We start from the raw sequence: 72089 nt of genomic DNA, 5'->3' as shown, positions 1-72089 counted from the left end.
AGAAACAATAACCATGCCAAAAAGATACAAAAAATTGTAAAGGGGATATAAGCAGTTATTAATATATGCCAAAAAAGTGGACAACTTGGAGGAAATAGAAAAATTTCTAGAAATCTACAACCTGCCAAGACTGAATAAAAAAGAAACAGACAATTTGCACAGGTCAGTCACAAAAAGTGAAATGAAAATTTTAATTAAAAAATTCCAAGCATAGAAAAGTCCAGGATCAGATAGCTTCAAATGGAAATTCTACCAAATGTATTAAGAATAACTAATACCTATCCTTATCAACTATTCCAAAAATTGAAGGGGGAGTACACTCCTAAAGTCATTCTATGAGGCCACTATTACCCTGATACTATAAATTCAATGACCTTATAAAGAAAACAAAATTCTAGGCCAGTATCTTTGAAGAATATACATGTAAAGCTCTTCAACAAGATATTAGAAACCTGATTTCAACAATATATAAAAGGGTCATGTATCATAATCAATTTGGGTTTATTCCAAGATCAAAAAGAGTTCAAGGTTTGCAAATCAATCAATGTAATACAATGTAATACAGCACACTAATAGAAGAAAGGATAAAAATCACATGATTATTTCAATAAATGCAGAAAAAAACATTTGATAAAATTCAAAATACATTCATGTTAAGAACTCCCATTACAGTGAATATAGAGGGAATATATCTCAACAATATAAGAGCCATTTATGACAAACCCACTGCCAACTTCATATTATATGGCAAAAAGCTGAAAAACTGCTGCTTAGATTCAGGAAGAAAACAAAGATGCCCAATCTCATCACTTCTATTTAACATAGTATTGGAAGTTCTGTCCAAAATAATCAGAAAAGGAAGAGAAACTAAGCCATCCATACTGGAAAGGAAGAGGTAAAACAGTCACTATTTATTTGCAGGTGACATGGTAGTTTATATAGAGAATAAAACTATTAGAACTAATAAGTGAATTCATCAAGGTTTAAGAGTACAAGATTAATACACAAAAATCAGTTGTGCTTCTATATGCTAATAATAAAATATCAGAAGAAGAAGTAAAAAAAAAGAAAAAAAAACAGTTTTTTTGAAATTGCTTCAAGAAGAATAAAGTACCTAAGGAATAAACTGAACCAAGGAGGTGAAAAATCCATATCTAAAAATTGTAGAACACTGATGAAGGAAACAGAAAACAACACTAAGACAGGGAAAGATATCATTTGCTTTTGGATTGCAAGGATTGATATTGCTAAAATGTCCATACCAATCAAAGCAATCTATAGATTTAATGGAATCCTTATCAAAATACACATGACATTTTTCAAAGAACTAGAAAAAATAATCCCCCAAACTATATAGAACCAAAAAAGACCTTGAATTGCCAAAACGATCTTGGGAAAAAGAAGCAAAACCAGAGATTTAATGCTCCCTGACTTCAGACCATACTACAAAGCTATTATAATCAAACAGCAAGTTAGTGTAATCAAAACAGCAAGGTATTGGCATAAAAACAGACACATAGATCAATGGAATAGAGTACAGAGCCCAGAAACAATCCATGCATGTATGGTCAATTAATCTATGGTAAAGCAGGCAAAAATATACAATGGAGAAAATACAGTTCCTTAAACAAGTGGAAACCTGGACAGTCACTTATAAAACAATGAAATTAAAACATTCCTTTACTCCACATGAAAAATGAACTCAAAATGGTTTAAAGACCCTGATGTAAGAATGGAAACAATAAAACTCATAGAAGAAAACATAAGCAGAATACTCTTTGACATAAATCACATTTTTTGATATGTCTCCTACAGTAAAAGAAATAAAAGCAAAAAGAAACAGTGGGGACCTAATTAAACTGAAAAATATGTGCACAGCAGAGGAAACAAACCATCAACCAAATGAAAAGACAATGAACTGAATGGGAAAAAAATATTTGTAAATATATAACTGGCAAGGTATTAACATCCAAAATACACAAATAGCTTATGCATCTCAAGAGAAAAAAAGCCAAAGATCACATTAAAAAAAATGGGCAGAAGACCTGAATGGGCATTTTCCCACAGAAGATACAGATGCTACCAAGCATATGAGAAGGTGCTCAACATTAGTGATTATTAAAAAAATGCAAATTAAAATGAGACATCACCTCACATCTGTTACAATAGTAAAAATTCTGCAAATAACAAACATTGGCAAGGATGTGCAGAAAAGGAAACCCTTACACACTGTTGGTGGCAATTTAAATTTGTGCAGCCAGTGGGGAAAACAGTATGGATGTTTCCCAAAAAACTACAAATAGAGTTACCATGTTATATAATTTCACTCCTGAGTATATGTCTAGAAAAGATAAGGCACCAATTCAAAAAGATGCATGAACTTCAGTATAGGAGAACTCTTTACAATATAAAATACATGGAAGCAAAGCAATGACCATCAACAGATGATTGGATTAAGATATGAAATGTGTACAATGTAGTGTTTATAGAATAAATATATAAAAAGGAAAAAAAATACCATTTGCAGCAACGTGGATGGACCTAGAGAATAAAAAATGTCAGACAGAAAAAGACATATACAGTATGATATTGTTCATATTATGTGTGCAAAACAGACGCAGACTCACAGATACAGAAAATGAACTTATGATTATCAAAGGAGAAAAAGAGTGGCAGAGGGAAAAATTAGGTGTATGGATTTAAGAGATACAAACTACTATGTGTAAAATAGTAAGTAATAAGGATATACTGTATAGCACAGGGAATTGTAGCTATTATCTTGTGATCACCTATAATGGAGTGTAAATCTGCAAAAATAGTAAATATGCTCTACACCTGAAACTAATACAGTATTGAAAATCAAACTGTATTTAAATTAAAGAAAATTAAAAAGAGAACTGGGATTTCCCTATTGTTCAGATAGTAATCTGCCTGCAATGCAGGAGATCTGGGTTAGATCTCTGGGTCAGAAAGTTTCCCTGAAGAAGGAAATGGCAACCCAGTCCAGTATTCTTGCCTGGAGAATCCCATGGACAGAGGAGCCTGGCGGGCTACAGTCCATGGGGCCACAAATGGTTGGACACAACTAAGCAACTAACACACAAAAAGAGAAGTATGAAATGACTCAGCAATTCCACTTCTGGATATTTATCTGAAGAAAGTGAAAACACTAATGTAAAAAGATACATGCATCCGTACATGCATTGCACATTATTCGCCATAGCCAAGACATGGAAGAAATCTAAGTGCATGGATAAAGAAATTGTGGTATATATATACCATCATATATATATATGTAAAATAGAATATTATTCAGTCATAAAAAGGAGAAAATCTTGCTATTTGCAACAACATGGGTGGATTTCTGGTGTCTTAATGGACTCACATTAAGAGACTCTGATATAGGAGATGACTAACCTCCCCTCCAAAAAAATTCTTTAGCACCACCTGGAAAGACCGTATATTAGTATTCTTAGTTTAAAAATTATAATAACACTTTTCATAGTATATTGTACAATTATAAAATATTTTCTTATTAACATTGGGTTAATAATATAAGTGTGTTTGCATGACACATGCTGAAGCTGATGCTTCAATACTTTGGCCACCTAATGCGAACAGCCAAATATTTGGAAAAGCCCCTGGTGCTGGGAAAGATTGAAGGCAGAAGAAGAGGGTCACGGAGGATGGGATGTTTGGATGGCAACAACTATTTAATGGACAGGAACTTGGGCAAACTCCGGGAGATGGTGAGGGACAGGGAAGCCTAGAGTGCTGCCATCCATGGGGTTGTGAAGAGCTGGACATGAACACGAAGAGTTCATGGGGTCTGACAAAAGTCAGACATGAAGAGTTGGTGACTGAACAACAACAAAATACATTTTACTTTTATCTTTATATATTGCTTATGATATAAATCTTTCTCGATTTTATTGTTGATTGGAATTTCTTGGGATATTCCTTGAAATCATCTTGATGCCTCTGGAGAAGCAGATATGCACTTAAGTAAAGGCATCCTTTCATGTTTAATGATGTGGTTTTGAATTCAAGTTCTACAACTTGCTAGTAGTAGTTTATTTTACAAATTTTGATATTTTCATGTACAATTTATGATGATTATAACTTGACAAGCTATTTTCAGTTTATCAGTATTATAGATTTTCAATAAATCTTGGTTTTCAATATGATTATTTCATTCAGAAATTTAAATATTTTTACAGAATAGTTACTATAAGTCATGCCTTTCTTTTATCTTTTGTTCAGAGGTCAATGTCAACAGTTACTTGATATCTTCACATAGGCATTCTCATTTTGTAAGAATTTTCAAATCAAGTTGGAAGATATTTTTGCTATGTATAAGTGCCAGTCATAAAATATTCTAGAATATGGCATTCAAGATAAACATTCTCCAAGATATTTACCAGTTAGAGTAGAATAAGGACAACAAACATGGAAGTATAGTTTGGTAAGAGTTATGAGAGCAGCAGATATGTAATCACTGGCATGGATGAGTAGGCCTATTCAAGGCTCAGTGGTCACGTTGGTGGAGGAGTAAGTAGTGGTCAAAAAGATTTTTTGTGGAAGTGCCATTTAAAGAGAACCCTAGAGTTGGGGAGTTGAAATGAATGGAAACTCCTGTCTAGATGGGCCATGATGTGAGTAGTGGTCTGTAAAAAAGAAGAAGATGAAAGGAAATTTTAATCTATTTGTCTATTGAAGTGGAAGTTGGTAAATAATTTAACAAGTAATTAAATGAGGACCTTTCTTTGAAAGATATCACTGGATACAAATTTTGAACTCTTGAAATGAATAAAGCTTCATTTTATCTAATTGATATTAGAGTCACAGGTATATATTTTGTTCTCTCTGTATCGTGTACATTTGGCTTGCTAGTTATTTATTTATCATTCTGTTAGCCTTTTTGGTTTCCTTGGGTTTTCTGCCATCTCTTTGTTTAGTTTAAAGGCTGTACATTCAACATCTGGTATTTCAGTTAGTAGATCAGTATCATATTTTCTGCTTCTGTTTAAGACTCTTGAGAGTCCCTTGGATTGCAAGGAGATCAAATCAGTCAATTCTAAAGGAAATCAATACTGATTATTCATTGGAAGGACTGATACTGAAGCTGAAATTCAATACTTTTGCCACCTGATGTGAAGAACTGACTCATTAGAAAAGACCCTGATGCTGGGAAAGATTGAAGACTGGAGGAGAAGGGAACCACAAAGGATGAGAAGGTTGGATGGCATCACCAACTCAATGGACGTGAGTTTGACCAAACTGTGAGAGATGGTGAAGGACAGGGAAGCCTGGAATGCCGCAGTCCATGGGGTTGCAAAGAGTAGGACATGACTGAATGACTGAACCACAAGATTAGTATCAACTTGTTTTATATAATTTCAATGCAGGTTTTACTCTTACACAGGAATAACCCCTGCATTCTCTCTTCATTGTAACTTAGTGTGCTTTTTGGCTATTAAAAAATAACCTTTATAACTGATTGGATGCTTTCAGTAAAATACATGTAATTTTAAAGCTTCTTCATTAGTAAATTCTTTTTTGATATCTTAAATCTTTATACTTGTTCCTTATTTTAAAATATATTTGGTGCCCATCAGCAGACGAATGGATAAGGAAGCTGTGGTACATATACACCATGGAATATTACTCAGCCATTAAAAAGAATTCATTTGAATCAGTTCTAATGAGATGGATGAAACTGGAGCCCATTATACACAGTGAAGTAAGCCAGAAAGATAAAGACCATTACAGTATACTAACACATATATATGGAATTTAGAAAGATGGTAATGATAACCCTATATGCAAAACAGAAAGAGACACAGATGTACAGAACAGACTTTTGGACTCTGTGGGAGAAGGCGACGGTGGGATGTTTCGAGAGAATAGCATCGAAACATGTATATTATTTAGGGTGAAACAGATCACCAGCCCAGGTTGGATGCATGAGACAAGTGCTGGGGCCTGGTGCACTGGGAAGACCCAGAGGGATCGGGTAGAGAGGGAGGTGGGAGGGGGGATTGGGATGGGGAATACATGTAAATCCATGGCTGATTCATGTCAATGTATGACAAAAACCACTACAATATTGTAAAGTAATTAGCCTCCAACTAATAAAGATAAATGAAAAAAATATTTGGAAGATTTTAAATATTTTTCATGTTGCAATAAGAAAAAGTATTGTTTCTTTCTAATATTATTTCTCTCATTTGAGTACTCTTGTTCTAGAAAATTGATGTGCTCTATTGCCCGAGGGCTTCCCAAGTGGTTCAGTGGTAGAGAATCTACATGCCGATGCAGGAGATGCAGGAGATATGAGTTTGATTTCCAGATTGTGAAGATCCTCTGGGGCAACCCACTCCAGTATTTTTGCCTGGAGAATCCCATGAACATAGGATCATGGTGGGCTACAGTCTATGGAGTCACAAAGAATTTGATGCAACTAATCTTGCACACATTACACCAATATCTTAAGGATAAATCTCTCAATCCTTTCAGTGTTGGTAAACCAAGTTTGAGGGATAGGTCATGCTTAGATTTTCTGAAACATGTATTCTCATTTTTTTCTTAAAAGTTATAAATCTCAAAGGGTTTGGTTTATAATGGGACATGGGGGTGACTTGATCAGTGTTTTAGTACAGAATGTAAGATCAGATCTAGTTCAGGAAGGAGCAAAAGAGGATACACACATAAGAAAATTGTTCAGGAATCCTATCAACTTTCCCCTAGTTCTTTGAGACCAATAGAATTCTTTTGACTAAGCCATTAAAGGCTTCTTTCACTTGCTTGTTCCTCAGACTATAAATAAATGGATTTAACATGGGGGAAATGGAAGTAGTGAGTATTAATACACCCTTGTTAATGGTCATTTCATCTTCTGATGAAGGTTTGATATAGACAAAGATGCAGCTGCCATAGATGGGAAGAACAGATGGAAAAGGCTTTTATCCTTTGCTGGGCAGAGGAGAACCTTAGAATTTTCTGATGATATACATGTAGAACAAAATGACACATATGAGATAATAAAGATCAACACAGAGCCAACAGGAGTCATCTCTCCAATGAACCAGGTATCTGAGCATGCGATCTTCAGGAGTGGATTAATGTCACAGAAAAAGTGATCAATGACATTGGAGTCACAGAATTCCAGTTCCAGTCCCAGGCTAAGTGGTGGGCCTATGATCAACAGAGTGGTCTTCCAACAGCAAAAGACAAGCATTTTGCAGAACCTGTGGTTCATGATGGTCATGTAATGCAAGGGGTTTGCAGATAGCTACATAGCGATCACAGGACATGGTGGCCCAGAGAAAAAATTCTGTTCCGGCAAACACACATGTAAAAGATAGTTGACATGCACAAGCATTATAAGTAATGGTCTTTTCACCTGTTGATATACTGTACAAGAATCTAGGAATGCAGGTGGAAGTGAATGAGATTTCTAAGAAGGAAACATTTTGGAGAGAAAAGTACATAGCAGTTTGAAGGTGGGAATTTACTACTATGAGGATAATGATGATCAGGTTTCCTGTTACACTCAATATATAGGTAATAAGTAGAAATATAAAAATCAGAATCCTCAATTGTGGGTCATCTGTTAGTCCCAGGAGGGTGAAACTGGCTGGTGATTTATGGTTTCTCATTCCTGGGTCCTGAATTCTGCAAAGTCTGCATGTAAAACTGAAGGCAGTAAGATCTGAGAAGAGGATGAGAGAGGGGTTTCTGTATGGATTTTCTTTAGAAAAGCCAAATAATGTACTTAAATGTATTTGCTTTTACTAGATAATGAATATTTTAAAATAATTGTACTCTCAATTTTGTTGACATATCATTTGGTAGGTTTGAAACTTAGCTTTCAAATGCTTTGTCCATGACATATGGTGAGATGAACATTTTATATTGCAATCCAGTTAGCCTGCACACACACACACAAATACAGGGTTGTTTATATCTGAAATAAAAAATTAAAGCTAGGTTTCCAAAGATTAGTGAGGCGAGATTGGAAAAACTTCCTCAGCAATCAATGCAAAGAAATAGAGGAAAACAATAGAATGAGAAAGACTAGCGATCTCTGCAAGAAAATTAAAGACACCAAGGAAATATTTCATGCAAAGATGGGCACAGTAAAGGACAGAAATGGTATGGGCTTAACAAAAGCAGAACATATTAAGAAGAGGTGGCAAGAATACACAGAAGAACTGTACAAAAAAGATCTTCATGATCCAGATAATCATGATGGTGTGATCACTCACACTCACCTAGAGCCAGACATCCTGGAATGTGAAGTCAAGTGGGCCTTAGGAAGCATCACTACAAACAAAGCTAGTGGAGGTGATGGAATTCCAGTTGAGCTACTTCACATCCTAAAAGATGATGCTGTGAAAGTGCTGCACTCAATATGCCAGCAAATTTGGAAAACTCAGCAGTGGCCAGAGGACTGGGAAAGGTCAGTTTTCATTCCAATCCCTAAGAAAGGCAATGCCAAAGAAAGCTCAAACTACTGCACAATTCCACTCATTTCACACACTAGCAAAGTAATGCTTAAATTCTTCAAGCCAGGCTTCAGCAATACGTGAACCATGAACTTAAAGATGATCAAACTGGATTTCAAAAAGGCAGAGGAACCAGAGATCAAAAGGCCAACATCCGCTGGATCATCGAAAAAGCAAAAGAGTTCCAGAAAAACATCTATTTCTGCTTTGTTGACTATGCCAAAGCCTTTAACTGTGTGGATCACAATAAACAGTGGAAAATTATGAAGGAGATGGAAATACCAGACCACCTGACCTGCCTCTTGAGAAACCTGTATGCAGGTCAGGAAGCAACAGTTAGAACTGGACATGGAACAACAGACTGGTTCCAAATAGGAAAAAGAGTATGTCAAGGCTGTATATTGTCACCCTGCTTATTTAACTTATATGCAGAGTACATCATGAGAAACCCTGGGCTGGATGAAGCATAAGCTGGAATCAAGATTGCTGAGAGAAATACCAGTACCCTCAGATAGGCAGATGACACCACCCTTATGGCAGAAAGTGAAGAAGAACTAAAGAGCCTGTTGATGAAAGTAAAAGAAGAGAATGAAAAAGTTGGCTTAAAGCTCAACATTGAGAAACCTAAGATCATGGCATCCAGTCCAATCACTTCATGGGAAATAGATGGGGAAACAGTGGCTAACTTTATTTTGGGGGGCTCCAAAATCACTGCAGATGGTGACTGCAGCCATGAAATTAAAAGACACTTACTACTTGCATGGAAAGTTATGACCAACCTAGACAGCATATTAAAAAGCAGAGTCATTACTTTGTCAACAAAGGTCCGTCTTGTCAAGGCTGTGGCTTTTCCAGTGGTCATACATGGATGTGAGTGTTGGCCTATAAAGAAAGCCGAAGAATTGATGTTTTTGAACTGTGGTGTTGGAGAAGACTCTTGAGAGTCTCTTGGACTGCAAGGAGATCTTACCAGTTCATCTTAAAGGAAATCAGTCCTGGGTGTTCATTGGAATGATTGATGTTGAAGCTGAAACTCCAATACTTTGGCCACCTGATGTGACAAGCTGACTCATTTGAAAAGACCCTAATGTTGGGAAGGATTGAAGGCAGGAGGAGAAGAGGACAACAGAGGGTAAGATGGTTGGATGGCATCACCGACTCAATGGACATGAGTTGAGTAGACTCCGGGAGTTGGTGATGGACAGGGAGGCCTGGTGTGCTGCGGTTCATGGGGTTGCAAAGAGTCAGACATGACTGAGCGACTGCACTTTACTGAACTGAACTGTTAATTTTCCTGTTATTTGTGTTGGTGGTATTTTACAACATTTTAATCTACAATATTTACTTAGTACCAGAATTATGATATATTCTTGGAAAAAGTTGTGTTTTTTATTACTGCTTTCCATCCTATTTGTAACTTTTAACTCCAATTTTATTATAAACATATCCTATGGATGGAACTGTTAAATTGCTGGGAATAGAGGAGTCAAGTTGTAATAGTACCCAATCAGTAAAATTAAAGAAGTTGTAAAATGTTGATAAAAGTGGAAAATAAATTGTTGAAACTCTTATATGATTTGAATTTTATCAGAGAAGTTGAGGGAATATTCATGCTTTCATTATGATCAATCAACTACTTATTTTTATTTCTTTAAGAAGAATGCAATTTTTTGATCAAGTCATGCAAGGTTTTCTACACTTGCTTGTGTCTCAGAGTATAAATAAATGGGTTCAATATGAGTGAAATAGAAAAAATGAGTAGAGAAACTCTTATTAAGAGTCATCTCATTCTCAGCTAAAGGTTTAATACAGATGAAGATACAGCTGCCATGGATGATGAAAACTACAACCATGTGGGAAGAATAGGTTGAAAAGGCTTTTTTCCTTTGCTGAGAAGAGAATCTTAGAACTGTCATGATGATATACATGTAAGACAGAACCACACACACAAGAGTCATGATGAAAGTCAAGGCAGCACACACCAGAATCATTCTCTCTATGAACCATGTGTCTGAGCATGATACCTTTAGGAGGGGAGTGGCATCACAGAAAAAATAATCAATGACATTAGAGTCACAGAATTCCAGATTTAGGCCCAGGCTAAGTGGGGGAATGATGATTAATAAACCAGCCATCCAGCAGCTGATGATAAGCCTGTGGCAGACTCTGTTATTCACGGTGGTCACATAATGCAGAGGTTCGCAGGTGGCCACATAATGGTCGAAGGTAATAGTGGCTAGAAGAAAAAAATTCTTAATCCCAAAAGGTAACAGCACAAGAAGGGTAGGTAATGACCTTGTCACCAGTTGACATGTTGTACAGAAATCTGGGAATACAGGCAGTTGTGAATGAGATTTCCAAGAAAGAGAAGTTTTGGAGAAACAAGGACATGGCTGTCCTGAGATGGCCATCCGTGAGGGTGAGGGAGATAACGGTCAGGTTCCCAGCCACACTGAACCTGTAGGTGAAAAAAAGGAAGATGAAAGCTAGAACTTTGATTCGTGGGTCATCAGTCAGTCCCAGCAGGATGAATGCTATTATTGTGTGGTTTCTCTTCATGGATTCCTGCTTTCTGCCCAATCTGCAGGAAAAATTTAGAGACACTTGAAAACAGTGTAATGAAGTCTAAATGAGTGCCCAACACCGGCTGTAAATGACAGGCAAACTGACTTAACTGTCTTGAAATGAATATCTTGTCCATGAGTAGTGTTTTATTGTAGATAGTTATTGTATTTTCATTCTTGCCCCATCTTTCAATCAGGTGGCTTTATCTTTGTTTCTAATACTTATGACTTAGTCTGTCTACTCATGAGTTATGGAAGCTAGTGGTCAAATACTTTGTAATACTTGAATAATTTTCCTAAGGTTATTCCTCAGCTTCCATCTATCACAAAAACACCAACTTCAACTGTTTTCAGCCTTCATTCAGTGCCTCCAGAGCTTGGATTTCTCTATGTTAACAAGCTATTAGGAAATTACCTTGCACAATGAAGTTATTTTATGTCATTTTACATTTTATTGTCTTTATTTAAAATATATTCTTCATACTTATCTGAGAGCAGGCTCAACTCTGACAAAAATCTTTATGGTGTCCCCAAGTAAGCTTCACATTTTGCAGACGCTACTAGACAGAAGGAAACAGTTTTGATTTTATTCTTTGCTTGAGGACTGAAAGCTTTCCCCCAGATTAGGGGCTTCCTTGGGTCCAACATTAGGCAGGTGAATCTGGGATGGTGTGAAAACATTCAACAGTTCAAACTCTCTTCCCTTCTCTTAGTCGTGGACACTTAGGGCATCACTGTGCTAGTGAACTCAGCTTTTCACATTCCAGGCAGTTTTCAGTGTTCTGGAATAACGTGTTCTTTTTCAAAATTAAAGTTCACCGATGAAACTCAGTTTCTCCTAGGTGTTACAAATCAAGAATTGAGAAAGTACTCGACCTTAGGTTCATTTCTGTTTACTTTAATATTCTCAAGAATTAGTATTTGTAATGAAGAAGAGATGCCAAATGAGATGATAAATCATCAGACTGTTTTTTTACATGGGAGTGGTGATCTTCTTGTCTGCATATGTATTTTTTATGTTATGATTGAGGATAAAGTAGGAGTTTATTGTCTTAATAACTCTCAAACTATACTATGCTAGCTAATGCATAAAAATCAAACTGTCCCATGATTTTTATCTTTTCAAAGTTATTTAAAAATGTTGTAAAGCATATAATATTTAGTTTCATTATGAAATGTCAAAATTTACACTAATAGCTCTTACTTGATAAAGATGGATATAAAGCATTTTTTTTTACATAGTAATTTATGACTATTACTAACCGCACTGGAAAAAAAAAAAAAAAAACTATATACTTACTTTTTTGCCAGTCAATCATAACTTCAAGTAACTGCTTAGCAACATTAGTTAAGGCCAAAATTTGTGTCTTTCTGTTCTCTATTGCTCATAATTTCACTCTATATTAATGTGAAGCTTGGAATGCATAGTTATTTCTGTTATTCATCATCAAGTATTATAAAATTTTCTTCATAAATGATGGCTATCCCAAACTTTAGAATTATTTCCCTTATTGTTTATCACTGATAATAAAAAGCAATTCTAAGATTGAGAATTACCAAGAATTCTCTCAGGTTTTGAAGATCTTGACATTCTGACTTTCTGGAGAGAGAGAGTTACACATTAACAAGATTGGTGTTTACTTTATTTAGCAGACTTACAGCTTAATGAATTAACAGAAGGGTCCTTAGAGATCCAGGTTCAATGAAATCATTATGGAATCTTCTGTGTCATAGTGCTAGCAAAAAGCCTATAACATGGCAGCTCTGAGTAGTACCCTCAGAAGAAAGAAGAAGAACAAGCTTAGAGATTGGAGCACAAGGAACAAGAGTGAGATGATGCACTATTCTAAATATTTTATAATTATATCATTCAAATTACTCTGAAGATCAAAGAGCCCTAGTTTTCTCTTGGTGGTGGTGCTCAGTCATACCCAGCTCTTTGTGACCCCATGAACTGTAGCCTGCCAGGCTCTTCAGTCGGTGTGATTTTCCCTTCAGGAATATTTTGGTGGGTTGTCATTTACTATTCCATGGGATCTTCCCGATCCAGGGATTGAACTCTCATCTCCTGTCTTTGGCATTGGCAAGCAGATTCTTTGCCACTGTGCTGCCTGGAAAACTCAATTTTCTCTTGAATTTACCTTTTATATGAATAATAAAATTATTTTAAAAAGTTAATCAGATAAAATGTACTTGGTATCATAATCTGGAGATAACTGATGTAAATGTTTTGAAAAAGATCTTCTCAAATTATAAATCAGCAACTTTATCTAAATATATAATATGCAGTATTTAAAAATATATGAACAATAATCATGACCTGTATAATTTGCTAAAACAATTGTAAATATAAATGTAAATATTTTTTAGAGATCTATTTAATACCTGTTTTAATTAAATTTAATTACATAATAGTTTGTTACTATAATATCAAACCAAAATTTATAAGCACATTGTATAAATTTATAACTTTGTAGTTTCACATTATTAAGATGAATATATGTATATAAGCAGTGTGAGACTCAGTGAAAGTTACTCAGTCCTGTCCAAATCTTTGTGATCCCATGGACTATACAGTTCATGGAATTCTCCAGGCCAGAATACTGGAGTGGGTAGCCTTTCCCTTCTCCAGGGGATTGTCCCAACCCATAGATCAAATCCACGTCTCCCGCATTGCAGGCAGGTTCTTTACCAACTGAGCCACAAGGGAAGCCCATATAACTACATATTTGATACAGTAAATTTATATATAATGCATATATAATTCCTTTTTGTAATTTTTGAAAGGTATTATTATTTTAGTAAAAGTATTTTTGCACTCTACCTAAATATTCCAGAAGAGAAATTTCTTCTTCAGAAATACACACAAACCAAAAGGTTAGCTCTGAGAAATGAAATACAATACCTGAAATGAGAAATTTACTGGATGACAGTAATAGCATTGTAGAGAATGCAGAATAAAAAAAAAAAAAAAACTCTTAGTTGTAACAATAAAAGTTAAGTAAACTGAAGCAGAGAGGAAAAGTGAATATTGTGACCATTAAGGCTGCAAGCATGTCAAGTGTTAGGCAAAAAGTGTTTTTCTTTTATAGGGAGGAATAAAGAAGAATATAAAGAACAGGATGTGGGGGAGTGGGATAAAAGGTGGGGAAAATGGGGAGAAAGGTTAATTTGGGAAGAGGCCGAGGATTGATTTCCCAAGGCAGTGACATTATTTTCAGATCTGAAGGATGAACAGGATTTATCTAAAGGACAGTGCAAAGACTGAAGAAAATATTTCAAGAATCAACAAGGATCTATAAATAAAATATTACAGAGACAAATGTATTCTATATGCCCAGACACAGAGGACTAGGGAGAGAAATATGAAAGGTAATAAAGAATTTAATATCTAAGAGTATGAATTTTCCTTGAGAATTCATATGAAGGTTCATCTTTTTTTATTCTTTCTCACTTTACATTATCAACCTCTGATCAATATATAACTTGAGTTTTCCATCCATTTTTTTCAGTTGAGTTGTATTGAAATTTGGTCATTGTGCAAGATATAACTACAGTTATAATTGGTGTTTCAGTATATATTTCAGTGCTTGATCTGCTTTTTCCTAAAGTATTTTTTTTTTATTTCCATTTTTTATTATAAATTTCCTTTCAAGAAGCTACATTCAGTTCTGGAATGTTAATCTTCCTCTTTGATAATAAATTACATTTATTTTTTACATGGACTAAATTTTTTTTATTTTAGCAAATATTTTAAAATTTTTATTGAAGTACAGTTGGTTTACAATGTTGTGTTAGTTTCAAGTGTACAGCAAAGTGATGCAATTATACATATATATATATATATATATATTGTTTTTCATACTCTTTTCCATTATAGCTTATTACAGGATATTGGATATAGTTCCCTATGCTTATAGTAGGACCTTGTTGTTTATTTTATTATTATTCTATGGAAAAACCCGAAGGACCATTTTGGGTAACCCAATATACATAGTAGTTTGTGTATGCAAATCACTTTTTATTGAGGTATAATTGAGATAAAACCTTGCCCTAGCGTCAGGTGTACAACATGATGATTTGACATTTGTATATAATGTGAAACAATCACCACAGTAAGTGTAATTAATATCTGTCACCATACATAGTAACAGAATGTTGTTTTTGTAATGAGAATTCTCAAGATTTTAGAAAGTCTTTTTATACTAGTGTTTGAATAATGATCTGATAGTTGTGTGGATGACAACATCTCTCTCTTGTTCTCTATCATTATCATCATCTCTTAAGCACTTGTATAGTTGAACTGTTTATTGAATAGGTGATACTAGTCTGAAGGTATAATTCTGCTTATTTTTCTGGACAGTCTCTTTAATGAGAGATGGTACCTTGCACCTGTATTTTGCAACAGGGGGAAGAATGAACTAGTTAGGATCTGTTAAGGCTGTAGGATGAAAAAATGCTCTTAGGCACTTAGTCTGACTACTGTGATGACCAGAAAGATATAAAATCATTTAAAAACTTAAGACCCATTAATCTAGTGGTTCCAGAACTGTTTATGGTGAAGTACCAGCATTTACCTTCAATGTGATGCATACTCATATTTTTGGAAATATAGTAAAAATATAAAATGGCATAACATACAAGTTCAAATTTTCTATTATTAGGTTCACTAAATAATAATTTTGTCATATTGTTCTTAAAGTATACAAAGTTTGTTTTCTATTTTTGTATTTATTGTGCATCAGAATAGTTTGTTGATCTGTTGGGGTCCTTTAATGGGCCAGGACCTGGCAGTCTGGAGTCAATGATAAGAAAATGAAAGAGAGGGCCAGAGGGAGGGAGAGAGAGAGAGATGGAGAAAGAAAGAAAGAAGGAAGGAAGGAAGGAAGGAAAGAAAGAAAGAAAGACAAGAAAGAAAGAAAGAAAGAAGGAAGGAAGGAAGGAAAGAAAGAAAGGAAGAAAGAAAGAAAGAAAGACACACAGACACAGGGACCCAAGCTCGGATGGAGCAAAGGTGCTTTAATGATTTTTCTGTGAGTATATATAGGCTGTAGTACAAGAAATTTCTTTCGATAATGATAAAGATTAGAAAACCAAATGTATAGTAATCATTACCAAGGGAACAAAGGATAATAATGGTCACAAGGTCAGGAGACAATCCATATCTCAAAAAAAGTGGGGCAAGACTAAGAAGTTTTGTGGTAAAGAGAATGTTTACTAAAGGAGACCCAAGCCCATCTCACACAATGACCTCAGTCCTGAGAGCTGCTTGCAGTTCTACTCGCTTCTAGCAGAAGCTGATAAGGAACAGAGGATTTATGAGAAATAGCACATAAGAATCCTCCCGTTAAACATTCCCTGACAATTCCCCCTTATTTATATATAATATTTGTAAAAAGAGTTCTGGCCATAAGAGTTTGTTTAGTTTTAACAATCTTTGCATGAAGATGTAGATGACAAATATAATTGTCAAGACAATCACTAAAATTACAGTTCCAGACCCAATGCTGTGAGTAATGCTTTGAACCCATCTGCGTGGGTCTAGCCCAGATAATTGATTAGCTAGTTGTTCAGCTAAAATTATCAAATTAGTGGAAGAGGGCAGATTATTAGAAAAGGTTTCAAATATTTCTTTTTGTAATAATTGTACATTCAGAGAGGCATTATCATGTATGTTTTGTAAATGAAATTTGATTTGTTCCCAGTTGTAAGCACTATTGTTGAATTGAACAGGAGTAACACAAAATTGAGTAGAATTCCAATCACATTTTAGTATCACCTGTTTTTGTATATCTAATAGTTGATCTCCAACCCATTTGATGACTGTTTTTAGTTCCTATATTTCACCTTGAATATCCTCATCCATTTGAGCCTGAGTGGCCCATATAGTATGAGCATGTTTAGTCCAATTTTGGATAAGATTATGTGTTTGAATTGAGGTTTGTAAAGCAACACCAGTGACAGCAGCTGTGATGCAAATGGCTATTAATCCCAAATACTAAAAATCAGCCATCCAATGAATCGTTTAGATCGCTGGAGCAATTTAGTAAGCAACCAGGAAGCAAGTCCACCCATGGAACCTTCTTCCCAGGGCCAATGGAGATTTACTGGTAACCATAGATTATGTTGAGATCAAAGAATCAAAAGGAAGTCATTTCTCAAGGAAATAGAGGAGTTAAGACAAGTATATAATTTACAATTTATGCAAGTTACAGAATGTAAAGTCTTATTGAATTGTAAATTTCCTATAGCTACAACAAAAGGAAGTGGAACATAGGCTTGTATAAAATATGATTGATTATAGTGAAAGAGATAATTGCTATAGCTATGATTGGTCCCTGTGAAATGTCTGGTTAAAGTCCCAAGTTCTTCGGTGTTCACAGCAAGTTTCTAGATGTCCCTTTGTTTAGGCCCATTCTGTTTATCAAGGATGATTCGAGGATGAGGGGAGGCCATTCCACCCTCAAGCCATCCAAGAAATTCTCTATCATGGTAATGCTCCATTGTAGTATTAGTAACCTTCCATGCTACTTGAGTAACATAATCACACATAGTGCTGTTAACATCATCTGAGCAGTTAGATAACCACATACCATGGGGTCCCCAATCGACAATTGTATGATTAGCCATAAACATTGATTTTCCTGATTTGGCCTGACATTTGTCCCAATGAACAGGAATATATTTAAAGTTCTTATTAGTAAACCCTTTGCATAGTGTTCTTTGTTCTTTCTTTAATTATTTCCCTAAAGTTTCAGTAGTATAAACATGATTCATGAACAAAGAAAGGGCAGTAATTAATCCAAGCAGTGTCCAAAAGTCCTCTTTTGGAGGCAGGGTGAAAGTCCAAGTTTGTCAGCTAATGTTTATGCATAATTCTCTTGGGCCCATACACAAAGGAAGGCCTTCATAACCTAGAGATATATTAATTAGTTTTTCTATTTTTTCAGGATGAGAGGGCCCCTCCAAATTCCAAGGAGGGGGCATATGTGTTGAGTCATTAGTGGATATGATTGGCCTTATATCTGTCCATTTTACAACCTACAATAAAAAAGGGGGGGTAAGGTATAAAAGCCCAATAAGTGTGATCAATAAAGTCATCCTGAGTGGGGGAAGCAAAAGCACGCAAAGCAAGCATAGCAAAGAAAAATATTTTCAGGATTCCGAGGCATTCCCTGTTGAGAAATCAGATTTTCAGTTTGATTAGTAAGGGTTTTTATCTGTCCCCAACTAGGGAGATCATAAGGTCGGCGACGTCGAGTGTGGCATTTTTTGGAAAATCTTAAAGTCACCATGGCTTGTATTGAAATTCTTTCCTCCTGGGGTTTTTGTTGTTTTTTCTCTAGTCTGAATGCTGGGGGCCCCCTTAGGTTGAGTCTTCTGAAGAGGAAGTCATGTGAGTTCGTTGGATACATCTGGAGAAATAGAAGCATACCCCTTTCCCTGTAAGATTAGTTTCTTAGATTTCCATTGATTAGTTAACCAGTCTTGATATCAAATGGGCAAAGGAAGGGAGGTGTCCTTTAATGTTTCAAAATGTTTCTCTGCTTTTGTCAAAATATCTCCTTGCAGTAAGTTTAAAAAATTTAAAACAAATATGTCTATATTAACAATAGTTATAGAAAGAAAAGAAAGCAATAATGATGAAAACATCCCTAGGGAATATTTCAGTCTAAGAGAAAAAAAAAAAAAAAATCATCCAGAAATCTGTTTGGGACTGGTATTTGGCTGTGGTTTTGAATTAATGGGTTGATTTTCTCTTCATTCAGTACATAGATTTTTCCTGATATAAAAAGTAATGAGATCTGACTGTGTTTTAAGTGGTTTGTGTTTTTTGGAGCAAAGGATTAAGAGCAAACATTCAAACATTTTTTCCTAAGTGAAATTATTGAAAAGCTGATGCAGAACAACTTGACAAATGAAATGTTGCTCACATTCAAATATATTTGACCTTGTCCTTGGAAAAGGAATGCAGCCTGGCAGCTGTTGAGTCTCTCTGTTCAGTGTGTTAAAGAAAATGATTATACTTTCAAGACAGACCTGAAAAGAAGGTGAATATTTTGCACTTTTGATATTCTTATTCGGCAAATGGTGTATTTTTTATGTTGTTTTTGTTTTGTATTGTGAAACAGGCATTGAAGTTAATGTTGTTTTAAGAATCTTACAGACAAAACAGAAATAAAACTATATTAATAATAGTTATAGGCTTATATAATATATTTCATTAGAATCTAGTAAAGTCTGTTCTGAATAAGGAAGATAAAAGTGTTCCTGTGTATTTCCTCTTATTTAATTTTTTTATTTGCAGTTACAGTGTGTAATGTGTTTGTTTAATTATGTCTTGTGTTTGTGAATTATAAGGAATGCCTGTAATCTGTTTTATAGAGAATGAATGTAAAAATTGTTTGAACGGCTTAGAAATATAAGCAGGGCCATTGTCTGTATTTATAGAATTAGGTGTTTTCATTATCACACAGTAAGTTGATAGGTGGGTTATAACATGTTCTGTAGCTTTCCCTTGGAGAGGTGTTGCCCCTAGAAAAGAATTTGTATTGATTGAAACATGTAAGAAGGAAGAGGAAGAAAGTTCAGGTCAAGGAGTCACATCTATTTGCCATAAAACTCTGTCATCTGTCATAAACCCTTTTTATATTTTTACATTCATCATTTCATTTGTCATTTCCTACATCTTTTAATTAAAAGCATATATCCTACTTTTCTTCAGCAACTATGAAGTGTCTTGTATGTTAGTATTCCACAGATTGGTGAATATATATATATATATATATATGAGTTACCTTTTTGTTGACAAATTTAGTTTACCTTAAACCTAGGCAAAATAAAAGTATTATATAATGTTGATGATTTAAGAAATATCTTAATTAAATTAACAAATAATTATATTTAAATTGTATATTTAAATTATATTTATATGTAAATAAACATTATATTTAATATTGAATATTTTTCAGTTCATGTGAAGTTGAATTTAAATAGAACTTATTAACTTCATATTATCCAAAAACAAAGACATATATTGAGACATAGATCATTTTAGATAGATAAGCATAGTTTTCCATTTGAAATTTAAAATATCTTTTTGTATTATTTACTTATTTTGAGTTCCATCAATTTGTTTATGGCTGGAGTCCTAGATAGAGTGTGCTGTGTATCCCAAGGACACGATAAGAGTTAACTTTAGGTTTTTCCTTAGGCTGTTTTTGTTTCCCAAGCAGAACTGGAGCTCCAAAAAAGTATTTTAACAAGTTAACATTTTCTTAACTGCACGTGTAAGAAGAACCGGTTTTGCAATTTCAGAAAAGATTTTATTTTGATCAGTTTTCTCTTGAGTCTAAAGAATATCATGGCCATTCAGTGTCAAAAATATCACTTCTCCTTTTTGTAGTTATAGTAAATTATTAATGATATATGCATGAGGGAATTGCTGTCACATAGGAAGTAAAGCCTTGGCTACAAAATTTTGACAAATACTAGAGGACTGTTACGGAGAAGGCAGTTGCATCCCATTCCAGTACTCTTGCCTGGAGAATCCCAGGGACGGAGGAGCCTGGCGGGCTTCTGTCTATGGGATCGCACAGAGTTGGACACGACTAAAGCGACTTAGCAGCAGCAGAGGACTGTTAAGCATACCTTTAGGTAACATAGTCTATTGAAATCTTTTATGAGGCCTGATGTGATTAGGATAAGGGAGAGAGAAAGTGAATCTTTCCTGGTCTAAAGAGTGTAAAGGTATATTTAAAAAGTAATCTTGTAAATCAATAATAATAATGTGCCAATTTGAGGAATAGATGCATTAACTTTTCTAAGGTCTGTTAAGAGATACCGTTTGTTAAATTTCTTTTTTATAACAAAAATAGGAGAGTTCCAAGAAGAGCAAGATTCCTCAATATGTTTCTATTTTAATTGTGTGTCTATAAGTTCTTTAGTAGCTTGTAATTTTTCTTTCATAAGGAGCCATTGCTCTGTCCAAATAGGCTTGTCATTTTTCTCAGTTATTTTAATAATTGTTTTTGTTTGTTAAATGAGCAGTGGCCCCCTAGGCAAAATGTGGAATGGATATCTGAGCTTGCCATTGCATAAGTAAGTCCCTTCCTGTTAGATTAAGACGGGCATCTATCACATAAGGTCTTAATGTTGTAGGTTGGCCTTTCGGTCTATCATATGGGTATATTTGAACATTTTGATAAATTTCTTATACTTTGGTTTGAGAAATTCCTGCAATTTGGCAAGAGACCTTTTGTATAAGGCCAGGATTTGGGCCATAAGTGTTTAGAAATAATAGCAATATCAGATCCAGTGCTGAGGAGACCAGAAAATCTTTTACCATTAATTTTGATATTTATATTTGGTTGGGCATATTCAGATACCAATGATGTACATAAGGATTGGTTTTTATCTGTACTGCCAAATCCACCTGTCTGTACATTATTAGAGGAGTTAATAGAAATGTAAGGCAAAAGAAATAATTAAGCAATTTTCCCCCTGTTTGAATTGCCATAGAATCTGAGATGACATCATAATTTGAATCTCTCCTTTATAATTTGAATCAATTATTCCAGGGTGAATCAATTATTCAATAATTTGAATCAATTATTCCTTTAGAAGCCAAATTAGATCAGCCAAATAAAAGACGAAGGTTTGTGGGGGCAAGGGTCCAAAAAATCCGGTAAGTACTCTAGAAGGGACCGCTTAAGGGTAAAGGAAAAAATCATTTAGGGCTGGTATATTAATGGCAGCACTGCTGGATGTTGAGGGTTTGAGGAAAAAAGATAGAATTTGCCCCTGGTTTTTGTTGTAGAGGACCTGAGGGCTCCCCTGTTTGGAGTTTGCTGGAATAGGTTTTCCTTCAATATCAAATTTAGATTTACAATCTTTGGCCCAGTGCATTCCCCTACAGCAGCAACGGCAAATTCTTGGAGGTTTTTTATTAGCCTTCTTAGGGCAGTCCCTTTTTAAATGGTTTTTATCTCCACATGTAAAGTATCCTTCATTTCCTTTTTTAAAGGTAGTAGCCATTGTTTCTGGAGAAGACAATGGCACCCCACTCCAGCACTCTTGCCTGGAAAATCCCATGGACAGAGGAGCCTGGTAGGCTGCAGTCCATGAGGTCGCTAAGAGTTGGACACGACTGAGCGACTTCACTTTCACTTTTCACTTTCATGCACTGGAGAAGGAAACGGCAACCCACTCCAGTGTTCTTGCCTGGAGAATCCCAGGGACGGGGGAGCCTGGTGGGCTGCCGTCTTGCACAGAGTCTGACATGGCTGAAGTGATTTAGCAGCAGCAGCAGCAGCAGCCATTGTTTCAGCTAGTATTTACATCTTTTGAGTTTTTGATCCTAGATTGTGACAAGCCTCCAAATAATCATTAATAGTCCCAGTCTCACAAATTGCAGCGATAGCTCTTTGACATTCCTGATTTGCATTCTCATAAGCAAGTAATTTCTCTAGCTGTTTCTTCGTTTCCTCTCCGATTACAGTACAGGAAACAGCAGATTCTAATCTAGCTTAAAAATTAGCACAATTTTCATTAGGTTCCAACAAAAGAGAGACTTTTGGAGTCTCGACTGTTGGCAGAGGAGGACCATTTGGAGCAGCCAGGGCAGGGCTAGTAAGAAAATTTTGAAATATTTTATGTTGTTTTAATTGGGCCTTTTATAAAGTCTTATCATTTAATTTATATTCATGTAATAAGTCTTCTGTCTGTTGTCAAATATTGGAAGGGCTAGAATTTACCTTGAAATGGCAGAAATACAGCTTTAATGAGAGCCCATAGGGGCTAGAAATCAATTAGATTATTTTTTCCTTGTTTGTCAGCTCATTCATTTTCTTTGACCCGGTGCCAAATTTCTAAATCAAAACTGCATTTATCAGGGAACCAAGGATTACATTTAACCACTGTTTGAAAGTAAGCCTCTATTCATTGGTGCAAAATCAAAAGTCCCTGAGCTTTAAACAAATGGTGAAGTAAAACAGAGAAATGAGGGGGCTTTCCAGCCGTTTGACCCGTGTCTTAGTACTTACCAACCTCAATAGGCCTCTGGCGTCACTCCATCCAAAATGCCATCTATACCAGTGTCCATGCTCTGGGCACCACTTGTTGAGGTCCTTTAATGGACCAGGACCTGGTGGTCTGGAGTCGACGATAAGAAATTGAAAGAGAGAGCTGGAGGGAGGGACAGAGAGAGAGAGAAAGAAGGAGAGAAAGAAAGAAAGACACGGAGACCCAAGCTCTGATGGAGCAAGGGTGCTTTAATCATTTTTCTGTGAGTATATATAGGCTGTAGTACAAGAAATTTCTTTCAATAATGATCAAGATTAGACAACCAAATGTACAATAACCGTTACCAAGGGAACAAAGGATAATAATGGTCACAAGGTCAGGAGACAATCCATATCTCAAGAAAAGTGGGATGAGACTAAGCAGTTTTGTGGTAAAGAGAATGTTTACTAAAGGAGACCCAAGCCCATCTCACACAATGATCTCAGTCCTAAGAGCTGCCGGCAGTTCTACTCGCTTCTAGCAGAGGCTGATAAGGAACAGAGGATTTATGAGAAACAGCACGTAGGAATCCTCCTGTTAAACATTCCCTGACATTGATCAGCTCTCACCCTACACTAAACACGACACCAAACTGTCTTGATAACCTGAATCTGCAATTTCAATATTTTCCTATTTCTTTGAGAAAAATGCAATTCTTTTGATTTATTCATTGAATGCTTGCTTCACTTGCTTGTTCCTCAGGGTGTATATAAAGGGGTTTAGCATTGCGGCAATGGAAGCGGTGAGCACTGACACACCTTTATTAATGTGCACTTCTTCTTTTGCTGAAGTTTTAGTGTAAATGAAAATGCAATTGCCATAGGTGATGGATACAACAATCATGTGGGAAGAATAAGTGAAAAAAGCCTTTTTCCTTTGCTGAGCTGAGGGAAATTTTAGGACTGTATTTATGATGTATATGTAGGAAAGAACTACACACACAAGGGTCATGATGAAGGTCATCACAGCACAGGCTATAACCATCTGCTCTATGAACCATGTGTCTGAACAAGAAATCTTGAAGATAGGAGACACATCACAGAGAAAATAATCAATGATGTTAGAATCACAGAACTCCAGATTCAAGCCTAGACTAAGTTGGGAGGGTGGTTATGATAAGCAGCCCTCTGGCCCAGCAGCTGAGAACAAACCTTCTGCAGACTCTGCTGCTCATGATGGTGACATAATGCAGTGGTTTGCAGACGACCACATAGCTGTCATAGGACATGACGACCAGGAGAAAAAATTCAGTTGCTCCAAAAAGGATGACAAAAAATAGTTGACTAGCACAAGCATTGTAAGTAATGGTCTTGTCTCCAGTAGACATGCTATAAAGGAATCTGGGAATAAAGACTGTAGTGAATGAGATCTCTAAGAAGGAGAAATTTTGGAGGAAAAAGTACATGGCAGATTTAAGCTGTGAATTCACTAAGGTGAGGAAGATGATTGTAAGATTGTCAGTTACACTCAACATATAGGTGACAAGCAGAAAGATAAATACTAGAACTTGGAGTTGTGGGTCATCTATCAATCCCATCAGGATGAATATCGTTAGTCTTGTATGGTTTCTCATCACAGGCTCTGACTTCAGCTCTAGTCTGTTCATAAAATTGAGATTAATATTGAAAAAATGGTACCAAATTCATGATATCAACGATACTAGCAAAACAACTTCTCATAATGCTGCTCTCAGAGGTTTTCATCTTGAACTTAACAATTAATTGTGAACAGATATCTATCCTCACCTCTAACTGATGTGTATTCCATGGTTGGTTAAGGGAATGTTTTCTCAAAATTGCTTTTGCTATATGAGAGAGCTTATTTTTATAGCTCTTTCCACCTTCTCAAATTCTTTATTTTTTTCAATTTATTTTACATTGTGAATATATTTGTATAATTCTGTCTCAGCCATAGAAGCAGAAGAGACTGTTGATGTAGGTGATTTCACTGGTAGTCTGATAGCCCTTTTCTTCCAATAATTCTTCAATTCACTTTTAACTCACTATTTTGCTTCTTCTTACTCACCAAGATTTTTCTCTAAAATATAAGAGCTCAAGACACATCTACAATGTATGTTTGTCTCTCTGTATTTTTTTCAGATGTCCATGGGATAACAAGAAAGTTTGCTTTGGGTACTCAAAAAATCATGTTACATTGAGATAACTTAGTTTTACCAATGCATAAGCAGGCCAATATGATTTCATATATTTATTTCATCACTTGTCTTAACTTCTTTAAAAGATCTTGTCAGAAATATGAAATCATCTTAGCTTTCAGAGGCAAGCATCAGTCTATCATTCTAATAGGTTGAGGATACTATTATCCTCAAGTAAGATGAACATACTCTTCTGGTAATCATAGCTTCAGATAGTCATTTCACTCCCAAATTCCTCAAGGTGACAATAGCTGAGCAGAAATGTATCAGTGGAAATAGGTAGGTACACTGCCAATCACTCTTTATTAGGAAACGACACTCACATTCACAGGCAAAGATTCCCAAGTTTTCTGTCTCTAAAACAGTTAGAGATTTCCTCAAGATTTTGGTCCCACTGAAATCTAACAATGTTTTCTTATACTCTAAGTAAAAAGGCTGGCATGTACAAGAGCTCACTCTGGTTTTTAGAGAGCTTGATGATATGATTCCTTTGAAATATTATCTTTGTTTTTAATGTACTGTAACTAAGTGAATAAACACTTAGGTCCTTGGTGACTGGTTCAAAAGTCATTAAGGAATCTAGTGGGTAATTGACTTTGGGGGAAAGAAATACTCCTAAAGGAACAGTAGGGACAGCATTCTTAGAAACAGAAATAAACTTAAACTTCATCATAGACCCTTTTAATTACAGGGAACAATTTTCCTTATTTATTAATTTTGATGACTTTAATTTTAACTGTAAAAATAAATCAAATATTCACAAAGAAAATACATGTATGATCATACATGGCAAAGAGTTAGCTACTGTTGACATCTGTATGCATATGTCTAGATATATTATTTTTATACATTATTAGGCACATTTGGCAAGGACATTTAAAGTAGGAAAACATCTGTAAAAGTGAATCATAAACTGTAATTTTTCAGATTTATAAACACCAGGAAATAAGTATCACTTCAATAGTTTATGTTTCAGCATAAAAATTCCTGTCTATAGTGTTCCTTTTCTGAATACTTCATTAGTTTTTAAAACCATCTTTGGCTTGGAATACTTATTTACTCTTCATTAAAATTACTGCAAGTTATTCATTGTATGGACTTATTCTCTATTTCATTAATTGCTATAAATTTATTCATTTTTAACAATTATCTAATTTCCACAAAAATAATCCTTTAGAAAATTATGTAAATGTATTATAAATTATTCCAGATGGCATTCACTATGCATGCATCATTATTAGGATTTTGTTTCATATTGCAAAATACTATCCCAAAAGGGAACACCAAAACTTGTGTCAGTTTCAAGCCCACTCACAGGGAATTTCCCCAGGTGTGGGGAGCCGGCCTGCTCAAGGCCCAAAAAGGCCCTGGGAAAGCCTTGAAAGAGGCCATTCCCTGTCCCGCCGCCCCATGATAAAGTAGTAAAACATTTGCCGGTCTCCTTTGTTCTTCCTTGAGAAAAACATAGTAGTGAGCTTTCACTTAGTTCCCATGCCTAGTTTATCTTGGAATGTTAAAAACAGAATGTAAGCTTCTGCAATCACTTATGATAAAGAATTGTATTGATGTGGCAAGAACCAGATGGCATTTTTTTATGCTTGTACTAGTATAAAGGTAGCTGTTTTACTCAATAAAATCACTGACTTGCCTCAAGAGCATTCAGTCCTCTTGACCCCATCCTTTACTATCGGTTCTTTTCTCAGGCTTCCGTGCTATTGAGATCGGGACTTGTTCTCTTTGCCGGCTGGTCCCGGCACCCAGGCCTAACCCTAGACACTGTCTGGGCCCAGCCCCCTTCTGCCTCATTCAATTCAATCTGTACCTGTTTGAACTCATCCTGCCTTCCCCAGAAGTCCCTTGTGTGAGTAAAGCTTTCAAATTATCTTTGTGTGTGGAGCATTAACTGTTGACATCTGTGGAGTATTAACTGTTGACATGTGACCCAAAATTAGGAGGGAATTCATTTTATAAATAAATATCAGACACCAGGAGGACAATTCTGGTAGACTATAATATTCGTAGTCCACAATGTTAAGTATTGATGGAAATTTAAATACTTATTATTTCTTTTTTAAAATATATACATTTAAAACTTGAATTTTCTTATAAATATAGAATTTTCATGTAGTTCAATACATTTTCTATCTCCCCATCTGGTTTTCTCGTACTAATCCACAAGCTATGTGTAAGTGGTTACATAATTTCAAACATTTCATGGCTTTCTAGTGATCTTTTATTGAAATGTTAATTTTTAGTTCAATTCCATTTTGGTTATATAATGTAATCTAAGTTACTTTAATACTTGGGTATTTGTTAAAACAAAGGTCCAACATATATTCTACTTTATGAATGTTCCTTGGGCAACTTGAAAAGAATGTATATTATACACTTGCTAGTAGGGAGTTCTCTAAATGTCAATCATAATAGTAGGTTTTAGTGTTGTTCAAATTTCCTGTGTCTGTAGTCTGTACTGAATTCAGTACAGATATATGTTTCATCAGCTATAAATCTTGTTCAAACTGTATAATTCTGAATCTTTCTATTTTTCTTTTTTATTCTGTCAATTTTTATTTCATGTATTTCAGTATTGTAAACTACAAAAAGATAATTTATGCAATCTTTTTGAGTTGAACATTGTATATTATGAAAAGTATCTCTTTATTGATTATAATATGTCTTTGAAGTCTACCTTATTCATATTTATAAACCTCAAGCTTTCATTTGTTGGCATTTGCATGGGTGCATCTCTTTATCCATATTTTTCTTTCTATCTATACCTACAGATTGTCTCCTATAAGCAGTATATGACTGAGTCTTTCAATCCAGTCTCAGAATCTTTGCATTTAATTGGCATATATTTCTTTAATATTTTGAAAACCTTAAATTTTTGAAATCATTTTAGATTTACAAGAAAAGTTACAAGAATATGTAACCTTCACTCAGATTTCTTGATTTTTTAAACATGTTGAGTTCTCTCACTCTCTTTCTCCTCCTTTTTCAGAGCCCTTACTTTGTGACTGAAATTTTCATGATGCAATGAATCCTGCAGACAGAGTTCATTAACCATGTGTCTAGGAAATGAATATTTTAAAAAGAGTCAGTAGGACAAAAATCTGCCAATTTTGGTCCATATTTATTCTCGCTTTTTCAGGGAGAATTTTTGCTGATCTTCTCACACAGCCATTCTGGAAGTCTCACCTTCTATGAAATTGGTGTTTAGTGAAAGAAAGCTGAGCACAGAAGAACTGACGTTTTTGAACTGTGGTGTTGGAGAAGACTCTTGAGAGTCCCTTGGACTGCAAGGAGATCCAACCAGTCCATCCTAAAAGAGATCAGGCCTGAATGTTCATTGGAAGGACTGATGTTGAAACTGAAACTCCAGTACTTTGGTCACCTGATGCGAAGAGCTGACTCATTGGAAAATACTCTGATGCTGGGAAAGATTGAGGGCAGGAGAAGTGGACAACAGAGGATGAGATGGTTGGATGGCATCACCGACTCAATGGACATGGGTTTGGATGGACTCCAGGAGTTGGTGTTGGACAGGGAGGCCTGGTGTGCTGTGGTTCATGGGGTCATAAAGAGTTGGACATGACTGAGCAACTGAACTGAACTGAGTGACTAAGTCGTGTCCAACTCTTTGAGACCCAGTGGGCTGTAGTCTGCCAGCTTCCTCTGTCCAAGGGATTTGCCAGGGAAGAATACTGGAGTGGGCTGTCATTCCCTTCTCCAGGGGATCTTCTGACCTGGAGATTGAACCCATGTCTCCTACATTGGCAGGCAGATTCTTTACCACTGAGCCACCTGGAAAAACCTGATGAAATTACTGTAGCTCATATTAGTCAGATAGTGTGAATCATTCAAATATATTAAGCATGTTTAAAATTAATTTAATTCTACTAGGTCCTTGGAGTTTCTGTATGAATTTTAATATCAATTCATCAATTTCAACAAAAATCCTGCTTGGAATTTGAATGAGGATGCTTTGAATCTATGGTTAAAAAAAAATAGTGTTTCAATCCAAGGAAGTGGTCTGTATCTCTATTTCTTAGGTTTGAGTTATCTCAGTGATGTTTTGTATTTTTAGTGTAGATTTTGTTGCTGTTCAGTCACTAAGTTGTGTTGACTCTCTGTGACCCCATGAACTGCAGCATACCAGGGTTCCCTGTCCTTCACTATCTCCTAGAGTTTGCTCAAATTCATGTCCACTGACTTGGTGATGTTATCTAACCATCTCATTCTCTGGCACCCTCTTCTCCTTTTGCCTTCACTATTTCCCAGAGTCAGGATTTTTTCCAATGAATTGGCACTTTGCAGCAGGTGGTTAAAATATTGGAGCTTCAGCTCTAGCATCAGTCCCTCCAATGAATATTCAGAGTTGATTGCTTTCGGATTGACTGGTTTGATCTCCCTGCTGTCCAAGGGACTCTTCTCCAGCACCACAATTTGAAAGCATCAATTCTTTGGCACTCAGGCTTCTTTATGATCCAACTCTCACATCTGTACATGACTACTGGAAAAACTATAGCTTTGACTATATGGACCTTTATCAGCAAAGTGATGTCTTTGCTTAGATGCCTTTTGTTAAATTCACTCCAAAGGCATCTTAGGTTATTTTGAATTTTCAGAATTTTGTTTTCAGATTGTTTGTTGCTAGTATGTAGAAATACAATTAATTTTTGTTCACTGACTTCTTATTCTGTGCTCTTGGTATGTTCTCTTAGTTCTAGTAACTTTTTTTGTATTCTTGTCTACATAAACAAGAATGTTATTGAACCCTATATGCAAAACAGAAAAAGAGACACAGATGTACAGAACAGACTTTTGGACTCTGGGAGAAGGCGAGGGTGGGATGTTTCGAGAGAACAACATCGAAACATGTATATTATTTAGGGTGAAACAGATCACCAGCCCAGGTTGGATGCATGAGACAAGTGCTCGGGCCTGGTGCAAAGGGAAGACCCAGAGGGATCGGGTAGAGAGGGAGGTGGAAGTGGGGATCAGGATGGGGAATACGTGTAAATCCATGGCTGATTCATGTCAATGTATGACAAAAACCACTACAATACTGTAAAGTAATTAGCCTCCAACTAATAAAAATAAATGAAAAAAAAATTACAAATTAATAAAAAAGAATGTTATTTGTCAATAAAATAGTTCATCTTAAAAAAAAATCTCCATGTGTTTAATTTTTATTTTTATGAGATTTTGCTATGGCTCTCTTTTTCTTATTCCAGGTCTTAGATAGAAAGCATTGCATTTTTTATTTTTATTTTTTATTATTTTTGCTATTAAGTGTGATATTAGTTGTGTATGCTTTTCATTCTATGCTATTTTTATTTCAATATGTGTACTGAAATATGATATACATATTAAAAGTTTACATACCATACCTGAATAATCAGATGGATTTTCACAAGTTTATCTGGAATAAACAACCAAAATAATTAAGATAAAAATCTAAAATATTTCTGACAGCCCAGGATTTTTGAAAATGTTACTCTATCTGTACTGCTTTGTCATACCTCATTTACCATACTTGTATAGATTATTTCTTCACTCTTTTTTCTTTCTGCTGACCTATTTGTTTATTCTTACATCATTGCCACATTATTGGCATGCCTTCATTAATCTCAATGATTTCTCATATATTCTTCTATTTTCTATTTTATTTAATTCCACCTCAGTCTCAACTACCCTCTGCTAGTTTGAGTTTACAGTGCTCTTCTTTTTACAGTTTCTTCTTTTTTATGGGATTTTTATATTTATTTTTTTCCAGTTTTATTGAGATGTAGTCGACAGGTAGATGGCAAGTTTATGACATTCAGCATAATGACTTACATATATTTGTGAAATGATTACTGCAATAAATTTAGTGAACATCCATCTCATATTGATACAAAATACTGTTTTTTCCCTTATGATGAAAACTCTTAGGATTACTCTCTCAACAACTTTCAAATATATACCTTACTGCGGTGTTAACATCATGTTCTTCATTCACCACTGCCCTCCCTCTTCTGGTAACCACAAATATGATCTTTCTCTATGAGGTTGATTTCTTTGTTTTGTTTTTGTTTCTTAATTCCACATATAAATGAGATTATATATTATTTGTCTTTGTCTTTCTGACTTATTTCACTTAACATAATACCCTCAAGGTCCAGTCATGCTGTTCCAAGTGATATGATTTCCCACTTTTAATGGCTGAATAACATTCCATTGCATAATGTAAGATAGTTACACATGCAAAGAATTTACCTTTTTGCATTTTTATTTTTACTGAACTAATATTAATAAACTGCAGCTTCATTTCTTTTACTTGGCAACAGATATTTAATAATCTATCATTCTATAGTAGAATTAAATGTATTTGAAAAAATGTTTCTTTATACTCATGTATATGTATATATATATTTACCCAAACTCTCATATTCCATGGGATTTTAAGATCAATGTTTCATTTTGATTATTTTGTCTTGTTCTACCCATTCTTCTTTATGATTGTACCATTTAGTTTCTGCTTCAGATATCCTGTATTAAAATTCATTTTGTTTCAATGTTCTACTTGCTTAATGATTGTACACAAACAAAGTAATATGTGATTCTACAATACACAATCTATAACTACTTATAGACTATTTATTCAAAAATACATAAATACACATGTACCTGCTCATATTAACGCTTTCCCATTGCTTATTGCTATGATTGTCTACTGATTTTTAAATAATATCCAGTTTTCATCTAGAAACCAAATTCCCTTATTAATTACACTGCTTCCCTATTAGTGTTTCTTGAGTTTTCTGAATATGTAAAAATTTCCTCAAGATTTAAAAAACTATCAAATTTCATCAATTTTAAGACATCAATTTAAGACATACAATTTTACTGCATATTACTATTGGAAACAAAATGTTCCTAATTAAACTGAACCATGATTGGTATAATTCATTGCATGACATTTAAGACCTCCATTTCAGAAAAGCAAAATTTTAATGGCTTTGAAATCAATCAAATGAAATCATTTATTTATTCTCCCTCATATTTTTCCTGATTTTTTTTCTTATGTTATTGCATGTCCCAGATCTTCCAATAAAATATTGAACATTTGTCTTTTACTCATTACATTCATTTGGGTGGGATTTAGCTATGCTGTTGGACTTTTTATTTAGTTAATTTTTTTAATTTTAATTGGAGTCTGATTACTTTACAGTGTTGTGGTGGTTTTTGCCATAAATTCACATGAATCAGCCATGGGTGTACATGTGTTCCCCATCCTGGCCCTCCCCCCTTCACCTCCCTCCCCATCCCATCACTCAGGGTCATCCCAGTATACCAGCCCTGAGCACCTTCTCATGCATCAAACCTGGACTGGTGATTTAGTTCATATATGATAATATACATATTTAAATGCTATTCTCCCAAGTCATCCCACCCTTGGCTTCTTCCACAGAGTCCAAAAGTCTGTTCTTTATATCTGTGTCTCTTTTGCTGTCTCACATATAGGGTCATCGTTACCATATTTATAAATTCCATATATATGCATTAATATATTGTATTGCTGTTTTTCTTTCTAATTTACTTCGCTCTGTATAATAGGCTCCAGTTTCAACCACCTCCTTAGAACTGATTCAAATGCATTCTTTTTAATAGCTGAGTAGTATTTCCATTGTGTATATGTACAAGAGCTTTCTTATCCATTCGTCTGCTGATGGGCATTTAGGTTGCTTCCATGTCCTGGCTGTAGTAAACAGTGCTGTGATGAACATTTTGGCTCACGTGTCTCTTTCAGTTCTGGTTTCCTCAGTGTGTATGCCCAGCAGTGGGATTCCTGGGTCATATGGCAGTTCTATTTTCAGTTGTTAAGGAATCTCCACACTGTTCTCCATAGTGGCAGTACTAGTTTGTATTCCCACCAACAGTGTAAGAGGGTTCCTTTTCCTCCGCACCCTCTCCAGCATTTATTGTTTGTAGAATTTTGGATAGCAGTCATTCTGACCAGTGTGAGATAGTACCTCATTGTGGTTTTGATTTGCGTTCCTCTGACAATGAGTGATGTTGAGCATCTTTTCATGTGTTTGTTAGCCATCTGTATGTTTTCTCTGGAGAAATGTCTGTTTAGTTCTTTGGCCCATTTTTTGATTGGGTCGCTTATTTTTCTGAATTTGAGCTGCAGGAGCTGCTTGTATATTTTTTGAGGTTAATTCTTTGTCACTTGCTTCATTTGCTATAATTTTCTCCAATTCTGAAGGTTATCTTTTAACCTTGCTTATAATTTCCTTCATTGTGCAAAAGCTTTTAAGCTTAATTACGTTCCATTTTTTAATTTTTGCTTTTATTTCCATTACTCTGGGAGGTGGGTCATAGAGGATCCTGCTGTGATTTATGTCAGAGTCTGTTTTGCTTATGTTTTCCTCTAGGAGTTTTATAGTTTCTGGTCTTACATTTAGATCTTTAATCCATTTTGACTTTATTTTTGTGTATGGTGTTAGAAAGTGTTCTAGTTTCATTCTTTTACAAGTGGTTGACCAGCACCAGCACCAGCACCAGTGGTTTTCCCAGCACCACTTGTTAAACTGATTGTCTTTTCTCCATTGTATATTCTTGCCTCCTTTGTCAAAGATAAGGTGTCCATGGGTGCATGGATTTATCTCTGGGCTTTCTATTTTGTTCCATTGATCTATGTTTCTGTCTTTGTGCCAGTACCATACTGTCTTGATGACTGTAGCTTTGTAGTAGAGCCTGAAGTCAGGCAGGTTGATTCCTCCAGTTCCATTCTTCTGTGTCAAGATTGCTTTGACTATTTGAGGCTTTTGTATTTTCATACAAATTGTGAAATTATTTGTTTTAGTTCTCTGAAAAATACCGTGGGTAGCTTGATAGGAATTGCATTGAATCTATAGATTGCTTTGGGAATTATACTCATTTTCATTATCCTGATCCATGAACATGGTATATTTCTCCATCTATTTGTGTCATCTTTGATTTCCTTATCAGTGTTTTATTGTTTTCTATATATAGGTCTTTTGTTTCTTTAGGTATTTTTATTCCTAAGTATTTTATTCTTTTTGTTGCAATGATGAATGGAATTGTTTCCTTAATTTCTCTTTCTGTTTTCTCATTGTTAGTGTATAGGAATGCAAGGGATTTCTGTGTGTTAATTTTGTATCCTGCAACTTTACTATATTCATTGATTAGCGCTAGTAATTTTCTGGTAGAGTCTTTAGGGTTTTCTATGTAAAGGATCATGTCATCTGCAAACAGTGAGAGTTTTACTTCTTTTCCAATCTGGATTCCATAATATTTCTTTCTGTTTTTTTTTTTTTTTTTTTTTTTTTCTTCTGATTGCTATGGCTAAAACTTCCAAAACTATGTTGGATAGAAGTGATGAGAGTGGGCATCCTTGTCTTGTTCCTGACTTTAGTGGAAATGCTTTCACATTTTCACCATTGAGGATAAGTTTGCTGTTGGTTTATCATATATGGTTTTTATTATGTTGAGGTATGTTCGTTCTATGCCTGATTTCTGGAGAGTTTTTTATCATTAATGGATGATGAATTTTGTCAAAGGCTTTCTCTGAATCTATTGAGATAGCCATATGGTTTTTATCTTTCAATTTGTTAATGTGGTTATTGCATTGATTGATTTGCAGATATTAAAGAATCCTTGCATCCCTGGGATAAAGCCCACTTGGTCACAATGCATGATTTTTTTTTAAATATATTGTTGGATTCTGCTTGCCAGAATTTAGTTAAGGATTTTTGCATCTATATTCATCAGTGGTATTGGCCTGCAGTTTTCTTTTTTTGTGGCATCTTTGTCTGGTTTTGGAATTAAGGGGATGGTGGCATCGTAGAATGAGTTTGGAAGTTTACCTTCTTCTGCAATTACCTGAAAGAGTTTGAATAGGATAGGTGTTAGCTCTTCTCTAAATTTTTGGTAGAATTCAGCTGTGAAGCCATCTGGTCCTGGGCTTTGTTTGTTGGAAGATTTCTGATTACAGTTTTGATTTCCATGCTTGTGATGAGTCTGATAAGATTTTCTATTGCTTCCTCATTCAGATTTAGAAAGTTATACTTTTCTAGAATTCGTCCATTTCTTCCAAGTTTCATTTTATTGGCATATAGTTACTGATAGTAGTCTTTTAGGATCCTTTGTATTTATGTATTGTTTGTTGTGATTTTTCCATTTTCATTTCTAATTTTCTTGATTTGGTTCTTCTCCCATTTTTCCTTGATGAGTCTGACTAATGGTTTGTCTATTTGATTTGGTATCCATTAGCATGAAATATCTTTTTCCATCCCTTCACTTTTAGTCTGTATGTGTCCCTTATTTTGAGGTGGGTCTCTTGTACTGCTGTTGGACTTCTTAAAGAATTAGCTTTTAATCTCTTTAGCTTACTTAACTAACTTCATTTTATACCCATAGTAAGTTACATTTTCCATTTACTTTTGTTAATTCTTAGTTTTTTTCAATTTATTCAGATGAGTACAAATTCCCCTCTTTGGGACTAGTTTACATTTTTGTAAATAATGAATAATTTAAGGTAACAGAATTCCTATTGACCGTATCTTTTTCAGTGTTCTAAATAATTTGTGATGTTATGTCTGCATTTCATTGTTTTCCTGATAGTAATTAGTTGATTTGGTGTAAAAACTATAATTTCCAAAGAATTACATTTATGTGGATTTTTCAAGTTGTTGTATCTAATAATTTAGATAATTATAATAGAATTTGGAATATAAAAGCTCAGTTGGTGTTAGATGTTGGCATAGGTATCAAATATACTGGGGATGTTTTCCCCTTGATTCACAGCTGTGGAAGCTACAGATAATACTTCTCAGGAAAAAATGTAATCTTTCCATGAAAATAAGTATGGTTTTCTAATTCAAACTTTCATTAAATGTGCATCAATTGTGTCCCAAGTGTTCTTACTACAGTAATCCTGAGACTTCAACCTTAAGTCTCTGTGATCTACAGTGCAACCTCTGTTCCCATATACCAGCCTATACTCTCCTGATTATCCATATGCTTTTAAAGATTATTGTTCTACTTAGTTAAATCATTATTTCTAATACATTCTATCGACAACTTTTAAGATAGATTAAAAAGAATTTTTATTAAATTTTATCTGCTATATATGTGTGTTCATTGTAATAATATGTATTTCACTATTAATGAATTATGTTTCAAAAATGCCTCCTTCCTATCCTTTTGAGATATTTTAAAAATATTTTTTTCTTACTTAGATGAGAACAAGGCAATTCTTTTGATTGAGTCCTTAAAGGCTTTCTGAACTTGCTTGTTTCTCAAGGTATAAATAAATGGGTTCAATGTAGGTGAAACAGAAAAAATGAGGAGTGAAGCCACTTTATTAATGGTCACTTCTTCCTTTACTGTAGGATTCATGTAGATGAAAATGCATGTGCCGTAAGTGATAGAAACCACAATCATGTGAGAAGAACAGGTTGAAAAGGACTTTTTCCTTTGCTGAGCAGAAGAGAGCCTCAAAATTGTCTTACGATGCAAGCATATGACAGAACTACACAAGTAAGAGTCATATTTAGGGTCAGCACAGCACAGGTTATAACCGTCTGTTCCATCAGCCATGTTTCTGAGCACGAGATTTTCACTAAAGGAAACGTATCACAGCCAAAATGGTCAATCTTGTTAGAGCCACAAAATTTTAGATTTGAACCTAGGCTAAGTGGTGGGATTAATACACACAAACCAGCCATCCAGCAAGAGATGATGAGAATTCTGCAGACTCTGTTGCTCATGATGGTCACGTAGTGCAAGGGCTTGCAGATGGCCACGTAGCGGTCATAGGACGTGGTGGCCAGCATAAAAAATTCTGTTATTCCACACAGATCAGTAAAAAATACTTAAAGGGCACAAGAATTATAGGTAATGACCCTGTCACCTGTAGCTATGCTCTACAGGTATCTGGGGATACAAGAAGATGTGAAGGAGATCTCCAAGAAGGAGAAATTTTTTAAGAAAAAGTACATTGGCGTTTTCAGGTGAGAATCCACAATTGTGAGGGTGATGATGGTCAGGTTTCCAGTAAACTCAGTGTGTAGGTAAGGAATAGAAAGATAAAAATTAAACCCTGCAGTTCAGGGTGTTCTGTCAGTCCCAGCAGAATGAATGTTGTTACTGTACCATTTCTCATCACTGACTTCTGACTTCTCTCCAATCTGTATGTGATATTCAGAGATATTTGCTGATAAGATTATAGACTACTTTAACTGATTTAAAATTTAATGCATTTAATATTTTCATTTTTATATATAATGTGATATATATATATACATATACACACACACACACATATATTTCATCTGTCTATCATGTGTTTAAAATTTTCCATTGTGACTAAGTAGATGCTGAGGAGTTATACTTTTATAGGTTGCAATAATATCTTTTGACTTTCAATATTTTTCCTTATTCAGAAATGAAATCAGAAAATTGCATCCTTGATTTCATATCTTTTCTTGACACTCTGAATCTTTTTAAAACAGTGCTAGGATAAGTGGGGTTTACTTTATAGACTCTAGATAAAAAATTGAGGTCTTTGTTCCAAAAGAAAATTTTTTGTGCTAGTTTCTTTTTAGATTAAGTGCACTTAATTCAAACAAACAAGACCCTGCTGCTTGCCCATCACCCACTGCTACATAGTCCACATGTTCTCTCTTTTTTTTTTTTTTCCATCATTGCCTTTACTGAATATGTGTGTTACCCTGCTGCTGATATATATGATAATCGCCTTCTCTTCCTTTCTACATCTTCCAACCAAGGAATTAATCTTCATTGATACTACACCAGTAGAGACTCAAATATTTCTAATATACAACTAGTGTTTCTTATCTTGAGATTTTCTAACATCAATGAATAGAAAAATTTTCACCCTTTATTGACTGGTTCACTTGTTTTGCAAGTGTATTTACTTTATTGTTTAACTTATTGTATTCTTTTCTTACTGAGGTTGGTCAGGATTGATTATAACTACTTACTCAGGTCCAATTTTTCTGATGTAGAGTAAAATCACTAACTGAGGATTACAGCTTACTTGAAAAATCTTCTTAAGGAATTTAGTCTCCCATTCAACTGCTGTAAGTATTTACATCAAATTGAGATGTAGAAGAAATAGACATACATATGTATTTGCAGCCCATCTACCTTCCTTTCATCTTTCATAATAATCTCGCAGGTGATATGTGCATCATTGTGAAATTTTACTGTGCCCTTCAAACTTTGACCATCACACAATTCTTGAACTACATCTATTTTTTTACAAGACTATATTATAATAGAAGTTAGTAAGCATATTGACAATAAAATGTTAGTATCTGATTTCTGATTATTCTTTCAAATGAATGTTCAATATGAACACATGGCTATGTAATGAGATATATCATTTCAGTAATTATGTTATTTTGGGGGTATGTAAAGAGGAATGAAAGGACATGCTTACATATTTCTATATACAGGAAATGACTTTTTTTTTTGAGATTGTATATCTATCCAAAGTTGTGAATATTTTTTACATTAACTTTGATACAGGGTTTTTTTTACATATGACATACACCTCCCAGGAAATGAAATTTATCCACACAAGGGAAATTCATTCTAAAAGCTGGCATCTCAAAAATATATTTTAATACATTAAAAATAGAAATTACTACTGAAATACGTTTGTTTCCAGAGGGAAATATAACGAAGATCCTACTAAAGGAGTTACAATCCAAGAGACAAACTTTATCATACTTACTCTTCTGTGAGTAAATCAAAGCTTCTGTGTTTGTTTAAGCATAGAAAAATTAATATTACAATGTTAATAATCATATTTTAATAAAAATGTTTATGTCTTCACACTCATTGGCATGTCTGGGAATGAATAGGTCTCCCTTTGTTCACCATCTCCAACAAACTGGAAAGATTTGCTTATGATGGGCTTAGTGCTATTATGAATGTCCAAATATTTTCTTACTATCTCCATGATTGAAACAAAAATAAATTTTGGTAAGAGCTGAGGAATTCTCTTAACTGCTAGAGGAGATATGTGTTAAATCAACAGGACAAAGAGGAGTGCTTTTACAGTCAGTGTCAAATGTCACTTTGTTTTTAATTTGCAGAAAATACCACTAAGTGACAAAAACAAATGGTACTTGCTAACCTACAATCAAGAGTCATTATTTACTCTGAGTAATGAAGTTTGGCAAAAACAGAACACAGGCTTCAGTGGGGATTATGTCTTTGGAGACAGGAGGATGTTACAGCAGCCTTTGACACAGGTCAGGAGGACAACAGTATCATTTAAACCACAAAAATCATTTTAAAAAATCTTTCACATATAACAAGGCATCTTGAAAGTTTTAATTATTTAATTGTATGAATAAAATCCTTAATTATATGAATGTTTTATTATTGGACAATTTCCATCAGATAAGAGAAAGGAAGTTTATAAAATTACACAAGCTTAACATTTACATTATAGACCTTATCATTCCAGATATTTCTATCTCAGCACAGACTATGTTATAATATTCGTGAATACATAAAAATTTCCCACCATATCATGTAATTGGATACAAAACATGTTTTTATGGTTGTACAACAATATGGGCTTCCTAGGTGGCCCAGTGGTAAAGAATCCTCCTGCCATGCAGATGTAGGAGATGTGGATTCAATCCCTGGGTGAGGAAGATCCCCTGAAGAAGGAAATGGCAATCCACTCCAGTATTCTTGCCTGGGAAATCCCATGGACAGAGGAGCCTGATGGGCTATAGTTCATGGGATCACAGAACTGAACAAGACAGAGCAACTGAGCACAACACATGTATGCACAGCAATATGAATCTGTTTAATGTCACTGAATTTTGTATTTAATGACACAAAAATGGTAAAAAAGGTCAATTTTATTATGTATATTTCATGAAAATAATAACATATTCTTCTACATATTTAAACATTGTTTATCACAGAGAATCCATTTCTTTTTTCCAAAATAACATTGCTTCAATGACAATTTTGGCCAGTTTAAAAACAAAACCTGAACTAAGTGTAGAATTATTTTTATTGTCCCAGGTTGCCAATTATTCTATCAAAAGGATGCTCATACAAATACATTTTAATGCATGAGAATAATTTATAGAAGTGAAATTTCTCAGTAAAAATATGATTTCACTTTTGGAAAATTTATATAATATTGTGGCTCAACTGGTAAAGAATCCGCCTGGTAAAGAATGTGGGAGACCTAGGTTTGATCCCTGTGTTGGGGAGATCCCCTGGAGAAGGGAAAGTCTACTCACTCCAGTATTCTGGCCTAGAGAATTTCATGGACTGTATAGTCCATGGGGTTGCAAAGAGTTGGACACGACTGAGTGACTTTCACTTCATAGAAATTATAAGATCAGTTTATATCAAATATTTGCACTACAATTAGATTTGGTAAATTATTTTTATACCTATTCATGTCTCGTTCTTTTAAATTTCTTATATATGTATTTCAAAATTTTAAGTCTTTAAGTTTTGATACTAATTTTTGTCATATAGTTCATAGTTTTATACAGTTGTCTATCAAATAATTTTTGCTCTTTAGTTTTTAACTACATTATGAGATATAATTGACATACAATAAACTGTACTACTTAAAGTGTGCAATTTGATATTTTGACATATGTGTACTCTTAAATGTCACCCCATCACACTAATCCTTCATTTTCCAAAGTTTCTTTTTTTTCCCCCATTTATTTTTATTCATTGGAGGATAATTAATTTACAATATTGTAGTGGTTTTTGCCATACATTGACATGAATCAGCCATGGATTTACATGTGTTCCCCATCCCAATCCCCCCTCCAGCCTCCCTCTCCATCCCATCCCTCTGGGTCTTCCCAGTGCACCAGCCCTGAGCACCCGTCTCATGCATCCAACCTGGGCTGGTGATCTGTTTCACCCTTGATAGTATGCTTGTTTCAAAGCTGTTCTCTCAGAACATCCCACCCTCACCTTCTCCCACAGAGTCTAAAAGTCTGTTCTGTACATCTGTGTCTCTTTTTCTGTTTTGCATATAGGGTTATCGTTACCATCTTTTTAAATTCCATATATATGCATTAGTATACTGTATTGGTCTTTATCTTTCTGGCTTACTTGTGCGCTTGTTTAATCCCTCTTTCCTGCCCATCCTTACTGCTGCTACTGCTCACAGTCAATCATCCATCCATGTCTATCATTATGGATTAGTCTGAATTGTCTAAAATATTTTATGAATGGAGTTACATGGCATGTATTTATTTTTTTCATTTTTCTTAAACATATTTTTTCACCTTTACTGAGGTATGAATGAGAATATATGTATGTATAAGGTATAAAATTTGATAGTTTCTCATAAACGTATGTTGAAAAATAGCCACCACAATGAAAGCTCATTAGCATTCACTACCTGCAACAGTTACCGTTGTTTTGTTTTGGCTGATTTTTATAGTTAAAATTTTAAATCATTTAAATGTAACCCATTTGTGTGAATAAAAAATAAAAATTTTCATTTGAGATTTTTTTGTGTCTGAAGCAATTGTTATATAAACAACGATTTTCTTAACGAACTGAAAATATCCAACTTTCATATAACAAGTAAAGTAAAACTTTATATAAAAATAAAGGCTATTTTTTAGTGTATACTTTTGTGATCTCAAATGTTCTACTGAACCTTTTATCTTTTTTAAAGCAAGTACCACACTAGTTTGATTTCACTGATCTATAATATATTTTGATATTATTTAAAGTAAGCTGCTATTCATTAATATTCATTTTTCATTTATGTGTTATTCATGAGATTTAACTATTTCATACTGAGATAATTTGTGCAATTAATTTCTTTTAAAAAGTTTATTCTGACTGGAATTGCATTAAATTTATCTGTTGAGTGGGCAAATTGATATTTTATTTTGTAACACTTTGAATTAAGAATAGAATCTATTCTTTAGCAGTTATATTGATTGCTCTGATGAAGGGGCTTATTGCTGCTATAAATGTAGTCAACTGACTTTTCATTTCCATTTATCTTTTCTTCATCCAAATAATTAAATGTTCCTATTGTCTGTAAGTTTTCTATTAGATTTCACTGACTCTAATTAAATGTATGTCATTATTTTATGTACTTTTATGAAAAAGTAGTGAATGAAATATGTAAAATATTAAGATGGGGAAACAGTGGAATAGTGGCTGACTTTATTTTTCTGGGCTCCAAAATCACTGCAGATGCTGATTGCAGCAATGAAATTAAAAGACGCTTACTCCTTGGAAGGAAAGTTATGACCAACCTAGACAGCATATTAAAAAGTAGAAACATCACTTTGTCAACCAAGGTCCATCTAATCACAGCTATGGGTTTTCCAGTGGTCATGTATGGATATGAGAGTTGGACTATAAAGAAAGCTGAGCACCGAAGAAGTGATGCTTTTATTTTACTTTTTTTTTCCATTTATTTTTATTAGTTGGAGGCTAATTACTTTACAATATTGTAGTGGTTTTCGCCATACATTGACATGATGAAACTGGAGCCCATTATACAGAGTGAAGTAAGCCAGAAAGATAAAGACCAATACAGTATACTAACGCATATATATGAAATTGAAAAAGATGGTAACGATAACCCTATATGCAAACAGAAAAAGAAACACAGATGTACAGAACAGACTTTTAGACTCTGTGGGACAAGGCGGGGGTGGGATGTTCTGAGAGAATAGCATTGAAACAAGTATACTATCAAGGGTGAAACAGATCACCAGCCCAGGTTGGATGCATGAGACAAGTGCTCAGGGCTGGTGAACTGGAGAGGAAGAGATGCTTTTGAACTGCGGTGTTGGAGAAGACTCTTGAGAGTCCTTTGGACTGCAAGGAAATCCAACCAGTCTATCATAAAGGAGATCAGGCCTGGGTGTTCATTGTAGGGACTGATGTTGAAGCTGAAACTCAAATACTTTGGCCACCTGAAGCGAAAAGTTGACTCATTTGAAAAGACCCTGATGCTGGGAAAGGTTGAGGGCAGGAGGAGAAGGGGACATCAGAGAATGAGATGGTTGGATGGCATCACCGACTCAATGGACATGAGTTTGGGTGGACTCTGGGAGTTGGCGATGGACAGGGAGGCCTGCGTGCTATGGTTCATGGGGTCGCAAAGAGTCGGACATGACTGAGCGACTGCACTGTATTGAACTGAACCATTAATTTTCCTGTTATTTGTGTTGGTGGTATCTTACAATATTTTAATTTATAATATTTTCTTAGTACCAGAATTTTGATATATTTTTGGAAAAAGTTGTGTTTTTTATTACTGATTACCTTTCATCCTTGATACATTGTGATTGCCCACATTTTGACTTTCTATATTAGTGATATTCAAAAAAATAGCTGCGAGATTTTATTTTTGTCTTTAATGTGTTTTCCTAAAGCATTAGAAGTGTTATAACTATCTTTCTCAATTGTTCATTGTACTTTTACATCATACCTTCATTCATTCTATTCAGTATCTTATCATGTAATTTCAGTTCTCACTGGAATTTTTGTAGAATTTTATCCATATTTGAGCACAACTGTTAGCAGTATTATGCTGCCAGTTTTATGAAATGGTAATGAGTTGTTTTTATTATACCATAACATTTAATTACATGAGATTATATTACCTGGGCTTCACAGGTAGCGCTAGTGATAAAGAACCTGCCTGGCAATGCAGGAGACGTTAGAGATGCCGGTTTGATCCCCACTGGAGAAGGAAATGGCAACCCACTCCAGTATTCTTGCCTGGAGAATTGCATGAACAGAGGTGCCTGGCAGGTTACAGGCAATAGGGTCGCAAAGAGTGGGACACTACTGGAGCAACTTAACACAACAACATACTTAAATACAGATCAATTTATGAGAAATATACTTCCATTTTCTTTACCAAGACAAATCTTCATGAAGTTGAGAAAAAAATAAAGGAAATAATTAAGTTGATTAAGGTGCAACTTAAGTAAATCTAAAGAGGAACAGAGAAATGAAACTGAAATATAGGTTATTAAAATATAAAGAAAACTATAAGCTTCAATAGAAAATTTAGCAACCACTCATCTTTTATGCTAACTTTATTTATTGACTGCTACTTCATTTTACTTCTTTAATAATAATGCAAGTCTTTTGATTGAGTCATTGAGGGATTTCTTCACTTGTTTATTTCTCAGTGTATAAATAAATGTATTTAACATTGGTGAAATGGAAGCCATGAGTAGTGAAATCATTTTATTAATAGGAACTTCTTCCTTGGCTCTAGGATTCATATAGATGAACATGCATGTGCTATATGTGGTGGAAACCACAATCATGTGAGAAGAACAAATGGAAAAAGCCTTTTTTCTTTGCTGGACAGAAGGGAATCCTAAGATTGTCTTCATAATATAAATATAGGATAGAACTACACACGTAAGAGTCAAAATGACGGTCAGCACCCCACAGATTAAAACAGTTTTCTCCATGAACCATGTATCTGAACAGGATATCTTCAGAAGGGAGAGGCATCACAGAGAATATGATTAATGACATTGGAATCACAGAATTTCAGATTTACCCCCAGACTAAGTGGGGAGGTTATGACCAAGAGTCCAGACAACCAAGAGCAAAAAACAAGTCTCTGGCAGACTTCACTGCTGCTCGTGATATGGTCACATAATGCAGGGGTTTGCAGATGGCCATGTAGCAGTCATAGGACATGGCAGCCAGGAGAAAAAATTCTATTATTGCAAAGAGGTCAGTAAAAAACACTTGGCTGGCACAGGCATTGTAGGTAATGACATTGTCACCTGTTGCGACACTTTGCAAATATCTGGGAATACAGGCAGTTGTGAATAAAATCTCTAGGAAGGAGAAATTTTGTAAAAAATATAAGTGTTCTCAGAGGGAATCCACAAAGATGAGTGCAAAGATAGTCAGGTTCCCTGTGACACTCAGCGTGTAGGTGAGAAACAGAAAGATAAAAATCAGAACCTGCAGCTCAGGGTCGTCTGTCAATCCCAGCAGAATAAAGGTTGTTATTGTCCAGTTTTTCATCACTGATGACTTTTGTCCAAACTGCATGCACAGTTATTCAGAAATAATTATGTAGAACATATTATCTGTATAAATACTAATTTAATCAGCTCTACCTTCCTTACATTTTCATATGATATTTTAAATCATAACATGAATATGATTGGCTTACCTGATGGCTCAGTGGTAAAAATATCCACCTACCAATACAGGAGATGCAAGCGATAGGAGTTCAATCCCTGAGTGGAGTAGATCCCCTGGAGAAGGGAATGGTAACCCCCTCCAGTATTCTTGCCTGGGAAATCCCGTGGGCTAATAAACCTGGTGGGCTACAATTCATGGGGTCTCAAAAGAGTCGTACAGAACTAAGCTACTAAACAACAGTAAAAATATGCATATGGTTGAATACATGGCTAAAATAGTGTGATTTCACAAGTAGCGAAATATCATTTGGCTCCCCTAAATCTTCCATATTCAGAGCTAAGTGAAAGAAACAACACGTCATTAGAGTATGCATTTGGTTAACAATTCAGTTCTTGTCAAAATGCTAATACGTGCGTGCTTGGTCCCTTCGTTGTGTCCAACTCTTTGCAACCCTTTGGACTGTAGCTGGCCAAACTTGTCTGTCCATGGGATTCTTCAGGCAAGAATACTGGAGTGGGCTGACATGCCTCCTCCAGGGGATCTTCCTGACCCAGAGCTCGAACTTCCTCTTCTGAGTCTTCTGCATTACAGAGGAATTCTTTACCTACTGAGACACCTGGGAAGCCCCCAAAATACTAACACATAATTTGTAATTTGGACTCCCTCTAGAGTCTTGACCAGAATGTGGAATCTCTGTTCCAGCTTTATAATAAGAGTTTTCTCTTTTTGTTTGTTCATTTGTTTTTCCTGCTGTGGATAAGTGTGTTTACTCCTGTACCATTGTGCAAACTGTTGTGCAACACAGCATTTTAAACACAATTTATTACATTTTTAAAAGAAGTGCTTTGATAAAGGGACTTTAAAATTACACATGATTTTTCTGTGTTATCTGTTTGTTTTGATTGCTTGTACCTATTTAAATCCTCTTCACTTCTGATTACACACCTCTGCCTTTTTTCTCCACAATTGCTATAATTTTGTATAACATTTTTCAGTTAATAAATACACATTTCTGTTTCTACTAATTGATTTTTTTTCTGAATTAACATATTGACTTTAATACCAAGCATATCTACATCTGTGTTGAACCTACTACCAAACTATTCATGTTGATTTCAGTGTGACTAAATCGGAAGACATGATTAGTCACTTTCATCACCCTTCCTGTGTACTCACAGATTCCATTTATTAACAACACAGTCTGTGCAAGGTATTGTATACTCTGTCCTATATTCAGCAACTTAACTGAGTAAACCTAATAATTGATTTTCAGTTGAAGTAAAACTTCCTCTCAAGAGTTTTGTGCAATTCTGCTAGAAGCCTTATCCTATACACCCACTTTTGTCTTCCCATGAACAGCAAAACTCATCACTATGTTAGTACTTAGCTAGAGAATATGTCTGCTGGAATCATAACTTCCTCACCCTGAAAGTAACAACAACAAATGTAGTTTCACGTGTATTGTCAGTGCCTAAGACTATTTTCTTAATAAATTTATTACCAAGCATACACAATAAAAGTGTTTCTTCATATTTGGACTTAAATTCTGATACTCAATATTTTTATTCAATTTTTTTGTATAACTGAGTTTATAGCCAGACACTTCTGGTTATTTTGCTTTTCTTTTCTAAAGAAGAGCTATTTTTAAAAATTAATTTAGATATACTGTGATATTTGGAATTGTGGCAAAAGCTGTAAGGTTGTTCCTTTCCTTCCCTGTTTTTTCAAATAAATAGTTGTATTTTCATTGATAATGTGTTTCTATGCTCACTGTTATCTATAAATGCAATGTTAATTTCAGAAATCAAGTGTTTTATTGATGCTGAGTTTATGCTAAAAGCTACTGCAGTTATTTTCTCAGGCATCTCGACTTAATTACTGAAGTGGGGTAACATAATTTTCAATTTAGAATAAGTGTCTCAAAGATTGTAATACTACATCAATGAGTGAAAAAATTTCCCTTTGAAATCACACTTTATGCATCTGTTAAGAGCTCCTCTTCACCATTTTTAAATTGTATTTTATTCATATTGAGGTAGGAGAAGAGCTGTATCTGATGATTTGCCCAATTCATAACATTAAGCCACCAGTATGGGGATGAAGTGCGGACCTAGGCTCGTAGTTTTGAGAACTAAGACCCTCCCAGAGAATTTGGGGATGTATACAACATATATATTAGATTAAATCCAGAAGTAGTAGGGAATGATTGTTGCCATCTGACCTACTTTTTTATCTTTTTTTTTTTTTTAAATCTCTCAGGTTACATATGTATCACTATGTAACCTTATTCAATATGGTATGGACATTACTCAATGTTCAAATACTGTATTTTTTCTTAAAAAAATGCTGCATAGTATTATAAGGCATATTTCATAGTTTTAGAGAACGAATTTACCATCACTAGTGGGAAATGATGGCATTGGGAGGGATTGACTGGGCATTTGGGATGGATATGTGCACACTACTTATTTAAAATGGATAATCAACAAAGGCTGACTGTAAAAAAAAAATTTAAAAAAGACACAATTAGATAAACTAATTGATATTCACACGCAGCAAACTGATTTCGGTTCATCTATCTTTCAGTAAATATTTGAAAGGAGGGATTTCCCAAGAGTGGTGTTACTGCAGCCTCTTAGAGTGACGAAGGAAGAAGTACACACAGACACACCACACACGTACGTATATTTCCCAACTTGAGGTTGATGGTATAGCTGACGTCATTTCTGCATATATATATTTGGATATCTATTTACATACCCATCTATTTCTATTAACACATTTCATTCATATTTTGAAGACTTTGTAAAATACAGAAACTATAGCTCATAGATCTTAGGTTAATGCAAGCACATGAATTTCCTTTTTCTCGGACAAAATTGTGACTGAAATTAAACAAAAGGAAATACTACTAATGTTGCAAAATTTATCATGCTTACTTTTAAGTCAGTCATTCATAGCTTCCTGAAGTTGATTAAAATAATAATTCCTAAAGGCATTAAATTGAAATGGTAGGTTCAATGAAGGTTTTCATAGAAACTTCTGTTCACTTTGGCTCATGCATTATTTATCACCCTCAGGATTTTTGAACATGTAGAAAGCTCTTTGAGACTGCCATCTTTAAAAAACTGAATTTTATTTTCTTAAGAAAACTCTAAGAAATATTTTTGTGTATAGATTACCTTTTAAAAGGTGGGGGAATTTATTTCTGCCTTAATTTTTAACATTACTTTCTTTCTAATAACCCTGGGGTTCTTCATTTCTTCCTTCTCTAGTTGCTTTAGGTGTAGAGTTTGGTTATTTGTTTGACTTTTTTCTTGTTTCTTGAGGTAAACCTGTATTGCTATGAACCTTCCCCTTAGCACTGCTTTCACAGTGTCCCATAGGTTTTGGGTTCTTGTGTTTTCATTTTCATTCGTTTCTATGCATATTTTGATTTCTTCTATGATTTGTTGGTTATTCAGAAACATGTTATTTAGCCTCCATATGTTTGAATTTTTAATAGTTTTTTTTTTTTTTTTTTCTCTCCCTGTAATTGAGATCTAATCTTACTGCATTGTGGTCAGAAAAGATGACTGGAATGATTTCAATTTATTTGAATTTACTAAGGCTAGATTTATGGCCTAGAACGTGATCTATTCTGGAGAAGGTTCCGTGTGCACTTGAGAAAAAGGTGAAATTGATTGTTTGGGGGTGAAATGCCCTATAGATATCAATTAGGTCTAGCTGGACCATTGTGTCATTTAAAGTTTGTGTTTCCTTGTTAATTTTCTGTTTAGTTGATCTATCCATAGTTGTGAGTGGGGTATTAAAGTCTCCCACTATTATTGTGTTACTATTAATTTCCTCTTTCATACTCGTTAGCATTTGCCTTACATACTGCGGTGCTCCTACATTGGCTGCATGTATATTTATAATTGTTATTTCTTCTTCTTGGATTGATCCTTTGGTCATTATGTAGTGTCCTTCTTTGTCTCTTTTCACAGCCTTTATTTTAAAGTCTATTTTATCTGATATGAGTATTGCGACTCCTGCTTTCTTTTGGTCTCCATTTGACTGAAATATTTTTTTTCCAGCCCTTCACTTTTAGTCAGTATGTGTCCCTTGTTTTGAGGTGGGTCTCTTGTAGACAGCATATATAGGGGTCTTGTTTTTGTATCCATTCAGCCAGTCTTTGTCTTTTGGTTGGGGCATTCAACCCATTTACATTTAAGGTAATTATTGATAGGTATGGCCCCGTTGACATTTACTTTGTTGTTTTTGGGTTCGCGTTTATACAACCTTTCTGTGTTTCCTGTCTAGAGAAGATCCTTTAGCATTTGTTGAAGAGCTGGTTTGGTGGTGCTAAATTCTCTCAGCTTTTGCTTGTCTGTAAAGCTTTTGAATTCTCCTTCATATCTGAATGAGATCCTTGCTGGGTACAGTAATCTGGGCTGTAGGTTATTCTCTTTCATTACTTTAAGTATGTCCTGCCAATCCCTTCTGGCCTGAAGAGTTTCTATTGATAGATCAGCTGTTATCCTTATGGGAATCCCTTTGTGTGTTATTTGTTGTTTCTCCCTTGCTGCTTTTAATATTTGTTCTTTGTGTTTGATCTTTGTTAATTTGATTAATATGTGTCTTAGGGTGTTTCACCTTGGGTTTATCCTGTTTGGGACTCTCTGGGTTTCTTGGACTTGTGTAACTATTTCCTTCCCCCTTTTAGGGAGGTTTTCAGCTATTATCTCCTTGAGTATTTTCTCATGGCCTTTCTTTTTGTCTTCTTCTTCTGAGACTCCTATGATTCGAATGTTGGGGCGTTTCACATTGTCCCAGAGGTCCCTGAGGTTTTCCTCATTTCTTTTGATTCTTTTTTCTTTTCTCCTCTCTGCTTCATTTATTTCCACCATTTTATCTTCTTCCTCACTTATCCTATCTTCTGCCTCCATGATTCTACTATTGGTTCCCTCCAGAGTGTTTTTGATCTCATTTACTGCATTATTCATTTTTAATTGACTTTTTTTTATTTCTTCTAGGTCCTTGTTAAACATTTCTTGCATCTTTTCAATCCTTGTCTCCAGGCTATTTATCTGTAACTCCATTTTGTTTTCAAGATTTTGGATCATTTTTATTATCATTATTCTAAATTCTTTTTCAGGTAGATTCCCTATCTCCTCCTCTTTTATTTGGCTTGGTGGGCATTTTGCAATTTCCTTTACCTGTTGGGTATTTTTCTGCCTTTTCATCTTGTTTAGATTGCTGTGTTTGGAGTGGCCCTTCTGTATCCTGGTAGTCTGTGGTTCCTTTTTATTGTGGAGGATTCTCCCAGTGGGTGTGGTTGGACGATTGGTTTGTCAAGGTTTTCTGGTTAGGGAAGCTTGCGTCGGTGTTCTGGTGTGTAGAATTGAATTTATTCTCTCTGGAGTGCAATGCCGTGTCCAGTAATGAGCTTTGAGATGGGTCTATGTGTTTGGTGTGACTTTGGGCAGCCTGTATGTTGACACTCAGGGCTATGTTCCTGCATTGCTGGAGAATTTGTGTGGTATGTCTTGCTCTGGAACTTAATGGCTCTTGGGTGGTGGTTGGTTTCAGTGTAGGTATGGAGGCTTTTGAATGGTCTCGTATTACTTAATGTTCCCTGTAGTCAGGAGTTTCCTGGTGTTCTCAGGTTTTGGACTTAAGTCTTCTGCCTCTGGATTTCAGTCTTATTCTTCCAGTAGCCTCAAGACTTCTCCAACTATACAGCACTGATAATAAAACTTATAGGTTAATGGTGAAAAGATTCTCCACAGTGAGGGACACCCAGAGAGGTTCACAGAGTTACATGAAGAAGAGGAGAGGGAGGAGGGAGATAGAGATGAGCAGGAGGAGAAAAAGGGGGGACTCAAGAGGAGAGTGATAGATCTACGCAGTACTCTGTTCCCTAAGTGTTCTCCATAGTTCAGAACATCCACAGAGATTCACAGAATTGGATTGAGAAGTGAAGGGGGAGGGAGGAAATAGAGGTGATCTGGGGGAAGAAAAGGAGAGTCAAAAGGGGGAGAGAGTGATCATCACACTCTTGAATAAAAATGGGTACTGAATATTGGATTCTTAAATGTCCAAAATTTATATCAAATACTGAAAACAAAGATTAAAAACCTAGAGTAGAGGTTAGACTCTTAAAAATACAATATTAAAAACAAAAACAAATTTAAGAACTATATATGAAGTTCATTTTAAAATAGGGTCATTGTTTTTTTGCAAGGTTACAGTGAAATGAAAATGAAAATTAAGGAGTAATAGAAGAGTAATAGAAGCCTTTAAAAGAAAATAAAAGAAAAAAAAATTTTTTAATTAATTAAAAAATAGTAAAAATATATGAAAATGAAAATTAAGGAGTAATAGAGGAGTAATTGAGGACTTTAAAAGAAAATAAAAGAAAATGAAAATGAAGTAGTAATAGAGGAGCAATAGGGAACTTTAAGATAAAAAATTTTAAAAAGTTAAAAAGAAGAGAAAAAAAATTTTTTTTTACTTTTTTTAAGAAAAAAAAATAGTAAAAATATATCTAGGAATTTCTCTGGAGCTGTTGTGGGCCGTGTGGGTTTGGTTCAGTTTCAGATAGCTCCTTTTTCCAGCTTACACTTCTCGATATCTATAGGCCCCATCCAGTGCAGTTGGTTTTAAATACAGGCATTTTAATCTGTTGCACCTGTCACTTCTGAAGCGGTTCCCTTTGTTTATTTGGCTTCTGTTTGCAGGTCTCTTCCGTGTCTAATTTCCACCCTCACACACGTGGGCGGAGGTGGTCCTTGTTCAGGTTCGCTTGTTCAGTCGCTGCAGGGAGGGAGGGGCGCTGCAGACAAATGTCACTGGCGTGTGTGGGGCGCACTCGCGGTGTTCCGGCCACACTGGGTTTGCCCCCGCTCCCGGTGTGTGCTTCCCCCATCTACACTGCTCAGGCTCCAGGCTGCTCTACAGGGAGCGGGCCCTGCGTGGTGTGCAGTTCCAGTTTTCAGGTACTTCAGAAAAGCGCGAACTCGGTTGGGCCTGCGTTTTGTGCCTTCCCCAGCCCCAGCAGCTCAGGCAGCCAGGAGCTTGACAATCGCACTCTCCCTGGGTGCGGTACGCCTTATCCCCTCCACAGTCCCAGCCTCAGTTTCCCTGCATGCCAGTTGGGTGCGCATTGTGTCTGTTCTGGGGAGCTGGTCTCTAGCCGCAATCCTCCCAGTGGATGTCAACCATCCAGAATCTCAGGAAGTCTTTGTTTAGAAACTGGGAGCCTGTTTGCAGTTTGGTAGGGGATGCCGTTTCTGGGGCCCGAGTTTGCCCCTTTCCCCTCCCCTTTGCCTTCTGCCTACGGTGGGGGATGGGCCGGTCCACCATCGGCTAGCTCTTCTCTGGAATTGTTCAGTCCTTCCTTTGTTCTGCGAACAGGCCGGCAGTGTGTTTGCTTAGCTCACTTTTCGATGGTTAATTTTTTTCTCTCTCTTGCTATCCCACAGTTTAAGTCGCTATCTCACTTTAGCTCCCTCCGATTGCCCTCAGGGCATTCAGGCCCAGTCCTTACCCTAAGCAATGCCGTCTGCTCCTCTCTGTTCAGCCCCCACTTGCTGGTGGCGGATGCGAATGTCTGGGGTACTTTTCTGCTGGGAGTTGCTTTTAGGCATGTAATCTGTGGGTTTTATTTATTTTTCCTCCCAGTTAGGTTGCCCTCCGAGATTTGAAAACTTCTCCCAGACCCGCCCGTGAGAGGGTTTCCTGGTGTTTGGAAACTTCCTCTATTACTACTCCCTTCCCGGGATGGTTCTCCATCCCTAGCTTTTTTGTCTCTCTTTTTATCTTTTATATTTTGTCCTACCTCCTTTCAAAGACAATGGGCTGCTTTTCTGGGTTCCTGATGTCCTCTCCTAGCAATCAGAAGTTGCTTTGTGCAGTTTGCTCAGTGTTCAAATGTTCTTTTGATGAATTTGTAGGGGAGAAAGTGGTCTCCCCGTCCTATTCCTCCACCATCTTAGCTCCTCCCCCCAGGACTTTGTCTTTTAAAATCACCTGTCCCTTGTAAGAGCCTAAGTCCAGATGGGTAAACTTTTGGAAGTTCTCTTTTAGCCTTTCCAGAAGGGGTAATGGGGTTCTCATTGGGCCCCTGAGTTATTGCTGAGACTGGGCACAGTCCCACAAGTAATATGCTTCCTTCTATTTCCATGGGTGGACTTCCTTAGGGGTGAGTCTTTCTGAAGCTTATCCTACCCAGTACTGTTGCAACCTCAGAGCCAGGCATCCCTGCGTCAGGGTGCAGATCCTCAGGCCAGCTGAGGCATGATAGCCTCCTGAAGATTGAATCCTCGGGCTGGTCAAGGCATGTCGACTTCCTGGGAACCCTGGACTGGTGGATCCCCGAACAGGTTGAGGCATGACAACCTTTTGAGGACCAGATCCTTAGGCAGGTCAAGGTAGTATGACCTCCTGGGACACCCCTCCCCCAAGACTGGCAGATCCCTGAGCAGGTTGAGGTGTGACAATCTCTCACGGACCAGATCCCTAGGCAGACTGAGGCAGGTTGACTTCTTGGGATACTGGGCTGATGGATCCCTGAGTAGGCTGAGGCGTGACGACCTCGTGGGGACTGGATCTCTTGGCAGATCGAGGCAGGTCAACCTCCTGGAACCCCTGGGCTGGAGTTGGGTATTCCCAAGGTCTCCAGTATGACCAGTGCTGGGTAGGATTAAGGGGTTGTAATTTTAACTTATTGCCAGTTTGTTCACCCAGAGAAGGCAATGGCACCCCACTCCAGTACTCTTGCCTGGAAAATCCCATGGTTGGAGGAGCCTGGTAGGCTGCAGTCCATGGGGTCGTGAAGAGTTGGACATGACTGAGCGACTTCACTTTCACTTTTCACTTTTATACATTGGAGAAGGAAATGGCAACCCATTCCAGTGTTCTTGCATGGAGAATCCCAGGGACAGGGTTGCACAGAGTCGAACACGACTGAAGTGACTTAACAGTAGCAGCAGTTTCTTCACCACAGATGGGAATAGATATCATGATGTAAAGCAATCCAAGCCTGTGCCCTGAGACTGATAACCTGGAGAAACAGTCATAAGCCTTATCCTTTTACTACTCTAAGGGAATGTATGTCACTGATTTCCTCCCCTAGTCCTCTATAAGAGCAGTTTAGGGTGTCTCCAATGGTAAACATTCCATTGTCATAGACCCACTTTAGGTAATAATGGAAGTAATGATGAAGGAGTGGGTTATCTGGTCCTGTTAGGGGCATTAAGGGTATTTTAATAATAAGCGGGGTGGAGCAATGTTGCCCACAAGGGGGCAAGGTCCTGGTTGTAGGAGTTAGTAATTGGTTTAAGAACAAATTGATAAGGGGCAACAAACCAGATGTTCCATAAAAGTGGAGTGGAGATTTGATCCAGGGGAGACAGTGGAAACAGTGTCAGACTTTATTTTGGGGGGGCTCCAAAATCACCACAGATGTGATTGCAGCCAGGAAATTAAAAGATGCTTACTCCTTGGAAGGAAAGTTATGACCAACCTAGATAGCATATTAAAAAGCAGAGTCATTACTTTGCAAACAAAGGTCTGTCTAGTCAAGGCTATGGTTTTTCCAGTAGTCATGTATGGATGTGAGGGTTGGGCTGTGAAAAAAGCTTAGCACCAAAAAAATTGATGTTTTTGAACTATGGTGTTGGAGAAGACTCTTGACAGCCCCTTGGGCTGCAACCCAAGATCCAACCAGTCCATCCTAAAGGAGATCAGTCCTGGGTGTTCATTGGAGGGACTGATGCTGAAGCTGAAACTCTAGTACTTTGACCACTTCATGTGAAGAGTTGACTCATTGGAAAAGACCCTGATGCTGGGAGGGATTGGGGGCGGGAGGCAAAGGGGACGACAGAGGATGAGATGGCTAGATGGCCTTACCAACTCAATGGACATGGGTTTGAGTAGATTCTGGGAGTTGGTGATGGACAGGGAGGCCTGGCATGCTGCAATTCATGGGGTCGCAAAGAGTCGGACATGACTGAGCGACTGAACTGAACTGAACTGAACTGATGCTTGTAACTTTAGGAGAAGGATGGTAAGGGTTTGGGCCCAAACAGCCTGCAGGGCTAACTCCCAAAGTGGCAAACATTATCCCTGGAAGCCCAATTGCCTTTGAAGGGATGCCAACTGATGGACTTCTAGCAGGCCTGGTGTGCCTGTCTCCCACCCTAGCAGGTTCACTGAGAGATGCTAATGTTGCACATGTTGTAGGAAACATGGAAGAAGAAGGCCTGAATATCTAGAGGGGTTGGATATTACACAGCATTTCCCTCCCAATGGCCAGTTATTTTCTGGTTGTCCCTCTAGAAGATTGTAGAGGCAAATTGTGGGCCTGGATGGGGCTCAGGAAAAGAGCATGAAACAGGAGGGAAGGGGGCAGGGCACAACTGTTGAAAGAATGACGAAGCACAAGGGCATAACATAAACCAATTAAAATCAAATGGGTTTAAGATGGCAAGTCAAATTTAAGTAAACCTTAATCCCCAATCTGCAAACTAAATGATACACCCAGAGGTAGCAGGACAGTTTCAAGCCACTATCAAAAGACAGAGGAGTGGGTGTTTCCCCAATAGTTGGGATGACCATCCCACTCATTAGCATATGAATTCACCCAGCTCACAAAGCCACACCACATTCCATGGCCAAAGCACTTGCCCTCTGTGATGGCCCACACCCTGTGGAGTGTGCTTCTCTGAATCCAAACAAACCCACCTCTTACCTATCACTGCGTCTCTAACAGAATTTTTGCAATGAGACGTCAGAGCCTGAGCTTCATTAGGTCCTGAAGCCAGGCATCATGGGTTTTGGTCCTCCTCAAGTCTCGGGAGAGAGGAGCTGGAGGATGGGAGGGAAAAGTAGTGGGAAAAACGTGCCAAGGAATCCCCTTCATAACCTGCTGGAAAATCGGCTAGATACCTGACCTGTGCTCACAGTTTTCATTGGCCTGATCCTTGGCACAAAGAAGATTAAGGATAGGAGAACCCCCACCAGCTTGGGTAACAACTACCAGGGCTCAGCAGATAGTGGAGCCATTGGAACATACTGAGAAGTAGCCTCTCCAGAGTCCCCCATTCGCACCCACTTACACTTGCCTGTTCACGATGGGGGGGGGGGGGGGGGGTCAAGGAAACAAGAAACAAGAAGTTGTAAAGGAATTGAGATTTTGCTAGGCATCTGTCCTTCCAGCCACAGGAGCAAGGACCGCCTATCTTAACTGGAGGTCTTCTGGAATGTGAGACTGAGCTGTGTGAGCTTTATGCTGAGTTTGTTTTTCACTGTCCTGGTTTCCAGCACACTGGGCTTCTTGTCACTTCCCCTGCACTGTGTTTTCTTCACGTTCAGCTTCCACAGAGGGAGCTTACGCCAAGTTGGTCTGCTGTGCTTGACCTCCTCCTTGTGGGGGCCACGCCAAGGTTGTTTCAGCCAGGTTAAATCAGAGTCAGGGCACCATAGATGTCAGGGGAGTGTGTAATTTCCTTGGTTCTGTCTCATCACAACAAAAATTTGAAGTGACAGACCAACATTACAGCCCTCAGACAGACTGTGTCACAGCTCTTGGACAGATCAGTGGTACAGCTCCGTGTTACAGCTCAGTTTAATTTAGAAAATAAAGGAAAGTACATCCTCGAGGTGTGAGAGCATGACGACCCAAAAGATGTTTTGGCCTTTGGGGCCATGAGGTCTCTGTTAAAATTGCTCAAATTTATTGTTAAAAGCAGCCTTAGATATTAAACAAATGAGTTGGAGTGGACACTATCCAATAAAACTTTGTTTATGAGAAGAAGTGTGGATTGATTTTACCCTCAGGCTTCAATATCTTTGACACTTGCCCCAGAATGTAGTCCTTACTCTTAAGTGGCTCTCCCAGTGTTCAGCTGGAAGTCTGTGGTTGAGAAGATATTCATAAGTTGTCTTTACTTTGGCTGGGCCAAAACTCCAAGCCCACTTGACTGTTCAGCCCCTACTATCTCTGTCAAACTTTCAGCCTTATCACTGGAGAACATAGACTACACTTACTCTGCATGTATTCAGTCAATCAGTTAGCCAAAGATACATGGGGGAACTTCTGTTCAGATTCCAACTCTCCTGATTTAGATTCTAGCAGCCCTAACTGGAGGATACTAACCACTTCAGCTGACCTGATTTTTCTTTTTTAATTTATTGTTTATATCAATTATAATTGCTTTAAAATGTTGTGTTAGTTTCTACTGTACAACAGCTTGCAGCAGCTGTCTCTTCCCTCCTAAGCCTCTTTGCACAACCCCCATCCTAGCCTCCTGGGTCATCACAGAGCACTGAGCTGGGCTCTCTGTGCTTCACAGCAGCTTCCCACCAGCTATCTATTTTACACATAGTAGGGGATACATGTTAATGCTACTGTCTCAATTTGTCCCACCCTCTCTTTCCTTCGTTGTGTCCACATGTTCATTCATCACATCTGTGTCTCTAGTTCTGTCCTGCAAATAGATTCATCAGTACCACTTTTCTAGATTCCACATATATGTATTAATATATGATATTTGTTTTCCTCCTCCTGACTTGTTTCAATCTGTATGACAGAGTATAGGTTCTTCCACATCACTAAATGACCCAATTTTATTCTTTTTCATGGTTGAATAAATTTTCATTGTATATTTGTACACAACTTCTTTCTGCATTCATCACTCAAGGGCCATATAGGTTGCCACCATGTCCTGGCTATTGTAAATAGTACAGCAATGAATAGTAGTGTACAAGTGTCTTTTTGAATTATGGTTTTCTTAGGGTATAAGCCTAGCCATGGAATTTGTTGGTAATATGATAGTTTTGTTCATAGTTTCTTAAGAAGCATCCATACTATTTTCCATAATGGTTGTATCAACTTATATTCCCACCAACAGAGCAAAAGTTTTCCTTTTCTCTACATTCTCTTCAGCATTTGTTGTTTGTAGATTTTTTTGATGATGGTCATTTGACTGGTGTGATGTGACACCTCACTGTGGTTTTGATTTGCATTTGTCTCATAATGAGTGATGTCAAGCGTCTTTTCATGCCTTTGTTGGCTATCTGGTGTTGTCTTTGAAGAAATGTCTGTCTAGGTCTTCTGCTCATTTTTTGGTTGGGTTGTTTGTATTTTGATATTGAGCTGCATAAACTGCTTATGTATTTTGGAGGTCAGTACTTTGTGATGGTTCATTTGCAAATATTTTCTCCCTTTCTGAGGGTTGTCTTTTCTTCTTACTTGTGGTTTTCTTTTCTGGACAAAAGCTCTAAGTTTAATTAGGTCCCATTTGTTTATTTTTGTTTGTGTTTTAATTACTTCAGAGGACAGGTCTAAAAAGATCTTGTTGTGATTTATGTCAGAATATTCTGCCTATGTTTTCCTCTAGGAGTTTTATAGTATCCAGTTTTACACTTAGGTGTTTAATCCATTTCAATACTACTTTTGTGTGTGGTATTAGAGAATGTTACAGTTTCATTCTTTACATGCAGTTGTTTCTCTGTTGTATATTTTGCCTCTTTTGTCCTAGATTAATGTCAATAGGTACATGGGCTAATGCAACACTTTCTTACTTGAATTCTTTAAAATATTTTCACAAATGCAGCATCAGTTTGGTTTACTCCCACACAATATTTATTTTTCTTCTTTCAGTTTATCTCTGGACCAAAACATCGGATTGAAGTGGATGTGGAAACAATATCTAGAATTCAGCACAGGAGGCAGTTTTAAACTTCTTGACTTTATTAAATTATTTTTTAAATGATGGAAGCTTATAAAAAGACAGAGCACAAGTTTAAAGGGTTTCTTGTTGAACATGTCTAGAACAAAATGAGAATCATATGAGAAACAAAGCTATGCTTTATAACTCATAGAATAAGATAAAAATATGATGTGAAATAAATAAATATATAAAAACTACAAAAAAATTTTCTTATAGTCACCTGTGAATCAACAAGCATAGATGTAGCGATGGAATTAGAAAGTCCCTATAGGTGAAAACCAATATAAAAAATAATTTGATGAGGAACAAATTATTCTTCACTCTCAAATTATTGCTTACATTTAAAATAAGAAGAATCCATGGCAACACCTGGAAGACCTCCTAGGTTTCAGGATGACTAATCTTCAAACAAATCCAAAAATGATGAATGTTGGCAAGGATGTATAGAAATATAAACTTAAAAATGTTTCAAGCTTGTGTTTCAAGATGGCAAAGTAGGACATGGAACTCACCTCCCCAACTAGGATCACATCAAAAACACAACAGATAGAACGATTCTCACTGAAGGTTAACTGGAGACTGGCGGGAGTCATGTACAACCAGGATTGCAAGACAGACCCACGCAGAGCTGGGTAGGAATGGGAGATAAGCAGGACCGAACTTACACGGAATGAACCAGCCAAGACCCAACCCTTGGGCCTTCTGCATCAGGAACTTGGGACCTGACCCAACTCCCAATAGGTAATGATGGCCTCTGAGCAGAAGAGAAACCCTATCTCATTCCTGGCTCCAGACCTAGCCCCTCTTCTCCAGCCCTACCTTCTAGCAAGTTAAGATGAGGTCATTAGGCTGGGCTCTGTTCCAGTATCACAAGTGGTCTTATTAAAAGGGTAGATTTGGATGCAGAGGCAGACACAAATAATGAGAAGATAGTGTAAAGACAGAGACGTGGAGGAAGAAGATGGCCAGGTGATGATGGAGGCAGAAACTAGAGATATGCAGTGAGGGAACACTAAAGATACTGACTGCATCAGGAGCTCAGAGAGAGGCATGGAAGAGCTACTTCCTCAGCTTCCTCTTCTTCAGAAGGAACTGATATCTTAATTTGTGAATTCTAGCATCCAGAACTGTTAGACAATGTATTTCTGTTATCTTATTCTACCATTATGTTATATTGCTATGAAAGCAAACTAATGAGTAGGAAGGTGCCAAGTCTCTCCAATTGTATCTGACGCGTGTGACCCCATGGACTGCAGCCCACTAGGGTTCTTTGTCCATGGGATTCTCCAAGCAAGAATACCAGAGTGGGTTGCCATGCCTTCCTCCAGGGAGCAAACTAATAAAGCATCTAAAAACAGAACTTCAAAGTACATGTAGCAAAAAAACAAACAAAACAAACAAAAATAATAAATGAAAAATTAAAAAATAAATGAAAAAAAAAATTAAAAATGAAAAATAAAAATTAAAAAAATGAAAAATTAAAAAATTACAGCTGAAAAATTAAGTACTACTCACTCAGTAGCAGATAGAAATAGTAGACAGATAGCCAATAAGGATATAAAATATCCCAATAACCCATCAACCAACTGAAGCTAGATGTCATTAGCAGAATATGCTATACAATAACAGGATACATGGAAAGGTCTCTGGGCAGATCTGACACTAATGCAGGAATTCATGAGAGAGTTAGAGAAGAGCAAACCTTAATAACATATATAAGCATACAAATATTTCAGGATGAACCCTGAACCAGAGGCCCACGGCTCAAACAACAACAACAAAAACAGTTTTAGCAAAGGTTTAAATTACTAAACTGAGTGTTCAGTCATACTACATAAGACAAGACTAAGCTTGTAGTTTGAGTCTCAAAGAGTTTATTGCTAGCTTAAAAAAAGAAAACAAAAAACATTCACATTTTTCAGGTGAATATAATAGAATTCAGAGTTTATGTAGTATACTATCCAAAATGTGAGGATAGAATCCAAAATCACTGACTATATAAAGAATGGGTAAAATGTAACCCATTCAAAAAAAAAAAAAATCATTTACTAAAGGGACATCTTGCAGGTGCCAAGTCCTGAGGACTCAGATATTGATAGAATTACACAGAGATTTTAAATCAATCTGTACAACTGTTCTATAGGAAGATAATGAAAAGCAAAGATTTCTCATAAGAGAAAGAGAAAACATGTAGTATTAAAAGGAAAATGTTAAAAATGAAAATGTAGTATGTTTCTGAAGAAAGTCACACTTTGGGCTTAATTACTGGATAAAGATTACAGAAGAAAAAGGCAATGAATTTTAAATAACAACAATAGAAATTGTGTAATCCTTATAAAAGGGAGAAGTAAACTTTTTAATTTACAAAGACACTGGGACCAATGGTCAATGTTGAAGTCTATCATATGTGTAACTTGGATCCAAGAGGAAGAGAGAGAATGGGACAGAAAAAATGTAAAAATAGTTTATGGCTGGAAACTTTTCAAAATGTTAGGAAAGAAGTAAATCTATACATTTAAGAAGTTTAATCAACTCATAAGAGTGATGTTCAAAGAAAATTGAACATAGACATATTAAAATCAAAGCATTAGGGACTTCCTTGGTGGTTTGATGGTTAAGACTCTGAGCTGCCAATGCAGGGGCCATGGGCTCTATCCCTGGTCAGGAAACTAAGATCCCACATGCCCTGCAGTGTGACCAAATGATTAAAATTTAGCTCTTCCAGGTGGCGCTAGTGGTAAAGAACCCGCCGGCCTATGCAGAAGACAAAAAGAGATGTGGGTTCTATCTCTGGGTCAGGAAGATCCCCTGGAGAAGGAAATGGCAATCCCCACTCCAATATTCTTGCCTGGAGAATCCCCATGGACAGTGGAGCCTGGTGGTCTACAGTCTAAATAGAGTTGAAAAGAGTCAGACACAACTGAAGCAACTTCGCATGCACATACAGAGGCTATTAACCAGATTTAGAACATTGGGCTTTCCTGATGGCTCAGATGGTAAAGAATCTGCTTGCAATACAGGAGACCTGGGTTTGATCACTGGGTTGGGAAGATCCCATGCCTGCAGAATATCATGGACAGAGGAGCCTGACAGGCTACAGTCCATGGGGTCACAAAGAGTCAGACACAACTGAGTGACTTTCACTTTTCATAGAGAAAACATTTTAAAATGTTTCTATAAAACAAACTGAAATAAAAATATATGAACATGAATAAATACAAAATATATGTAAACATAAATGTAAAATATGTATTAAAGTTTTAATGAAATAGAATAAGATCATAAATAAATATAGAACTCAAGAGCCCCATGAGAAACAACCTAAATGTCCATTGACAGATGAACGGATAAAGCAGATGCAGCATATGCACACAATTAAACTTTAGTCACAAAAGGAAACAATGCCGTCTGTAGCAGCACGGACGCAGATGGAGACAGAAATACTGAGCAAAGTGAGTCAGAAAGAGAGAGGCAAATGCTATATGATAGCACTTATGTGGAATTGAAAATATAACACCTATGAACTTATCTACCATATAAAAACAGACATACACATACACACACACACACACACACACACACACACACACATATATATATAGAGAATGGATAAACAACAAGGTCCTACTTATAGCACAGGGAACTATATCCTATGATGAACAGACTTATGGTTTTCAAGTGGGGAGAAGAGTGGGAGAGGGATAGAACAAGAGTCTAGGATTAGCAGACACAAACTAGTATATACATAGAATGGATAAACTACAGGATCCTACTTAGAGCACAGGGAACTATATCCTATAATAAACCATAATGGAAACAATATGAAAAAGATTGCATATGTGTGTATAGTTGAACCACTTTACAGCAGAAATTAATACAACAGTAAATCACCTATACTTCAGTTTTTTTAAAAAGGCCCATGAAATGTATAAACAGAAGAATCATAAAGATCTGGAAGGTATATCTGAAAATTATTAGCAGTATATTTTCACTTTGCCTTTTCTTTTGATAAAATATTTTTTCTCTATTATTATGTGAATTGTTTACACTGACACTTAATTGGCCTTCCCTGATAGTTCAGTTGGTAAAGAATTCGCCTGCAGTGCAGAAGACCTGGGTTCGATCCCTAGGTTGGGAAGATCCCCTGGAGAAGGGAAAGGCTACCTGCTCCAGCATTCTGGCCTGGAGAATTCCTTGGGCTGAATAGTCCATGGGGAGCAAAGAGTCTAATACAACTGAATGACTTTCACTTTCACTTTCAAACATTGGTGGTGGTTTAGTTGCTAAGTCATGTCTGACTCTTGCAACCCTATGGACAAAGGAGCCTGGCAGGCTATATTGTCCATGGGATTCTCTAAGCAAGAATACTGGAGTGGGTTGCCGTTTCCTTCTCCAGCGAATTCACCCAATCCAGGAATCGAACCTGGGTCTCCTGCATTGTAGGCGGATTCTTTACCAATTGAGCTTTAAGGGAAGTCCACATTCAACCGTTAATTACAAATATTACAAGTTTAATAAACTGGAAACATTGTATTTATCATCTTAAAATGCCTCACAAAATTTTGAAATAAAATAACAGATGGTTACTTTTTGTCTTGTAATCTGATACTAATTATTGCATACCTGGCCTCTTCTGATGCTAATGTTATTTACAGGCACCTCTCTGAGGACATTTTCCCCAGGTCTGTGTTCCCTTATTTGCCCCCAAAGTCTATTACACAAGAGACACATTAGTAACATTTAAGACATGTTTGTTTGTTTCACTTAATTGAAAATTGGGTCATTTTTTTTAAAGGGTAGTTCTGTCAGTTTAGAAATATGTTCCTCTGCCAGAAATATCAGAATATCAACTTTCCCAGGAACAGAGAGAGATCCCTATCTAGCCATTGAAATTACTGTTAGCTCTGCAGTTCCAGAGTAAAGACTTCCTGGACTCAGTGGGAGACAGGCTTTCTGTTGAGTAAAATCTTCATCTTGTGTGGGTGGAGGACGACTTACTGAGAACTCATCAACAGCACAGCCCTCTGTGAGTAGGATTCTGTGCTCCTAAGAATGGGCAGAGACCACCCTTCTCTCTCTCCACCATAAGACCTTCCTGCGTGACTTTTTTTTTCACCCTTTGCAACTTTGGGGTTAAGGGAACATCAGAGGTTACGAGTATCAGAGAAATATTTTTTAAATCATTTTCTGTCCCTTTTCTGAATTCTAGAATGATGCTTTCCTCTGAGGAAACTATCTCTACCAAAATAACTCATATGCTTTGTCATTTTAATATTTTATGAAAGGTTTCAACAACTGCTTATAAAGTGTGGATTCTTAATATGTTTGGCAAATATAGGGCAATCATTGATAATCTGTTTTCATGTATCAATATGGTGAAGTTCATCCAAATACAATGGAAGTTTAGAGAAATGCACCTACATGTTCTCTGCCATAAGCTTTCCCTCACTTTAAACAAAAGCTGTGTGTAATATATGTGAATTGAGTGACTTATTTGCTTACAAGTCAGTGACTCCATCCCCTAATAGTCTTTCATATTGTAATGAAAATTCAGTATTTTAACATCTATATCAATATCAGTGTCAATTAATTTCACTGAAGTGCTAAGAAGATGGAATATGAAGGACTGAAAAAATAGTAATATATTTGGAATAAAAGATTAGTGTCTTTCCTCAGGACACACAGGTTAGATCCTTGAGAGAGTCAGATACCTGGAGTTGGTGTGACAGCCCTGAGCGGAGGTGTCTAGGCTGCAGAGACAATTCATTCTTGTCCCACCACTGGAAATGCTGTGCCGTCTCTGTATGACCTTTAAGCTGCTGTTGAGGTGGGGAGGATAACTTTTAGCAAAACTTTTTCTTTTTTTCTATAAACATTTTAGGCTAAATGGGAGTAGGTACCAAGCAAGAGCTTAAATTTACCTTTCTTAATGATAAGGAAGGGAATTCTGTAAAGCAACCAAGTGAAACTCCATGTAACCATTTAAGTGAAGTGTCTATGTCAAATGCCTTCTGATTCAGTAAGAGGTATTTGATGAGGTATCTAGATAATAACTGAAGGATAGGAAACATTTCATCTAGCTGTTATGTAAGTAATCAGAGTGTGTGTGTGTGTGTGTGTGTGTGTGTGTGTGTGTGTGCGTGTGTGTGTGCATGTGTGCGTGTGTGTGTGCTCAGTCTTGTTGAACTCTCTGTTACCCCATGGGAGGTAGGGGCCAGGTTCTTCTGTCAATGGAATTTTCCAGGCAAGGATACTGGAGTGGTTACCATTTCCTACCCCAGGAAATCTTCCTGACCCAGGGATCAAACCTGCTTCTCTTGAGTCTCTTTCATTGGAGGCAGATTCTTTACCAACGAGCCACCTGGGAAGCCCTAAGTAATCAGAGAATGCAAAATATATAATATTTTTTGATCAAAAAAATTTTAAATAACTTTTTTTTAATCTAGGACTAAGTACAACAGGTAGCATTTTGTGTACTGCCAGAAAGTAAAGAATTATTTTAATATCTTAAAGATCTCATTTTTAAAATGAAGGGGAATTGAAAATAGAGATTATATATGGCAAATATATTGAATGTACATTTTTATATCATTTATATGTCAATGAAGCTAAAACACAGAAGAATTCAACTGACCGTTTTTAGAAAAAAAATGGGAAACCCCCTTGGGATTACATACTTCTATTAAAAAAAAAATGTACCAAAAAGAGAATGGAAATTTCACTAACTGAGAAAACAAACTGCTTATTCTGAGTCAGAAGTGTACATATAAAATTTATTAATTTTACAATAAATATATTTATTGAGCTCTTGACAAACTTTAAATAGGGCTGCTGCTGCTGCTAAGTCACTTTAGTCATGTCTGACTCTGTGCGACCCCACAGATGGCAGCCCACCAGGCTCCCCCATCCCTGGGATTCTCCAGGCAAGAACACTGGAGTGGGTTCCCATTTCCTTCTCCAATGCATGAAAGTGAAAAGTGAAAGTGAAGTCATTCAGTCGTGTGGGACTCTTTGCGATCCCCTGGACTGCAGCCTACCAGGCTCCTCTGTCCATGGGATTTTCCAGGCAAGAGTACCGGAGTGGGTTGCCATTTACTTCTAAATAGGGCTAGCTACTATGGATTCTCAATGAACAAGACATAGCCCGATCTCAATAAAATTACATTCACATATTTAGTGGTAACAAAGAGTTAAGCATAGTGATCTAGAGGGGCAAAAAAGAGAATCAAATAACTTACACAATGAATTTTCAAGATTTTTTTTTTTTTTTTTCAGGAAGTGATTCTAAGCCAAAAGTTGAAAAACCTGCAAGCTCCATATCAGTCTACTGAAGGAAAGACTAGGTGTAGGAAGCTGGTAATGAAAGAGTCGGATCATGAAACAGATTCCACTCAAACTGGTAGATGCTGTTTTGGTGTGTGAAGTGAATGTCCCCCTATGGTGAAAGCACTTTGAAGAGCTGTTTCATAGGTTACATTTCTTTCTAAATGAGGACATCCTCATCACAAGCGTGTACTATTAGGGGGGTTCAAAATTTCCAAGTTTTGGGTCTTATTAGTTGATGCTATAACTTTGGCTTTTAGATATAGACAGAATCCGTGCAATTCAGATATTGCTGATTAATATTAATCCTTAACTTTAACTGTCAAAATTCATTTCAAATGATATCCTATACACTTATAGATAGAATAAAATGGACATCAGCCAAAATAAGGCTGAAGAAGAACAAATGATTGGAAGAGAGGATGTATTATTCCAGACAAATAATCCGTGTAAAGTCTTACCTCAACCTACTGTCTGGCATATGGAAAGTGCTCAATAATTGCTGGTGCTTTTTCCATTTTCTTTCTTTTTTATTTCCACTTGGTCAATTTTTCATTATGAAATAATTTTGTACTTACAGAAGAACTGAAAATATAGCACAGAGAGTTCCCAGATATGCTCACCCATCTCTCCCTAATAGTAGCAACTTGCATAATCTTAGTGGCATTATTAATATTGAGGAATTAACACTGGATACAAATACTAATAACTAATAAAACAGAGATGTAAGGATGGGTCCACATCGTGGGCAGACAGCAAAGATTCCACCACCTCCAGGGCAAGTCCCTCACTCTCTAGGTGCCCAGGCCAGGGCTGCAGCGGCGGAGCCGCACCCTAGATCCCACCGGAGAAACGGACGCCCGCAGACTGAGCGTGTGCAACCTGCTGGCCAACCTCACGGCTCACGGAGAGTCCCTAGAGGCGCTGGAAAGAGAGACTTTGTGGCTCTGGCTTGAAGGGTCTGAGTGGTGACGAGGGTTAATTGAAAAACAATAAAATAATAATATTAAAATAATTAAATCAAATACAAATTTGATTTGGATTTTCCCAATTTTTCCACTAATGTCAATTTTCTGTTGCAGGATTCAAGTTACTACTTGAAACAGAGCTGTCCTGTGTCCTTGGTCTCCTCCACCCTGTGTTTCATCCTGTCTCCCATGTCCTTCGTGACTTTGGAAGTACAATCAATTGAGGTTAAATTCTTTGAAGTTTTTTCACTGAGACTAATTTACTCAATATTGAGGCAGGTAACTTATTTACGTAGTACTTATGAAACATTGTTTTCTATTACAGTGAAATGCAGGGAAAGTCGGATATTGATGTAGAAGCTTCAAGATAAATAGCAAAACTGGAAAGCAATGTGGGTTATTTGCATGATAATCCTGATATCAAAAATAAAATGAAATAACTCTTTTTTCATTGAAGTAACAGCAAACATTCAAATACTGCACGCATGGCCTCCAGGCACTATATAAAATGTCAGACTCAGCCATTGATTTGCATTTAACAGGGACCCACACTTTAAGCAGCTTGCAAGCTCATTTGAACCTGTGAGTAGAATTAGTCAGAGCAAAAGATCGTTAGAAAACCCACAAAATCATATCATATGGATGATCCTTTCTAATTATATAGTTAGATACATTTCAGACAATAGAGCACAGAGTTTAGATTAACTGAAAAATAGAGATTAGAGAACATATGGGGGGGTATGAAAATATGGACTCAAGTGCAAACTTATTGCAGAAAAACATGATCTGGAGGATTTCTGTAATGCACATCAAAAAAAGCTGAGAATTCCAAAGTTTTGGCAGGTCCCTGTCAGGTCAAAGAAGAAAATGACTATCATTGAATTGATTGGATTTTATTTTAACCAGTGGCCATGGCCTCATGGTTTAATATAGGTTTCCTTATTTCAATGTCACTTGAATTTCTGAGGAGTTTGAGCAGAAGCACAAGTCAGCAATGAGAAACTGTACATCTTTATCTACATTCATACTCCTGGGACTGACAGATGATCCTCCAATGCAGGTTCTGATTTTTATGTTTCTGTTTGTTTCCTATACATTGAGTATAACTGGGAACCTGACCATCCTTATACTCACTTTAGTAGATTCTCGCCTTAAAACCGCCATGTACTTTTTCCTCAAACACTTCTCCTTTTTAGAAATCTTATTAACAACAGCCTGCATTCCCAGATTTTTATACAGCTTATCAACTGGGGACAAGACTATTTCCTATAATGCTTGTGCTGCTCAATTATTTTTTGTCATTCTTTTTGGAGCAACAGAATTTTTTCTCCTGGCCATCATGTCCTATGACCGCTATGTGGCCATCTGCAAACCCTTACATTATGCAACCATCATGAGCAGCAGAGTCTGTGGAAGACTTGTTATTTGCTGTTGGATAGCAGGTTGGCTGGTCATATTTCCACCACTCTGCCTGGGCTTAAATCTGGAATTCTGTGACTTTAATGTCATTGATCATTTTATCTGTGATGCTTCTCCTGTACTAAAGATCTCTTGTTCAGACACACGGTTCATAGAACAGATGGCTGTTGCCCTTGCTGTGTTGACTGACATCTTGACATTTCTGTGTGTAGTTATATCTTATATGCACATCACCAGGACCATCATAAATTTCCCTTCCACCCAGCAAAAGATGAAGGCTTTTTCTACCTGTTCTTCTCACATGATTGTGGTTTCTATCACCTATGGCAGTTGTATCTTCATCTATGTCAAACCTGCAGCAAAGGACAAAGTGACAGTTAATAAGTGTGTGTCAGTGCTTACTACTTCAGTTGCCCCCATGTTAAACCCATTCATTTACACCCTGAGGAACAAGCAAGTGAAAGAAGCTTTTACAGATTTAATCAACAGAATGTCATTGATGTCAAAGAAGTAAAGGAATGTTGAAGCAAAGCATAAAATATAAATTTAAAAAAGGCAGTGGGCCTTAAGGTCATAATCTTCATTTCTTAGCTATTGTACTATGGTCTATAAATATTAACATGCTTATATAGTTATTACTGAATCTTGGGCTCCAAATAATCTTCAATGCTTGTTGAAATAAACAAGTTAGGTCACTGCAATCCATGTTGAAAATAAGCTTTCTTCAAGATGATGTATCATACCAAGAGACCATAAAATTAGATTTCTAGGAGTATGGGCTTTCCGAAACTCTATCTTGGCTCTGATCAATTAGAGAACTATTAAATCTTATGTGAAGAAAATAATGAATTCTTGAACTGATAGGAAAATAATAGAGTAATAGTATTCATTGTTTTTTTTTTTTCTAGTACAGACATTCAAAAGACATATATATGATTTCAATCACTCTTCTTAAGCAGGAGTTAATTATTCAAGATAATAATGAGTTAGTTTGAGCAAAAAGGAATGGGTTTTAACATAGAAGTGGAAAATATATATGAGTTTAGAAACCTAGAGATCCACATCTACCCTGTAAAAGAAACATGAAAGCCCAAAGATTTAAAGTTTAGGCTCACTTAATTCTCTCTAAAGTGAAAAGCACGGCATCTACATTAATTCATCATCCAGGTAGCAATGATCTGATAAACTCTGCTGAGGCAATAAAGTCAGCTTTATGTTGATAAAGAAAGTCTAATGCTGAATGCATAATACAATGCAAGTCATAAATATGGCTAAATTAAACCAACAGGAGCCAGTAAATCTCAGCAAAATAAAGTTCTAGACTTAAAGAAAATTAAACCAGCAAAATACAAGGAAACCTTGGGCTATAGACAAGGAATCCAATATGAAGGCAAACTGTCTCTTCAAAGATCATCTTTAACATTGAAAAAACAGAAGGTATAATTTTCACTAATATCTCTCAAAGAAAGATGTCCTACATTTGGTTATTTTTTACCTTACTAAATTTTGCATTTCTCACCAAAAACTTCAATGGTGCAGACTAGAATGTTTTTGTCTTTCATTTCTAGACCTGTGTTCTAGGTGTCTCCTCTTGCAAAGATTTCCTTCCCTGAATCCTTCCCTAGCCCTCTGTTTGGTGTCCCTCACATGTGCATCTGTCACATTCTGCAGTTAGTTATTATGCAATAACAATCATTCCAAGATCAGTGATGTTAAACTTGAGTTTCTGTGTCAAGTTTCTGAGTGTTTCTGCTGATTTTGGCAGACATCAGTTGATCTTGGCTGGATTTGTTCATAGGATTGTCTGTAAGGATGCCTGAGTCTTGCTATCTAGTTAGGCTTAATTCACAATTTTAGTAGTTTAATGACTCCTTACTAAGATAACTGAAATCTCTTCTAGATGGTGCTTTATTCTCTATATAGTGTTTTTTTTTTTTTTTTTCAACATGGGAAGATCATGGGGCTCCAAGGAAGATAACAGAATTATGCAAGAATCGAGAGTCTTAGATTCAATGTCTTTCTACCACATTCTAATCACCAGACTAGTCACAGGACCAGCCAAAATTCAAGGGAGAGAAATGGAAAACACAAGCTTAAAAGGGTTCCAGTTGAATACATCTAGGAATGAATACATACAATCCAGTTGAATTGAGAATCATATGATAAATAAAGCAGTGTTTTATTATTCATAGAATAAGATAAAATGCTTTATGTAAAAGTAAATGAATATATAATGGAAAACTAGTTCATAGTCATGTATGAACTAACAAGCATAGACATAATGGTGGAGTTAGAAAATCTCAATAGATGTGAAAGCTAACAGGTAAATACTTGATGAGGGACAAGATATCAAATTACTATCAAATTACTACTTTCCTTAAAAATGAGAATAAATCATGATAATACCTGGAAGACTTCACATGTATCAGGATGGCTACTCTTCAAAAAATCAGAAAATAACAAGTGTTTGCAAAGATGTGAAGAACTATGACATTTGTGCACCATTTAAGGAGTTGTGAAAACAGTGGAACCTCTGGGGAAAACAGTATTATGGGCTCTTAAAAAAATAATAACAAAACAAGACTACCAAGTGAACAGTCCTACTTCTGGACAGATATCCAAAAGAATTGAAAGCAGGGTCTCGAAGAGATATTTGTACACCATACTCAACGTATTCAATAACTCAAAGGTGGGAACAACCAAAATGTTCAGCAAATGGATAAACAAAATGTGGTATATATTAATACACACAATAGATTATTATTCAAACTCAAAAAGTAAGGAAATCGTGTGTCATGTTACAGTGTGAAGAAACCTGAGTACCTTATACTTAGTGAAATAAGTGAGCCACAGAACCTCAGCTACTGTATGATTCCACTTATATGAGGTGTCTAAGGGAGTCAAATTCATAGAAACAGAAAAGCAGGATGATGTTTACCAGGGCCTGATGGAAGGGAGTAACGGACTGTTGTTTAATGAGAGTTGTTGTTCAGTTGCTAAGTCAGACCCTACTCTTTGCAACCCCAAGAACTGCAGCACACCAGGCTTCCCTTCAATATCATTTGGGCAAATTCATGTCCATTGACTCAGTGAGGCCAGCCAACCACCTCATCCTCTGTTGCCCCCTTCTCCTCCTGCACTCAGTCTTTCTCGGCATC

General features: G+C 36.3%; 1 protein-coding gene, 1 long non-coding RNA gene and 4 pseudogenes across 2 annotated transcripts; 2 read left to right on the top strand and 4 right to left on the bottom strand.

Annotated features, from left to right (window-relative positions):
• Positions 1-10203: 10203 nt before the first annotated feature.
• On the bottom strand, positions 10204-11069 carry LOC133043175 (olfactory receptor 6C2-like; annotated as a pseudogene).
• A 9558-nt stretch (positions 11070-20627) lies between these two features.
• On the top strand, positions 20628-59256 carry LOC133043399 (uncharacterized). Its single transcript, XR_009689694.1, has 3 exons — positions 20628-20731; positions 48090-48181; positions 59152-59256. It is a non-coding gene; the product is annotated as an uncharacterized LOC133043399 (long non-coding RNA).
• Positions 23768-24710, bottom strand: LOC133043398 (olfactory receptor 6C2-like; annotated as a pseudogene).
• On the bottom strand, positions 36537-37470 carry LOC133043396 (olfactory receptor 6C2-like; annotated as a pseudogene).
• On the bottom strand, positions 44447-45380 carry LOC133044051 (olfactory receptor 6C2-like; annotated as a pseudogene).
• Positions 59257-68506: 9250 nt separating the features above from the next.
• LOC133043395 (olfactory receptor 6C2-like) lies at positions 68507-69445 on the top strand. The gene has a single exon (XM_061124192.1). It carries the CDS (start codon positions 68507-68509, stop codon positions 69443-69445), a length of 939 nt encoding a protein of 312 aa, XP_060980175.1.
• The last annotated feature ends 2644 nt before the right edge of the window (positions 69446-72089 follow it).

Source organism: Dama dama, chromosome 22 (genome assembly GCF_033118175.1).
Source record: "Dama dama isolate Ldn47 chromosome 22, ASM3311817v1, whole genome shotgun sequence".
Lineage (NCBI taxonomy): Eukaryota > Metazoa > Chordata > Mammalia > Artiodactyla > Cervidae > Dama > Dama dama.
Note: the sequence above shows the minus strand (reverse complement) of the source record. Positions and strands in the feature narration are given on the sequence as shown.

Bases quoted from the DNA above. Each gene is read 5' to 3' on its own strand.
- LOC133043395 (XM_061124192.1), top strand. From the start codon at position 68,507: ATGAGAAACTGTACATCTTTATCTACATTCATACTCCTGGGACTGACA.